General features: G+C 42.6%; 1 protein-coding gene and 1 long non-coding RNA gene across 3 annotated transcripts; both read right to left on the bottom strand.

The window, feature by feature from the left end:
- Positions 1–51,804: 51,804 nt before the first annotated feature.
- Positions 51,805–53,460, bottom strand: LOC131618602 (uncharacterized). Of its 2 annotated transcripts, none has more exons than XR_009288904.1 (2): positions 52,827–53,460; positions 51,805–52,328 (listed from the first exon to the last, which is right to left on the bottom strand). It is a non-coding gene; the product is annotated as an uncharacterized LOC131618602 (long non-coding RNA). The 2 variants fall into 2 exon arrangements; XR_009288905.1 differs by having other exon boundaries at positions 51,805–52,230.
- A 10,135-nt stretch (positions 53,461–63,595) lies between these two features.
- LOC131616844 (COP9 signalosome complex subunit 4) lies at positions 63,596–69,212 on the bottom strand. The gene is made up of 15 exons (XM_058888299.1): positions 69,030–69,212; positions 68,685–68,816; positions 68,423–68,574; positions 67,548–67,651; positions 67,377–67,437; positions 66,965–67,057; positions 66,791–66,891; positions 65,217–65,325; positions 65,090–65,134; positions 64,930–64,998; positions 64,759–64,850; positions 64,600–64,642; positions 64,194–64,253; positions 64,027–64,086; positions 63,596–63,911 (listed from the first exon to the last, which is right to left on the bottom strand). Exons 2-15 carry the CDS (start codon positions 68,812–68,814, stop codon positions 63,837–63,839), a joined length of 1,194 nt encoding a protein of 397 aa, XP_058744282.1. The 5' UTR covers positions 68,815–68,816; positions 69,030–69,212; the 3' UTR covers positions 63,596–63,836.
- Between the last annotated feature and the right edge of the window lie 2,877 nt (positions 69,213–72,089).

The following is a 72,089-nucleotide window of genomic DNA, read 5'->3' as shown; positions in this document are numbered from 1 at the left end:
ATTTGACACTGGTGCCTGTGTCAGGTTCTGCCACGTTTCTCTAAAGCGTGCTGATGCTGCCAATTTGACACGGTCATGTCATTTGACACGGGCGCCCGTGTCGCAGGTTGTCCCCTTGCCTCCATTCTTCAAAATTGCACAGCAAAATTGACACGGCCACCAGTGTTCCAGGCTGTCCAGTGTGTGTTTTCTTCACTTTTTCCATAATTCTTCCACCGTTGTGCAACTTCTTTTGAAGCTCTTCTCTTGCATCTGAAATCACAAACAACTACCAAACCAAGGTATCAAAAGCATCTAATTCCAATAAAAATCATACAAAGACAAATTTGCAAAATATGAAATAACTTAATCAAAATGTTAAAAAGACAAACCACTGTGTTACCGAAATAACTGATTTTTTCAAAATAATTGATGAAAAATATGTAGAATTGGTGACCAATCACAACCCCAAACTTAGCTCATTTCTTGTCCTCAAGCAATGCATGAGAGAACAAAACAAAGGTCACCCCTGAATTCACGCTTACCACAATACAACCGATGCTTTTCACAACTCAACTTATACCTTTTCGGTCAATTTTTTCGATTTCACGAACCGAGTATCCCGCTTCACTTCCATGTTAAAGTACTCCTTCACCTGCAAGCATTTTCACACTTCTCACCAATACTCTCGGGGTTAAGAATGAACTTCACTCACAAGTCATGATATGCAATACCAACTCTTAAATTTGAGTAAACTCTACTTTCATACACAAACATTTTGCATAAACTTTTTGAGGTCTTTGGGTTGTAGCGGGGCTTAGGTGCGGTGAGATAAACAAGGAACATGATACACAAGGATTATAGTCTCAGCATTCGTGTTGTTATTCTTGTTTTTGTGCTTATTTTAGCATCATAGGATTTAACCACACCCTTATTTGTACTCTTTTTGCTTCACTCAATTTTGGCTTTGAGTGTGTGATAAATCAATGATTCTCTTTGTTTAGGCGAGTGATAATTCTAATTCTTCCTTTTCTTAAGGAATTTTGATGTCTCAAAAAATTTTCTTTTCTCTTTTTTTCATTCGTTTTTTTCGCACTCGCCTTTATTTAGGTGTACTACCCCAAACTTACAATTTTTGCACCGATTTAACAACAACATTACAACACTTATGCTGAGCAGGGTAGGAAAATAATTTTTTTCTTTTTGTCCAGGGGTTAATAGATGTGGTTAACACAAACAAGGGATATAGGCTCAAAGGCGTTTACAATGTATAAAAATAAACATGGGAAGGCTAGAAAGGCTCGGGGGGAAACAGAAACAATGTGCCTCAGTGTGTGTCATCATGTAGTTTCATATGAGCAGAACGTACACAAATTCAAAGTGATAAATTCATACCTGACTAATCTCTTATGATGATATATTTCTGGCTTTTGTGTTCTCACCATGTTGGGCATAGCTCACAGGATCCATAGTACTTATCGTGTGATGTTGCTTCTTTTCCGGATCGTGTGTACCAACTTTCAATCTCGGTCCGGTGTCATCAAGTTTCGTCCTACAATTATTTTTGGTTGTATCAACTTCCATGGATGCTTGGGGTGCAAGCTTGGGTTGGATCTTTCATCCTTTTACTACCTCTCCATCAACCATCCGGTAAATCACGTCAAATCTGTAACATGTGGTAGACAAAATAACATATAATAACAAGAAACAAACACAAATAATTGGAAATAAAAATAGAAAGCAAATAAAAACCCCCCACACACTTGAATCAAACATTGACCTCGATGTTTAAGAACAAGCCCGAGAGGAGTGGCTCATAGAGGGTACTGTAACTCCAGTTGCTGCTTCCTAGCTTTCACTAGAGAAGCCCCTTTTTATTTCCTGAAAACAAAACAAAACAAAAAGAAAACCACGTAATTAAAAGTGTGGGTTGCCTCCCACAAAGCGCTTCGTTTAACGTCGCATGGCTCGACGGTCCACTACCCTTTTGATCGTACCTGATCAGAAGAATCGTCGTAGGCTGCTCGGACTGGATCTTCTAGGAAGGAGAAAGGGGGGGTGTACCTGCAAGGTACTCCAATGCCAAAGTAAGTTGACGAGCCAAGGAGCGCAAGTACAAGCTAAGAGAGTAAGAATTGAATACCTGACCCTCTAGTTAAAGAGGGTATTTATAGCCCCCAGCGCTGGGCCATGATCTCGCTATTGGGTTGGATTCCCAAGCCCAACTAGGAGACTGCCAGGTTTCCTGAGCGGAAATATCGGAGGTGCGTGCATGCCCTCTGTCCTGGTTAACCGCTCCGAAGTTCAAGGGAGACGCGGTCTTTTAGGGGCCACGTGGAATACGTGTTGCTCGGAGGGTTGAATATGAAGGAGCCCTGCGCGGAGCAGGGTCCTCGGCAACGAAGGTGTTCGCGGGGTCGTCAGTGCCGAGCATGTCGGTGTCATATGCTCGGGGATATAGGGCAGCCGAGCATGTCTAAGGTGGGCATCTTATCTGCGTAGGAGGGTCGTAGAGGAACGTGGGCCTCTGAGGTTTATTGGGCCGAAAATCATAGTGGGCCTAACCTTGGCCCAGTCCAGAACAGGAGCCCCCCAAGTCGGAGTTTTCTGGTCAAGAAGCTGTGACTTTACCTGATGCTCGGGCTGGGGAGATGCTCGATTAGATGGCTCCTCGTCAACCAGATGTGCTCGGAGAAACAGCCTGTGGAGGGACGAAACGTCGCGCGTGGGCGACACGCGCTGACGTGGCATAGGTAATAATGGCCTAGGGTCTAGGAGGCGGCGCTTGTCAGGAGAAGCGACGCTTCGCCTTCCGAGCCCTTTCCCTATAAAAGGGGGCGAATCCTCTCATTTGGAAGTTTCACTCTCTCTGTTTACCTGCTCGGCATCAGACAGGCGTTCCCCGGAAGATACTCTTCCAGATTGTCCACCATACCATTCGTCTACCGAGAAGCTCATCCGGTCATCGTCATCATGTCTTCACGTAAGTTCGCTTCCCTCTTCGTTGTTTTATTCTTTTCCGTAGGGTTTGTGTGCTTTATTTTCGCGGTCGTCGTCGTCGTAGACGTAGGCTGGAATCAACGAGCGATCGTTGTTTCCTCCTCGGGTTATCCAGGCGATGCCCGGGGGTTAGTATGGGTCGGTGGACCAGATGATGTGGCGTTGGGCCACCGTGCTTGTTCGGATGATTTTTCGTTGTCATGTCGCGTCATTTCGCGAGTCCTCGGCTGACGGGCGTCTTTCCTCGATGGGGGTTTAGCCGGGGGCTCCGCCGCTCCTGCTCTACCCTTTCGCTTGCATTGCGGTGGAAGGGTGGATTTGATGAACTGTCGAATTCACTTTCTCCCTTCTGCGTGCAGGTGAATCTGATTCGAGCGCTAGCTCGGAGTCCGGCTCGGGATCTGATTCGTCGTGGAGTAGCGAGTCGGATGCCTCAACGGCCACAAGTTCAGACGTCGAGATCATCGAGGATCAAAATGCGCCCTCTCTGGCCGACGACGACCATGTTGATTCTCCCGGCCCGGACGCCGAGGGAGGGGTCTCCCCAATGCCCTTGTTCAGTTACGAATGCACGGTTGCGGCCGACTGGATAGCCGAGGAAGCCTTAACGGTCACTTCCCGATACACTGAGTCTCTAGATGGGGTCTTTACAGAAATCGAGGTTTTGAGAGAGGGCGAAGCGCCGAATTACCAAGTGACGTGCCCGTCTCAGGACGAGCGCATATGCTCTCGGTTCAACGGGGATGGCTTTGCGATGTACGAGTACGTGTTCAAGGAGCTCGGCTTCCGATTGCCCTTCTCCGACTTTCAGAAATCGATGATGGCGTTTCTAAATTTGGCGCCGTCCCAATTGCACCCCAATGCTTTTGCTTTTATGCGAGCATTCGAGATTGTCTGTGATTACTTGGGTATTGGCGCCACGACCGCATTGTTCGGCCGGTGCTTTCGTGTTCAAAGACAGGCGGCAGACGGGCGATATGGTTGGGTCTCGTTCAAGAATGCCGAGCGGAAGCTCTTCGGAATGTACACTGACTCTGTGAAAGGTTTCAAGGATCGATACTTTGTCGTTCGTCCGCTCAGCCCGGCGGCTTACCACGATGTGTCGGATTCCGTGGTCCTTCGTGACGCCGACGGGGAGTTAGTGAGGGGTGAGGACGGGCAGGTAGCAAGGGAATTCTGTACGAGGTTCCCGTTTTTCTGGTGGAAAGGTCACTTCTCGTCTCCCCCTAAACATTACGTTTGGGAAGATGGGGACCTGGACGAGCAAGACGCAGAGTCCTATTCGGTCCTATGCAAATATGTGGACAGCTTTACTATGTCCCGGTGGGTGACGAGGAATGGGAGTCCCGTATTGGACGAGAATGGTGTGCCGGTCGTGGAGCAGCAGCCTATTAATACTAAGGCTTTGCTATCTTGTCGGACTCCCGAGGAGACTCGGGCGTTGTTAGGTCGTGCTTATTCACCCCGCTTTCCCTTTTTCGTCCTGTGTTTGCGCTAACTCCTTTTATTTTTTCTTTGCAGATGCCATGCCGGAGAAGGAGGACCCAGTCCTGAAGATGGCCCTGGATGCAAGGAGGAATCAGAAGAAGAAGAATCGGGGAACTGGTGCTGCAGAGAACTCGGCCTCGGCAGGCTCTCCTCGGGTGACCTTAGACGATAGGTCTCCTAAGAGGCCTCGTCCTTCCGAGGGGGTTCGCCATGAGCCGTCGCACTTGGGTTCCGAGCGTGCCTTTGTGCTGCCTCCCTGTTACAAGGATGGGGGTTATTTTGAGAAGTTCCCGCTGGTCACCTCTCCGGATGAAGCTCGTCGGATCGGCGAAATGGACCCCCCGTCCCTTCAGAAACAGCTGGCGTGTGATAGCGCCGCCGTGATGAGGGTCTTGGTGATGGCCCAAATGTTAGCGAATGGTGGCTCGGGTTCGGCCGAGGCTTTGAAGAAGGCGGAGGCTGCTAAGAAGGCTGCCGAGGATAAGATGAAGAACATGGAGGCCGATCGTAAGGAGTTGAAGAAGAAGATTGATGCGGCTTTGAAGCAGAAGGACGGGGAGATTGCGGCGGAGAAGAAAAAGCTTGCCGACCTTCACCTTGAGTGGGCTCCCTCGGCTGACGAGTCGTCAGATGTGGCCGCTCTGCGGACCAGGGCTGAATTCGTGGAGAAGATAGATGGTCTGAAGATAAGCCTGGCCGACATGGCTGAAGTCGGTTTTGAGCGTGCTGTTCGTCAACTGAGGCTTCTAAACCCTGGGTTGAAGGAGGATAATATCGGGCTTGCTTCGAAGATTGTGGACGGCGCGTTGGTGCCCGAGTCTCCAGAGAGTGAAGAGTAGATAGTGGTCCTGGGCCTGCGTGCCCTTCTTCTTCGGCCTGCGTGCCATTTTATCTTTTGTTGGGTAATAACCGGAGTTCTTTGGGGGCCTGCGTGCCCGGCCTTTTGATTATAACCTTTGGATATCGTCGACCAAGTTGGTCGGCAATTTTAATGTTACATAATTTTGCTTGCTTATATCTGTTTATCTGCACTTTCGGCGTTATCGTTGTATGCTTGTTTTTTTTTTTTTTTTGATAACTTTCCTGCTGTGCTCGTATGACGAGGTATTTCCTCTATACTTAGAGTATTTTACGATTGTTCTAGGTAACTGATGACTTATGCTCGGATATGCCGGAGAGTCACCTATATACTTGTGACATTATTGGTTTTGTGGACTATGCTCGGCCTAGATTGATTGCCCGGGCGTGTTGAGTACGGGCCGGGTGCGTAGAGCAGGTATGCGCTTTTAGCGAGCGCGAGACCGCGGTGGTGGCCAAGCGTTCGCGGCGTGAACGATCCCATCGCGAGCTGGGGTTCTGCCATGCAGGTACTTCCACGGAGGGTCTAGGTGTAGAATCCGCCGAGGGGTCGGTCCGTCCATCCGACGAGGGGGATCGACCGTTGATGTCGTGGAATACTCACGTCCGCACCGACGACGTGGATCCGTGCCCGTCTGTTACCTGAGTTTGGGCCAGAGGCCGGGCATTTTAGCTTATGTTTAACTATAATAACGTCTGAGTTTTTCGGCATTCCAGGGTCGAGCAAGTTTTTCACCGAGAAGATTCTCGAGGTAGTAGGCGCTGTTCTCGGTTTTGTCATAAACTCGGTATGGGCCTTCCCAGTTTGGGGCTAGTTTGCCCTCGCGCGAGTCTTTCATGTTTCTGCGAAGCACTAGGGCGCCGATTTCAAATTCGCGCTTTATAACTTTGGCGTTATGGCGAAGAGCTATTTGTTGTTTTAGTTTAGCTTCTCGGAGGGCTGATCCTGCTCGGATCTCTTCTACCATATCGAGTTCTTCCCTCATGGCCTCATCGTTAAGTTCTTCCTCGAGGGGGGATTCGGTGCGCCGAGAAGGCTCTCGGATTTCAACGGGAATTACGGCTTCGGTGCCGTAGGTTAATCGGAAAGGAGTCTCGCCTGTGCTCGAATGGGGTGTTGTCCTATACGCCCAAAGTACACTATGTAGTTCTTCGACCCAAGCTTTTTTGGCTTCGCCGAGTCTTCTCTTTAGTCCTCGGAGGATGACTCGGTTGGCTGCCTCGGCCTGCCCGTTCGTCTGAGGGTGCTCGACTGAGGTGAAGTGTTGCTTCGTGCCGAGCTTGGCCACAAACTCTTGGAATTTTTTGTCAGTGAACTGGGTGCCGTTGTCGGTGATTATGGCCTGAGGGACCCCGAACCGGGCGAGTATGTTTCGTTTGTAGAAACGGAGCACGTTTTGAGATGTGATTTTGGCAAGCGCCTCGGCTTCTATCCATTTCGTGAAGTAATCGACGGCGACCACGAGATATTTATTTTGGTACGAGCCGACCGGGAACGGTCCGAGGAGGTCCATTCCCCAGGTGGAAAAAGGCCAAGGAGAGGAGAGGGATTTAAGCTCGTTGGGGGGAGCTAGGTGCATGTCGGCATGCCGCTGACATTTGTCGCATTTCTGAACATGCTCTTTGGCGTCCTGCTGCATAGTCGGCCAATAATAGCTGGCTCTGAGGGCCTTCCTCGCCAGCGACCGGCCGCCGAGATGCTGGCCGTTAATCCCTTCGTGAAGCTCTTGCAGTACTTCCATTGCCTGCGAGCCGTCGATGCATTTAAGAAGGGGAATGGAGAAGCCGCGCCGATAGAGTTTATTTTCGATGACTGTGTACGAGCAGGCTCTCCTCTTAATGGCTGAAGCTTCCTTCGGATCATCGGGGAGCTCGTCGTTCATGAGGTATTTGTATACCGGAGTCATCCAGCAATGGGCGTCTCCGATGGCAAACACTTGTAGGGTCTGCGCGTTTTTGCCTACGCTTGGATCGGACAAGATTTCTTGTATCACCGACTTGTTCCCTCCCTTCTTTCTCGTGCTTGCGAGCTTGGATAAGAGGTCGGCCCTCGAGTTGTGTTCCCGAGGGATGTGTGCGACGTCTGCCTTTGTGAATCCTTTCATCTTTTCTTTGACGAGCGATAGATACTCGGCTAGTGTGTCGTTTTTGGCCTGGTAATCGCCGCTAACTTGGGACGCGACCAGTTGAGAGTCGGTATAAACCATGACTTCCCGAGCGCCCACGTCCTCGGCGAGGCGTAGGCCCGCTAGGAGGGCTTCGTACTCGGCCTGGTTGTTCGATGTGGTGAAGGATAGGACTAAGGATACTTCGATGACGAGTCCATCGTCGTTCTCCAAGATGATGTCGGCCCCGCTGCCCGCGTGGCTTGAGGCGCCATCAACATAGATGGTCCACTTTTTCTCGGTGGGTGTTGGGGAGTTGGAGATCGTCGTCATCTCGGCCTCGAAGTCGGCGAGTGCTTGGGCTTTTAACGCTTTCCTGCCCTCGTATTGTATGTCGAATTCGGACAGTTCGAGGGACCATTTCAGCATTCTCCCGGCCATGTCTGGTCGGCTGAGAAGTTGCTTGATTGGTTGGTCTGTCCGGACGATGATAGTGTGGGCGAGGAAGTAGTACCTCAGTCTTCTGGCGGCCGTTATTAGGGCCAGTGCGATTTTTTCTATCTGTTGATAGCGGACCTCGGGTCCTTGTAGGGCTTTGCTAGTGAAGTACACTGACTTCTGCCCGTCTTCCGTTTCTCGGATCAGGGCCGCGCTGGCCGCCTCGCCTGAAACGGCCAAGTAGAGATAGAGAACTTCGTTGCAGTCTGGTCGGGATAGCACCGGGGGTTTGGAGAGCACTTGTTTGAGGTGGGACAACGCGTGTTCGCATTCCTCGGACCACTCGAAAGCTGCTTCTTTCCGAAGAAGCTTAAAGAATGGGAGCGCATGCTGGGCGGATTTCGCGACGAAGCGGGATAATGCTGTGAGCATTCCGTTTAGTACTTGGATGGATTTTTTATTGGTGGGAGTCGGGAGGTCTGAGAATGCTCGGCACTTATCAGGGTTGGCCTCTATTCCTCGTTCTGTTAAGTAGAAGCCGAGGAATTTGCCTGCTCGTACTCCGAAGGTACACTTCTCTGGATTGAAGCGCATCCTGCAGGACCTGGCCTGCTTGAAGACCCGCTCGAGATGTAGTGTGTGGTCGGAGTCTTCTCGAGATTTGACGATCATATCGTCCATATATACCTCGAGCGTGTCGCCGATTTCTCCTCGGAAGACTCTGTTCATCATCCGCTGGTAAGTTGCCCCGGCATTTTTGAGTCCGAAGGGCATTACGTTGTAGTAATAATTGCCCGATTCGGTCATGAAAGTCGTGCATTGCTTGTCGCATTTCGCCATGGGAATCTGGTTGTAACCAGAATAAGCGTCCATGAAGGACAACAGTTTATAGCCGGCCGAGTTGTCGACCAGTCTATCAATATTAGGTAAAGGGTAGGCGTCTTTTGGACATGCCCGGTTAACATCAGTATAATCAACACACATTCTCCATTTTCCATTAGATTTTTTAACAAGTACAACATTTGAGAGCCAAGTTGAATACTTGGCCTCGGAAATAAAATTTGCCTCTAGGAGGTCTTTTACAGCTTTCTCGGCAGCCTCCGCTTTCTCGGGAGACTGCCGACGCCTACGTTGTACTACGGCCTTGGCGGTTGGATTGATGGAGAGGTGGTGGCAGGCGACCTCAGGGTCGAGTCCGGGCATCTCTGCGGCGCTCCAGGCGAACAGGTCGGCATTGGCTCGAAGGCAAGCTACAAGTTGTTTCCTCGGTAGGTCAGGGATGCCTTTGCCGATCTTCACTGCTCTGTCGGGGTTGTCTCCCAGGGGGATCAGCTCGAAATCTCCGTCGGGGACAGGCCGGACGGGATGAGGGGCCTTTGATTGTGTTTCTTCCCCGGTCTTTAGTTCTTCTTGTGTGAACCTCGCATCGAGGTCGACTGAGCTGACGTTGGCCGTTGGAACCTGATCTTCCCGAGGATGCTTGTCTTCGGCTCTTGGTTTTTTGTTGGAGCTGGTCGGAGGGGCGATCAGCTCTAGTCCTTTGACGGATGCATCGAAGATCCTCCTCGCAGCTTCAATGTCGGCGTTGATGGTGGCCACTTTCCCTGTCCTCGTGTAGAACTTCATCTTCAGATGGACCGTGGAGGGCACGGCGGTTAGCTCGGCCAGTGTTGGGCGTCCGATGATGCAGTTGTACAATGTTTTGCAGTCGATTACCAAAAACCTGGTTTTGACTTGCCTGGACGCTTCTCCTTCTCCGAAGGTGACAATCAGCTCGACGTAGCCCCATGGTTTGGTGGTGGCTCCGTTAAAACCTTGGAGGTCGGAACCCACATAGGGAGTGAGGTGCGAGTCATCCAGCTGAAGTGTTTGGAAGAGGTGGGAGTACATGATGTCGACCGAACTACCTTCATCTACCAGGACCCGTCGAACATCGAAGTTTGCCATTCTGGCTCGGACGAGGAGGGGAATGGTGGCGTTTGGAGCTCCGCCGGGCAGTTCTTCGAGGTAGAAAGTGATTGGCTCTGACTTTCCTCGGAATTTCCGCAGAGTAGGGCCAAGATCGGCATTGGCGCTGAGTAGCTCGTCGAACTTTCTCTTGACTGAACTGACGGTGAGAGAGCCGGGGTCCCCGCCGTTGGAGATGACCATTGCGGTGGGGAAATGCTCCCAGGTGCTGAGGGCGGTCGTCACGCCGACTGAAGGGATGAAGTCTTCCGGTCGGGTTACGGACAGTGCGACTTGAAGCGGTCTGCTGTCTGGTGAGTTCCCCTCGTCAGAGTTTCGAGGGATGTCTCTCCTGGGGGGTTCTCCCTTCTTGGTGTATCTTGCCAGGTGGCCCTCTTTGATCAGGGTCTCTAGGGCATCTTTGAGATTTATGCATTCGTCGGTCATATGCCCGTGACTTTTGTGATACTTGCAGTATTTGGACTTGTCCGTCCCCGGTCTTGTAGGATTTGACTTCGGGGGCCTGATGTTGGATTTCTTGAACTCGGCGTTCTGGCAGTCGGCCAGGATTTTCTCCCGGGAGGTGTTCAAAGGAGTGTAGTCGTTGAAACGCCCGGCTGGTCCTCGCCGTTCTTTGACATCTCGGGACCTGTCGTCCCTTCTTTTGTCTTGTCCTCGGCGTGACCCCGGATCCTCGAGGTTGGAGCTGCGAGCGGCATCACTGCCCCTCGAGGCTTTGATCGCGGCTGCCTCGCCTTCCTCAAAATCGATGAATGCCTTTGCTTTGCGGAGGAGGGCATTCATCGAGTGCACCTTCTCAATCTTAATGGCCTTCTTGAAGTCACTGCCGGGAAGAAGTCCTCGCTCCAAGATATACCTCTTCATGTAGTCTTCTGTCTGCACTTGGACGGCCTCCTTGTTGAATCTTTCAAGGTAATCTCGAAGAGGTTCGTTGGGTCCTTGTACCACGGCCTCGAGATTGGCTTCCGATTTCGGTTGTCGTCGGGAGGCTGTGAAGTGGCTCAAGAAGAGTTCTTTGAGCTCGGTCCAGGAATGGATGGAGTTCGAAGGGAGGTTCCTGTACCAATTCATCGCTCCCTTCCTGAGGGTGGTCGGGAAAATGCGGCACTTGATCGAGCCTCTGACGACGTGATAGTCCATGACCGCTTCGATGCTCCGAATATGGTCGTCGGGGTCAGTGGTTCCGTCGTATTGGTCCAATACTGGCGGTTTTTCCATCCCCCGAGGGAGGTGGGCTCTCCGGATATTGGCGGACAAGGGGCTGCGGAAGTCCTCCTCGTCGCTCGGTCCTGGTGAGCGGTAGTGCCTGTTTCAACGGGAATCCTCTTGGTTGTCACCCAACGCAGCTTTGGAGGGGCCCCGACGGCCCTGTTCGGGAGAGGGGCTTCTTTGTCCGGCGGTTTCAGGTTTCTGGTTCTTCCTGTTCTTTCTGGGTGGAGAACGGGAACGAGTCCTCCGGCGGCGATGTCTTCTCGGGGGAGACCTTGAAGAGGACGGGGAACGCCGACGGTACCTTCTCGGCGGTGAGCGCGAGGAGGAATAGGAGCGTGACCTGTAGCGCCTCCGCGGAGAGGGGCGACGTCGTCGCTGTCTTTCCAGTTCGTGAATTCGGTCGTCCTGAATTCTGAGGAGGCTGTTTGTTAATTGTATTTCTTTGAGCAAGCGGACGGTGATGGGGTCAGCATCCTCGGGAATGTTGAGCGGCTCCTCTTCTTCTCCGTGACGGGCTCTCCGCCTCTCGGAGGTGTGGGTGAATGAGGAAGCGTGTTGCCCGTCTCGGAGGTCGGTCTCATTCACGTTCTGGGCATGTTCCGGCACGTTGGTCGTTCTGATCTGCTCGCCGTTCTGAACGTGCCCTTCTGGAGGAACATGGTCAACGTTCTGGACCTGTTGTAGGACCTGCAACAGCTGAGTGTCCCGGGTTTCATGCCCGGACCTTTGTCGCAGACGATCCCCCCGACGATGATTAGCTAGCTCGCGGGAGGATTCCTCGATCAGCTCGTGAAGGAGGAAAGGGTCAGCGTTTGGGATGTTGTTGTTGTTGTCAGCCATGACGATTGGAGATGATTAGCTTTGATCTTTGTTCTTTAAAGATGGGGAAGCAAGTTTCCCACAGACGGCGCCACTGATCGTACCTGATCAGAAGAATCGTCGTAGGCTGCTCGGACTGGATCTTCTAGGAAGGAGAAAGGGGGGGTGTACCTGCAAGGTACTCCAATGCCAAAGTAAGTTGACGAGCCAAGGAGCGCAAGTACAAGCTAAGAGAGTAAGAATTGAATACCTGACCCTCTAGTTAAAGAGGGTATTTATAGCCCCCAGCGCTGGGCCATGATCTCGCTATTGGGTTGGATTCCCAAGCCCAACTAGGAGACTGCCAGGTTTCCTGAGCGGAAATATCGGAGGTGCGTGCATGCCCTCTGTCCTGGTTAACCGCTCCGAAGTTCAAGGGAGACGCGGTCTTTTAGGGGCCACGTGGAATACGTGTTGCTCGGAGGGTTGAATATGAAGGAGCCCTGCGCGGAGCAGGGTCCTCGGCAACGAAGGTGTTCGCGGGGTCGTCAGTGCCGAGCATGTCGGTGTCATATGCTCGGGGATATAGGGCAGCCGAGCATGTCTAAGGTGGGCATCTTATCTGCGTAGGAGGGCCGTAGAGGAACGTGGGCCTCTGAGGTTTATTGGGCCGAAAATCATAGTGGGCCTAACCTTGGCCCAGTCCAGAACACCTTTATTATGGAGGTATTTCCTTTTCCAAACCTTGCTGCTTGTCACCTCCGTAATCAAGAACTCATGAAGATGAGCGGCATGGACTACTTTTCTCTTCAACTCACTTCCCACTCTCCTTGTTTTACCTTGAGTTTCCTCTTTATTTTTCATTTTGGCTTCTTCAGCAAACTTAGGAACTTTGGTAGATGCATGAGCTACGGCCACCTGAGAGACTATGCTTGAGACTTTTTCTGGGGGCGGTCTTGGATTTTTGCTCCCTCCTTCAATTTTAATTATGCCAACCGAAGAGTGATTATTGCCGCCTACACTTTGCTTGTTGACTTCCAACACCTTCAAATTTACCTCTTCATCAAATGATTTTATGGTTATTATCCCTTTCTCGGCATCCAAGTTGCAGCGACTAGTAAGCAAAATTGGTCGCCCAAGAAGGATAGGAGTCTCTTCATCTTCAGGAATGTCCATGATGTGGAAATCAACTGGAAAGACAAACTTATCAATCTCTACCGATACATCTTCAGCTATCCCATACGACTGCTTAATGGTGTGATCAGCAAATTTCAACTTTGTCTCACTTTCGCTTATCTTTCCAAGGTCAAGTTTTTTGAAGTTAGGAATGGCATTAAACTCACATTGGAACCAGAATCAATTAGCACCTTCTTGAATGTTCTTGGTTGGGATCTTCCTTTCTGGCGAGACTCTACCACACTTTTCAGTTGCTACTTCAAGCTCACCTCCCACAAGTCTCTTTTTTGAAATCACTTCCTTCATAAATTTCTTACACAGAGGCATATTCTCCAGTGCTTCGAAGAAAGGTAAGTTGATCTCCAACTTTTTGAACATTGCAGAAAACTTCTCGAAGTCTTTCTATTTTGACTCCTTCTTTGTGAATCAAGAGGGGAAAGGTAGCTTGATCATTGGTTTAGTTTCTTTCTTATTTTTCTCTTCAAGTAGCTTCACCGGTGGTACCACCACTTCGGGCTCTTTCGGATTTTCTCTCACTTATAGATCTACCTCTATGACTAGGTTGTCATTTATTTCCTCTTCTTCTTCAGGCTCTGACCCTTTCTGACTTCTTGTAGTGACAACATTAATCTTCTCTTGGTCTTTCAGATTTTTCACAGTTGAGCTCGGAAGAGTACCTTGTGCCTGTAGAGTGAGATGTTGTGCTATTTGCCCCACTAAAACTTCCAGATTTTTTATTAAAGATGTGGTGTTTCTATGGTTGTTTCTTGTCTCTTCTAGAAATTGAGAACATTGTCTAGCTAGTCTCTCAATAGCTACTTCCCACTCTTCCTTTTGAGGGCCTTGTTGTTGTTGATCTTTCCAAGAGAAGTTGGGATGATTCTTCCACCCTGGATTATAGGTGTTAGAATAAGGTTTGTTTTGCCTCAAGAATTTGATTTCTTCAATTTGTTGGGGAGTTGCAACATAATACACCATTTGATGAGGGCCATTACAAATTTCACAGCTGACAGGTTGAGCATGTTGAACTTGAGCCACCTGTTGCGTACCTATATTCATAGCCTTCAATTTCTTTTCGACTTCTGCAGATATTGCATCTTCAACCCAAATTTTAGAAGTCTCCAACTTCAGATCGATTATTCCCTCAAGTTTGCTAGTACACCTATCATACAACTCTAGATGCTCATTTGCAGCTATCGCTTCAATGATCTTCTTAATACCAGTGGCTATTGAGAAATTAGTTGAGCCAGCGGCTGCTGTACCGATCAACTGATTTGTCTTTATTTTGAGCCCATTAACAAACACTTGCATCTATTCACTATGATCCATGTTATGAGTTGGACATGCTACGAGGATCCTTTTGAATCTTTTGTAGGCATCTCCTAAAGGTCCACCCTCCTTCTGCTTGAAGTTTAGAATTTCATACTTTTTCATATAAAGACTGACGCTGGAAAATACTCATTCAGGAAGGCCTTTTCCATCTCTTCCCACAATGTGATACTGCCCGCTGGGAGAGAATGGAACCACTCTTCTGCCTCTTCGGCTAAGGTAAAAGGAAACATCCTTAGCTTCTTTGCTTCTTCAGTATGACCCTCAAATTTTAGAGTGGTGCTCATGGTCAAAAATCTCTGCAGGTGCTTGTTTGCATCTTCATTAACCTTTCTGGTGAAAGGCTTTCTTTCAATCTAAGTGACGGTGCTTAGATGCAAATGAAAATTAGGAACATTCACCGGTTGGTTGACAATTGTTAGTCTCCCACCCGGTGTACTCGCAACACCATAGTCTCTGAGGAACCTTTATTAAGGTTCCCCTATAGCTGTATCTGTCTCTGTATCTGATTTTAACCCTGTATTTGAATGACCAAAATCATCAGATGCTTCTTCCTCTTTTTCTGGTTCTGGAATTAAGGTTTCTACGGTTTACTCTGTTAGTCTTGCTTGTTTAGATTTTCGGAGCCTAGCGTGCAAAGATATTTCTGGTTCTGCGTCAAAAGACAAATCAGTTGAGGATTTTCCTCGCATACAAAGATTCGAGCAGATTAGTTTAAATTAAACAAAATAACAATAATAAAGATGAAAATAAAATTTTAGTTGAAGAGCAACAAAATTTTAATTTAACTAAAAAGAACTCTATACTATGGCAGTCCCCGGCAACGACGTCAAAAACATGATCGGTAAAATAGCAAGTGTACTATTTTGCCTCTGTAGTAATAAGGAGGAAATACCCGAATGTCGGTCTCAAGGACTGCGTGAGGCTATAGAGTTGTGTTTCAATTCAATTAAACAAAAGCCTTTGGGGTTTTGGGTTTGGAAATTATGAATTAAATTGCAAATAAAAGTAAAAGATTTGATTTGGCCAAATGTGAGTAACATGCCAGGGTAGGTGTGTGCATTAACATGTAACAACTCTGAATCCTTATTTAAATAACAACATGTCAATCTTCAACTACCATTTCTCAAGAATGTTTACCCCTTATTCCTTAGCGAGCAAACCTTTCATCATTCATCCTAAATCCTAATTCCTTAGCGAATCATGATGAAATTAAGCAATGAAATTATTAAGAACGTTTCGGTTACTATAGGGTATCCCTATTCCTAGGCAATATCTACTATAGTATAATTGTACCAAAAACCCTAACACTGGCGGCCCAGCCTAAGTGCTAGTCATACATCAATCCTGTTGGTCCGACAAGGAAAGCTTTAACAACATTGTACAATTAAATTGAACATGAAACACAAATAGATTATTGCAATTGGGAAATCAAAGTCTTTATTGATGTTAATCAGGGGAACCCCCTAGCATTGGAGGATTTAGCTACTCATAATATTCAAAGAATTTAAAACAAAGATGATAGACATTACAAAATTCTGGAATTCTTTGATCTTCAATTATGATTGCCTTTGAAGATCTCCGTTCTCCGAAACCGTTGTTAGCTTCTCTCCTTCCGTAAAAATCTCCAATATGATCCAAGATAATCCTAATGCTTTCCAAAAACTAGGTCTAAATAGTGATAGGTCATTATTTTTCGATGTAAGAAGTCTAAAACGCCCTTAATGAATCAGAAAATTGAAATATTCAAAAAACCAAAATATTCAGCGTTTTAGCTGACACGGCCGTGTCATTTGACACGGGCGCACGTGTCGCAGGTTTTACCCTTGCCTTTATTCTTCAAAATTGAACAGCAAAATTGACACGACCGTGTCAATTGACACGGTCACTAGTGTTCCAGGCTGTCCAATATGTGTTTTCTTCACTTTTTCCATAATTCTTCCACCTTTATGCAACTTCTTTTGAAGCTCTTCTCTTGCATCAGAAATCACAAAGAACTATCAAACCAAGGTATCAAAAGCATCTAATTCCAATAAAAATCATACAAAGACAAATTTGCAAAATATGAAATAACTTACTCAAAACGATAAAAAATTGTGAGGAGACTTTCCACTGTGTAGATATATAATAAATTGTGCTGGATACCAGCAATGTGCATTTTAACTTGTTTTTATTATGATTAATCTTGCATTTATTATTAAATTGTGTTAAGCATGAAAGTGATCAAGGCGTTTTGTTCTGCACTATGAGAAAAACTTCCAATCCAAATGTAACCTACCCGGTGAGTGTGTGAGTATTTGATAACCACTTTGAGCCGTTTTTCCAAGATTCAATCGGTATCATTTCCTTGTTTATAGTTGCGGATTTTTGATCTGAATCTTGATGACTTTCTTTTAACCTTGAAGAGTATCATGAAATGTGGTTAGGAATGATTCCTTTTCGCCCTAGAATAGAGAGCATTCGTGATTATGTGGTGGTAATATTCAAGTTGGGGAGAATAAAAAATTTTGGTTGTTTTGGTGATAAGAAGAAAATAAGTGATTGCTCAAGAGAAAAAGAAAAAGAAAAAGAAAAAAAAGAGAAAAAGCTTTGTATATAGCTAGTTTTCCTTTAAATTAAAAAGGTGAGCTCTTGAGCAATAAATTTTTGTGATTGGTCGATAAGGAGGTGTGGATGTAAATGTATTTGAATGCTCTCTTAGGTATTGACCCTTTCGATTCAATGGCCGTGAGATATGACACTTCCTTGTTAACCGAGCCAAGCTACAGTCCTAAAGTCCTTAGTGATTCATGCTTATATACTTTTTATTTATTTTGTACTTAGATGAGTTCATAATTAATTCGATATGTTTGCGTCATTGACTGGTGAGTGTTAGGATCCTCCAGTTTGTTCTCTCAATAGAGAAGTGCGTAGGTGTGATTCATTCGTGAACTTCTTTTGCTTATGGAATTTTTGACATAGAATTTGTATATAGGATTAGCATTGTTATCATGGTGCTTTGATGGAAACTGGTAAGGATTGATCTTTGTGTACTGTGGGAATTTGAACCACTCAATTGTTCTTGTTTCTGCCTGGTTGTTTCATTTGTGAAATTTTGTGTTCCCAGTAATTTATCATTGTTTTGTTTGAGGACAAACAAGAGTTTAAGTTGGGGAGAGTTGTTAGGTGCCAAATTGTGTTAATATTTAGTTTAATTATTGGCACCTTTCGACCGTTTTTATCGGATATTCGTAAAATTCCCTGAAGTTTTAGATAATTATTTATAGTTTATAATTTTAAGCTTTCTTTTAATGATAATATGTGTTTTAGTTGTGATCTTGTAGGTTTTAGCCATTTTTGGGAAGATTGGAGCTTGTTTTGGCCTTCATTGGAGAGTGCTGGGCAGAAGTTAGCGCGCTCGCGCGGAGATATGGGCGCGTCGCGCCCTGGGCAAGATATTTTGGAGCTTCAAAGCAGAGAGTTGCGCGCGTCGCACGCATTGGCGGTTTATATTTCTTAAGTGTAATGGCGCGAAGCGCGCTGGAGGGCGCGACGCGCCCTGGACAGAAAACTGTTTTACTATATAAGGAGTAAATGTGATATTTGATTTTCTTCTTGACATTCTTAAGAGCTCTTAGAACCCTAACTACTGTAGCAAGTGAAGAATTGGAGATTCGAAGCTTTGATCGTCGATTAATCGCCGTAGATGCTTGTTGATCTTCATCCTTTCCTTCTTGAGCAAGCTACCATTTTCATGGATAGCTAAATCTCTTTTGTATCAAGATAAGATGTAATCTTCCTAGCCTTTGTTATGTTTTTCTTGTGAATATACTATGTATGAACAAGTGATGATCAATATAGATGGTTTAAGTTTGTTTATTAAAGCTTTTCTTTGGTATAAGTGTTTGAGACATCAATGTTTGTATCTAGACCTAACTTTATCATCTATCAAACTATAAATTGCAGACATGGATTTAGCGTTTGATGTTTACTTAGTATCGGTTTTAAAAACGTTATTCGTATTGTTTAAACGGTGGAGAAATCGTCGGTTAAACAATACGGTAAATCTAACTATATCGTTGCAGACACAGACGATATAGGCGTTGATACGTAATTATATTGATCGTTACCAAGTTCATATACATATATTTATAAGGAGACATACAAATTTAGGTTGATGAAATCAAATCTTGATACATTTTCTTTAACATTAGAGCTTTCATTAATTTACTCTTTGCTACTAAATTGATTGAATGAACTTTTGAAAACTCAAAACTAAAGTAACATTAACTCAAGACAAAATAGGCTATAGAACATCGGTGATATCGCAATAATGCCTGTGGATACGATATAAACGAAAAGTACACCACAATACTCTTTCAACAAAATGGCGCCGTTGCCGGGGATTGTTGTTTAGATATTGCAAGCATTGCAATAGTTTGTTTTGTATTGAGTCTTATAATTAATATCTTGTTTCTAAATTTATTTTCCTTGTGTTTGTTAATTTGCTTGGTTAGTTTTTCAGATTACAGTTTATGCGAGGACGTATACCTGCAGATCAACTCCTTTTTTATCCTGAGATTGAGTGGACTACTCGTAGAGAGAATAGCAAAACTCGTAGGAGGAGACAACTAGCTAGGGAAAGAAGACAACAACAAGAAGCATCTTCTTCTTCAACTCCGGTTGAAAACTTAGTTGAGGAAGAAATGGCTGCGGATCCTAATGTTCCAGCTCGAGGGCCTTGTGTTAATAGCCCTCGACTCAATGCACAATTTGCTCGTGATCAAGCCAATGGAAGAAACTCCGAGATGAAAACGAGGTTACTTCAATTACTTTATCAGAATCCTTTCACAGGAGCAGATCACGAGGATCCTTTTACTCATCTAACAAAGTTCTATGAGATCGCCGGAACCATTGGTGCTCCGGAGGCCGAAGAAGAACAGGTTTTCAAGAGACTATTTCCTCATTCCTTGATAGGAAAAGCTAAGGAATGGTACCTTGATCAACCAAACAATGTCATGACAAATTGGAACGAGTTAGAAGAGAAGTTTTTGGATCGGTTCTTTCCTCACAATAGGTTCATGGAAGCGAAAACTTCTATAGCGGTGTTCTCCCAAGGTCCGAGTGAATCTCTCAATGAAGCTTGGGAGAGGTTCAAGTCTATGGTTAGAAAATGCAAAGGGCATGGGTTTGATGAATTGTCTCAAATCCATATCTTTAGAAATGGACTCCAACCTCAACCAAAAACTCTTTTAGATGCGACCGCGGGTGGTTCGTTGATGTCAAAAACAGCTGCTGAAGCAATTGCTATCATTGATAGGATGGCTTTGAATGATCATCAAGGGCAACACAACCGTAGTGCATCGTAAAGAAAACCTGGAGTTCTTGAATTGAATACTAGTGATGCAATACTTGCTCAAAACAAGTTATTGACACAACAAGTAGAATTGCTCACTCAACAAATGTCAAAACTCCCTCAACAAATCAAAGAGATACATGGGATCCCTTCTAAAAATCAACAGGTGATGTGTTGTGAATTGTGTAGGGGTGACCATCAAACTGGTTTTTGTCCTCCACCGGGTGAAGAGGTGAATTATGTGTCTAATCCTAATCAAGGATATGGTGGGAGACAACAACAACAACCTTACAACAATAACCAAGGTTACCAACAAAGAGGTAATCAAGGTTATCAACAAGGATGGAGGCCGGATGCGGGTCCATCGAATCGTCAAAATCCTTATCAAGGTGGTTACAATCAACAACCTCAACAAACAAAGCTTTCAATCGAGGACACTCTTAGCCAATTCATGCAATTGCAAATTGCGAGCCAAAAGAGTACGGATGCCGCCATAAAGAACCTTGAAACTCAAGTCGGGCAATTGTCAAAGCAACTTGCCGCTCAAAACAAAGGTCCCTTTCCGGCTACTACACAAGAAAATCCTCGTGAGCATTGTAAGTCAATTCTAACTCGTAGCGGTAGAAATATTGATATGGGTGTAGGAGAGATAGTTGAGGAAGAAATTGTTGAAAGTGAAAAAGATAGGGAGATTGAAGTAGAAAAAAATGTTGAGGGTGATTTAGTTGAAAATGAGAAAGAGAAAGAATTAGTGGAAAAAGAAACTCTTGAGAAAGTTGTAGAAAAAGAGAGAAAAACATTGAGTGTGAGTGAGAAGGGAAAGAAGAAGGATGATTCTATACAAGTGAATAAATTACCTTACCCTCCCGGTCCGTCAAAGAAAGAAGATGCAAAGCACTATGCTCGGTTCTTGGACATCTTTAGCAAGTTGCAAATCAATGTTCCTTTTTCCGAAGCATTAGAGCAAATGCCGATGTACTCTAAATTTATCAAAGACATCATCACTAAGAAGAGAAGATTCTTGGATCCGGAGGTAGTCACGGTGAGCTCTTGTTGTAATGCGTTAATTCAACGCACTACACCGATTAAATCAAATGATCCTGGACGGGTAACCTTGCCGGTGTCAATTGGAAATGTTCAAATAGGCAAAGGATTGGTGGATACCGGCTCTAGCATTAATTTGATCCCATTGTCTATGGTGAGAAGATTAGGAATCAATGACTTGAAGCCGACTAGAATGACGCTATCATTAGCAGATAAGTCCACAGCTCATCCTCATGGAGTTGCGGAAGACTTGCTTGTCAAAGTTGACAAATTTTGGTTTCCCGTTGATTTTGTCGTCATAGACATGGAAGAAGATCCTGATATACCTTTGATCTTAGGAAGACCTTTTACGAAGACGTCCCGAATGATGATAGATATTGATGATGGCTTAATGAAATTAAGGTACCAAGATGAAGAATTATGTCTTGATCTCTTTGAAGCGATCAAGAATCCGAGTGATGATGATGATTGTTTTAGAATCGATGCTACCGAAAGGGCTATTATGAAAGTGGAGAATCAAATGCACTTGTCGAATACTCTTGAGAAGACTGTAATGGAAGCTCTTGAAGTTCTCACCAAAGATCAAGAGAAAGAAATTGAAGATTGCTTGAGAAATTTAGAGGCTTGTGATGAGATGAATCCATTTGAAACTCAAATTGAAGAGTTGAAAGATGAACCTAAAGTTGTAGAGCAAAAGGTGGAGTTGAATGTGTTACCTTCTCACTTGAAATACGTGTTTCTCGGTGACAATTCTACTAAGCCAGTTATCATTAATAGTGGTTTGTCTAGCAAGGAAGAGCATCGATTGAAGGAAGTTTTGATAAAAAATCAAGAAGCAATAGGATGGGTTTTATCCGACTTGAAGGGTATTAGTCCGGCCTATTGTATGCATAAGATTATGTTAGAAGATGATTTTCGTCCCGTGGCACAACCTCAAAGGCGATTGAATCCAACCATGAAAGAAGTTGTTAGAAAAGAGGTTGTGGAGTTATTAGAGGCGGGGATGATTTATCCCATATCCGATAGCGAGTGGGTGAGTCTGGTGCATGTAGTTCCTAAGAAGGGTGGATTGACGGTAGTGAGAAATGAAAAGAATGAGTTGATTCCTTCGAGAGAGGTTACCGGGTGGCGTATGTGTATTGATTATAGGAGGTTGAACCAAGCAACAAGAAAAGACCACTTTCCATTACCTTTTATGGATCAAATGTTAGAGAGGTTAGCCGGAAGAAATTTTTATTGTTTCTTGGATGGTTATTCGGGATACAATCAAATATCAGTGAATCCGGCGGACCACGAGAAAACTGCTTTTACATGTCCCTTTGGTGTTTTTGCTTACCGTAGAATGCCATTTGGGCTATGTAATGCTCCTGCAACATTTCAAAGGTGCATGCAAGCTATCTTCTCTGATTTGATCGAGAAAAGCATCGAGGTGTTCATGGATGATTTTTCTGTGTACGGGTTGTCATTTGACTTGTGCTTGAAAAACCTTGATGTGGTGATGGAAAGATGTATTGAAACAAATTTGGTTCTCAACTGGGAGAAGTGCACTTTCATGGTAACTGATGGGATAGTCCTTGGCCACAAGGTATCTTCAAAGGGGCTTGAGGTCGATCCGGCAAAAATCGAAGTTATTAAAAAGCTTCCCCCTCCGGTGAATGTGAAAGGCATAAGGAGCTTCTTGGGACATGCTGGGTTTTATAGAAGATTCATCAAGGATTTCTCCAAGGTCGCAAAGCCTTTGAGTAATTTGCTCAACAAAGGTATGATCGTACCTGATCAGAAGAATCGTCGTAGGCTGCTCGGACTGGATCTTCTAGGAAGGAGAAAAAAGGGGGGGTGTACCTGCAAGGTACTCCAATGCCAAAGTAAGTTGACGAGCAAAGGAGCGCAAGTACTAGCTAAGAGTAAGTAAGAATTGAATACCTGACCCTCTAGATAAAGAGGGTATATATAGCCCCCAGCGCTGGGCCATGATCTCGCTATTGGGTTGGATTCCCAAGCCCAACTAGGAGACTGCCAGGTTTCCTGAGCGGAAATATCGGAGGTGCGTGTATGCCCTCTGTCCTGGTTAACCGCTCCGAAGTTCCAGGGAGACGCGGTCTTTCAGGAGCCACGTGGAATCCGAGTTGTTCGGAGGGTTGAATATGAAGGAACCCTGCGCGGAGCAGAGTCCTCGGCAACGAAGGTGTTCGCGGGGTCGTCAGTGCCGAGCATGTTGGTGTCACATGCTGGGGATATAGGGCAGCCGAGCATGTCTAAGGTGGGCATCCTATCTGCGTAGGAGGGCCGCAGAGGGACGTGGGCCTCTGAGGTTTATTGGGCCGAAAATCATAGTGGGCCTAACCTTGGCCCAGTCCAGAACAGGAGCCCCCCAAGTCGGAGTCTTCTGGTCAAGAAGCTGTGACTTTACCTGATGCTCGGGCCGGGGAGATGCTCGATGAGATGGCTCCTCGTCGGCCAGATGTGCTCGGAGGAACAGTCAGTGGAGGGACGAAACGTCGCGCGTGGGTGACACGCGATGACGTGGCACAAGTAATAATGGCCTAGGGTCTAGGAGACGGCGCTTGTCAGGAGAAGCGACGCTTCGCCTTCTGAGCCCTTTTCCTATAAAAGGGGGCGAATCCTCTCATTTGGAAGTTTCACTCTCTCTGTTTTCTTGCTCGGCATCAGACAGGCGTTCCTCGGAAGATACTCTTCCAGATTGTTCACCGTACCGTTCGTCTACCGAGAAGCTCATCCGGTTATCATCATCATGTCTTCACGTAAGTCCGCTTCCCTCTTCGTTGCTTTATTTTCCTTAGGGTTTGTGCGCTTTAAACGTAGGCCGGGTCCGACGAGAGGTCGTTGCTTCCTCCCTGGGTTATCCAGGCGATGCCCGGGGGTTAGCGTGGGTCGGTGGACCAGATGACATAGGCGTTGGACAGTTGTGCCCGTTCGGATACGATTTTTCGTTGTCGTGTCACGTCATTTGCGAGTCCTCGGCTGACGGGCGTCTTTCCTCGATGGGGGTTTAGCCGGGGGCTCCGCCGCTCCTGCTCTACCCTTTCGCTTGCATTGCGGTGGAAGGGTGGATTTGATGAACTGTCGAATTCACTTTCTCCCTTCTGCGTGCAGGTGAATCTGATTCGAGCGCTAGCTCGGAGTCCAGCTCGGGATCTGATTCGTCGTGGAGTAGCGAGTCGGACGCCTCAACGGCCACAAGTTCGGACGTCGAGATCATCGAGGATCAAAATGCGCCCCCTCTAATTGACGACGATCATGTTGATTCTCCCGGTCCGGGCGCCGAGGGAGGGGTGTCCCCAATGCCCTTGTTTAGTTACGAATGCACGGTTGCGGCCGACTGGATAGCCGAGGAAGCCTTAACGGTCGCTTCCCGATACACTGAGTCTTTAGACGGGGTCTTTACAGAAATCGAGGCTTTGAGAGAGGGCGAAGCGCCGAATTACCAAGTGACGTGCCCTTCTCAGGACGAGCGCATATGCTCTCGGTTTGACGGGGATGGCTTTGCGATGTACGAGTATGTGTTCAAGGAGCTCGGCTTCCGACTGCCCTTCTCCGACTTTCAGAAATCGATGATGGCGTTTCTAAATTTGGCGCCGTCCCAATTGCATCCCAATGCTTTTGCTTTTATGCGAGCATTCGAGATTGTCTGTGATTATCTGGGTATTGGTGCCACGACCGCATTGTTCGGCCGGTGTTTTTGTGTTCAAAGGCAGGCGGCAGACGGGCGATATGGTTGGGTCTCGTTCAAAAATGCCGAGCGGAAGCTCTTCGGGATGTACACTGACTCTGTGAAAGGTTTCAAGGACCGATACTTTGTCGTTCGCCCGCTCAGCCCGACGGCTTACTATGATGTGTCGGATTCCGTGGTCCTTCGTGACGCCGAGGGGGAGTTAGTGAGGGGTGAGGACGGGCAGGTAGCAAGGGAATTCTGTACGAGGTTCCCGTTTTTCTGGTGGAAAGGTCACTTCTCGTCTCCCCCTAAACATTACGTTTGGGAAGATGGGGACCTGGACGAGCAAGACGCAGAGTCTTACTCGGTCCTATGCAAATATGTAGACAGCTTTACTATGTCCCGGTGGGTGACGAGGAATGGGAGTCCCGTATTGGACGAGAATGGTGTGCCGGTCGTGGAGCAGCGGCCTATTAATACCAAGGCTTTGCTATCTTGTCGGACTCCCGAGGAGACTCGGGCGTTGTTAGGTCGTGCTTATTCACCCTGCTTTCCCTTTTCTGTCTTGTGTTTTCGCTAACTTCTTTTATTTTTTCTTTGCAGATGCCATGCCGGAGAAGGAGGACCCAGTCCTGAAGATGGCTCTGGATGCAAGGAGGAATCAGAAGAAGAAAAATCGGGGAACTGGTGCTGCAGAGAACTCGGCCTCTGCAGGTTCTCCTCGGATGAAGGAGGACGAGAGGGGTCCCAAGAGACCTCGTGTTACCGAGGGGGGACGCCATGAGCCGTCGAGCTTAGGTCCCGAGCGTGGTTTTGCATTGCCTCCTTGCTACAAGGATGGAAGTTATTTTGAGAAGTTTCCCCTGGTTACTTCCCCTGATGAAGCTCGTCGGATCTGTGAGATGGACCCTCCGTCCCTTCAGAAACAGCTGGCGCGCGACGGTGCCGCCGTGATGAGGGTTTTGGGGATGGCCCAAGTGTTAGCCAATGGTGGCTCGGGCTCGTCCGAGGCCCTGAAGGAGGCGGAGGCGGCAAAGAAGACTGCCGAGGATAGGGTGAAGACCCTGGAGACTGACCGCAAGGAGTTGAAGAGAAAGATAGACGCGGTTCTCAAGCAGAAGGACGGGGAGATTGCGGCGGAAAAGAAAAAGCTCGCCGACCTTCAGCTTGAGTGGGCTCCCTCGGCTGACGAGTCGTCGGATGTGGCCGCTCTGCAGACTAGGGCTGAATTTGTGGAGAAGATAGATAGCCTGAAGATAAGCTTGGCTGACATGGCTGAAGTCGGTTTCGAGCGTGCTGTCCGTCAACTGAGGCTTCTAAACCCTGGTTTGAAGGAGGATAATATCGGGCTTTCTTCGAAGATTGTGGATGGCGCGTTGGTGCCCGAGTCTCCAGAGAGTGAAGAGTAGATAGTGGTCCTGGGCCTGCGTGCCCTTTTTCTTCGGCCTGCGTGCCATTTTATCTTTTGTTGGGCAATGCCCGGAGTGCTTGGGGGGCCTGCGTGCCCGGCCTTTTGATTGTAACTTTTGGATATCGTCGACCAAGTTGGTCGGCAATTTTAATGTTTTATAATTTTGCTTGCTTATATTTGTTTATCTGCACTTTCGGCGTTATCGTTGTATGCTCGTGTTTTGATAACTTTCCTGTTGTGCTCGTATGACGGGGTATCTCCTCCATACTTAGAATATTTTTCGATTGCTTTAGGTAACTGGTGACTTTTGCTCGGATACGCCGGAGAGTTACCTATATACTTGTGATATTATCGGTTTTGTGGACTATGCTCGGCCTAGATTGATTGCCCGGGCGTGTTGAGTACGGCCCGGGTGCGCAGAGCAGGTGTGCGCTTTTAGCGAGCGCGAGACCGCGGTTGTGGCCAAGCGTTCGCGGCGTGAACGATCCCATCGCGAGCTGGGGTTCTGCCATGCAGGTACTTCCCCGGAGGGTCTAGGTGTAGAATCCGCCGAGGGGTCGGTCCGCCTATCTGACGAGGGGAATCGACAGTTGCTGTCGTGGAATACTCACGCCCGTACCGACGACGTGGATCCGTGCCCGTCTGTTACCCGAGTTTGTGCCAGGGGCCGGGCGTTTTAGTTTATGTTTAGCTGTAATAACGTCTGAGTTTTTCAGCGTTCCAGGGTCGAGCAAGTTTTTCGCCGAGAAGATTCTCGAGGTAGTAGGCGCCGTTCTCGGTTTTGTCATAAACTCGGTATGGGCCTTCCCAGTTTGGGGCTAGTTTGCCCTCGCGCGAGTCTTTCATGTTTCTGCGGAGCACTAGGGCGCCGATTTCAAATTCGCGCTTTATAACTTTGGCGTTATGGCGAAGGGCTATTTGCTGTTTTAGTTTAGCTTCTCGGAGGGAGGATCCTGCTCGGATCTCCTCTACCATATCGAGTTCCTCCCTCATGGCCTCGTCGTTAAGTTCTTCCTCGAGAGGGGACTCGGTTCGCCGAGAAGGTTCTCGGATTTCTACGGGGATTACGGCTTCGGTGCCGTAGGTTAATCTGAAAGGAGTCTCGCCTGTGCTCGAATGGGGCGTCGTTCTATACGCCCAAAGCACACTATGTAGTTCTTCGACCCAGGCTTTTTTAGCCTCGCCGAGCCTCCTTTTCAGTCCTCGGAGGATGATTCGGTTGGCCGCCTCCGCCTGCCCGTTCGTTTGAGGGTGTTCGACTGAGGTGAAGTGCTGTTTTGTGCCAAGCTTGGCCACGAATTCTTGGAACTTCCTGTCAGTAAATTGGGTGCCGTTGTCGGTGATTATGGCCTGTGGTACCCCGAACCGAGCGAGTATGTTCCGTTTGTAGAAGCGTAGCACGTTTTGAGATGTGATCTTGGCGAGAGGTTCGGCCTCTATCCATTTCGTGAAGTAATCCACGGCGACCACCAGGTATTTATTTTGGTACGATCCGATCGGGAAAGGGCCGAGGAGGTCCATTCCCCAGGTGGAGAAAGGCCAAGGAGAGGAGAGGGATTTAAGCTCGTTGGGGGGAGCTAGGTGCATGTCGGCATGCCGCTGACATCTGTCGCATTTCTGAACATGCTCTTTGGCGTCCTGCTGCATAGTCGGCCAGTAATAGCCGGCTCTGAGGGCTTTCCTCGCTAGCGAGCGGCCGCCGAGATGCTGGCCGTTGATCCCTTCGTGAAGCTCTTGCAGTACTTCCCGTGCTTGCGAGCCGTCGATGCATTTAAGGAGGGGAACGGAGAAGCCCCGTCGATAGAGTTTATTTTCGATGACTGTGTACGAGCAGGCTCTCCTCTTAATGGTTGAGGCTTCCTTCGGGTCGTCGGGAAGCTCGCCGTTTGTGAGGTATTTGTACACCGGGGTCATCCAGCAATGGTCGTCTCCAATGGCAAACACTTGTATGGCTTGCGTGTTTTTGCCTATGCTTGGATCAGATAAAATTTCTTGTATCACCGACTTATTCCCTCCCTTCTTTCGCGTGCTCGCAAGCTTGGACAAGAGGTCGGCCCGCGAGTTGTGCTCCCGAGGGATGTGTGCGACATCTGCCTTTGTGAATCCTTTCATTTTTTCTTTGACGAGTGATAGATACTCGGCTAGTGTGTCGTTTTTGGCCTGGTAATCGCCGCTAACTTGGGACGCGACCAGTTGAGAGTCGGTATAAATCATGACTTCCCGAGCGCCCACGTCCTCGGCTAGGCGTAGGCCCGCTAGGAGGGCCTCGTACTCGGCCTGGTTGTTCGATGTGGTGAAGGATAGGACTAAGGATACTTCGATGACGAGCCACTCGTCGTTCTCCAAGATGATCCCGGCTCCGCTGCCCGCGTGGCTTGAGGCGCCATCAACATAGATGGTCCACTTATTCTCGGTGGGTGTTGGGGAGTTGGAGATCGTCGTCATCTCGGCCACGAAGTCGGCGAGTGCTTGGGCTTTTAACGCTTTCCTGCTCTCGTATTGTATGTCGAATTCGGACAGTTTGAGGGACCATTTCAGCATTCTCCCGGCCATGTCTGGTCGGCTGAGGAGTTGCTTGATCGGTTGGTCTGTCCGGACGATGATAGTGTGGGCGAGGAAGTAGTACCTCAGTCTTCTGGCGGCCGTTATTAGGGCCAGTGCGATTTTTTCTATCTGTTGATAGCGGACCTCGGGCCCTTGTAGGGCTTTGCTAGTGAAGTACACTGGCTTCTGCCCGTCTTCCGTTTCTCGGATCAGGGCCGCGCTGGCCGCCTCGGCTGAAACGGCCAAGTAGAGATAGAGGACCTCGTTGCTGTCTGGTCGGGATAGCACCGGGGGTTTGGAGAGCACTTGTTTTAGGTGGGATAATGCTTGTTCGCATTCCTCGGACCACTCGAAAGCTGCTTCTTTCCGAAGAAGCCTAAAGAATGGAAGTGCATGCTGGGCGGATTTCGCGACGAAGCGGGATAGTGCCGTGAGCATTCCGTTTAGTACTTGGATGGATTTTTTATTGGTGGGGGTAGGGAGGTCTGAGAATGCTCGGCACTTATCAGGGTTGGCTTCTATTCCTCGTTCTGTTAAGTAGAAGCCGAGGAATTTGCCTGCCCGTACTCCGAAGGTACACTTCTCCGGATTGAAGCGCATCCTGCAAGACCTGGCCTGCTTGAAGACCCGCTCGAGATGTAGTGTGTGGTCGGAGTCTTCTCGAGATTTGATGATCATGTCGTCCATATACACCTCGAGCGTGTCGCCGATTTCTCCTCGGAAGACCTTGTTCATCATCCGCTGGTAGGTTGCCCCGGCGTTTTTGAGTCCGAAGGGCATTACGTTGTAGTAATAATTGCCCGATTCGGTCATGAAAGCGGTGCATTGCTTGTCGCATTTCGCCATGGGAATCTGGTTGTAACCAGAATAAGCGTCCATGAAGGACAACAGTTTATAGCCGGCCGAGTTGTCGACCAGTCTATCAATATTAGGTAAAGGGTAGGCGTCTTTTGGACATGCCCGGTTAACATCAGTATAATCAACACACATTCTCCATTTTCCATTAGATTTTTTAACAAGTACAACGTTTGAGAGCCAAGTTGAATACTTGGCCTCGGAAATAAAATTTGCCTCTAGGAGGTCTTTTACAGCTTTCTCGGCAGCCTCCGCTTTCTCGGGAGACTGCCGACGCCTATGTTGTACTACGGCCTTGGCGGTTGGATTGATGGAGAGGTGGTGACAGGCGACCTCAGGGTCGAGTCCGGGCATCTCTGCGGCGCTCCAGGCGAACAGGTCGGCATTGGCTCGAAGGTAGGCTACGAGTTGCTTCCTCGGCAGGTCAGGGATGCCTTTGCCGATCTTCACTGCTCTGTTGGGGTTGTCCCCCAGGGGGATCAGCTCGAAGTCTCCGTCGGGGACAGGCCGGACGGGATGAGGGGCCTTTGATTGTGTCTCTTCCCCGGTCTTCAGTTCTTCTTGTGTAAACCTTGCATCGAGGTCGACTGAGCTGACGTTGGCCGTTGGAGCCTGATCTTCCCGAGGATGCTTGTCTTCGGCTCTTGGTTTTTTGTTGGAGCTGGTCGGAGGAGCGATCAGCTCTAGTCCTTTGACGGATGCATCGAAGATCCTTCTCGCAGCTTCAATGTCGGCGTTGATGGTGGCCACTTTCCCTGTCCTCGTGTAGAACTTCATCTCCAGATGGACCGTGGAGGGCACGGCGGTTAGCTCGGCCAGTGTTGGGCGCCCGATGATGCAGTTGTACAATGTTTTGCAGTCGATTACCAAAAACCTGGTTTTGACTTGCCTGGACGCTTCCCCTTCCCCGAAGGTGACAATCAGCTCGACGTAGCCCCATGGTTTGGTGGTGGCTCCGTTAAAACCTTGGAGGTCGGAACCCACATATGGAGTGAGGTGCGAGTCGTCCAGCTGAAGTGTTTGGAAGAGGTGGGAGTACATGATGTCGACTGAACTACCTTCATCTACCAGGACCCGTCGAACATCGAAGTTTGCCATTCTGGCTCGGACGAGGAGGGGAATGGTGGCGTTTGGAGCTCCGCCGGGCAGTTCTTCGAGGTAGAAAGTGATTGGCTCTGACTTTCCTCGGAATTTCCGCAGAGTAGGGCCGAGATCGGCATTGGCGCTGAGTAGCTCGTCGAACTTTCTCTTGACTGAACTGACGGTGAGAGAGCCGGGGTCCCCGCCGTTGGAGATGACCAATGCGGTGGGGAAATGTTCCCAGGTGCTGAGGGCGGTCGTCACGCCGACGGAAGGGATGAAGTCTTCCGGTCGGGTTACGGACAGTGCGACTTGATGCGGTCTGCTGTCTGGTGAGTTCCCCTCGTCAGAGTTTCGAGGGATGTCTCTTCTGGGGGGTTCTCCCTTCTTGGTGTATCTTGCCAGGTGGCCCTCTTTGATCAGGGTCTCTATGGCATCTTTGAGATTTATGCATTCGTCGGTCATATGCCCGTGACTTTTGTGGTACTTGCAGTACTTGGACTTGTCCGTCCCCGGTCTTGTAGGATTTGATTTCGGGGGCCTGATGTTGGATTTCTTGAACTCGGCGTTCTGGCAGTCGGCCAGGATTTTCTCCCGGGAGGTGTTCAAAGGAGTGTAGTCGTTGAAACGCCCTGCTGGTCCTCGCCGTTCTTTGACATCTCGGGACCTGTCGTCCCTTCTTTTGTCTTGTCCTCGGCGTGACCCCGGATCCTCGAGGTTTGAGCTGCGAGTGGCATCACTGCCCCTCGAGGCTTTGATCGCGGCTGCCTCGCCTTCCTCAAAATCGATGAACGCCTTTGCTTTGCGGAGGAGGGCATTCATCGAGTGCACCTTCTCAATCTTAATGGCCTTCTTGAAGTCACTGCCGGGGAGAAGTCCTCGCTCCAAGATGTACCTCTTCATGTAGTCTTCTGTCTGCACTTGGACGGCCTCCTTGTTGAATCTTTCAAGGTAATCTCGAAGAGGTTCGTTGGGTCCTTGTACCACGGCCTCGAGATTGGCTTCCGATTTCGGTTGTCGTCGGGAGGCTGTGAAGTGGCTCAAGAAGAGTTCTTTGAGCTCGGTCCAGGAATGGATGGAGTTCGAAGGGAGGTTCCTGTACCAATTCATCGCTCCCTTCCTGAGGGTGGTCGGGAAAATGCGGCACTTGATCGAGCCTCTGACGACGTGATAGTCCATGACCGCTTCGATGCTCTGAATATGGTCGTCGGGGTCAGTGGTCCCGTCGTATTGGTCCAATACTGGTGGTTTTTCCATCCCCCGAGGGAGGTGGGCTCTCCGAATATGGGCGGACAAGGGGCTGCGGAAGTCCTCCTCGTCGCTTGGCCCTGGTGACTGGTAGTGCCTGTTTCGTCGGGAATCCTCTTGGTCTCCACCCAGCGCAGCTTTGGAGGGGCCCCGGCGGCCCTGTTCGGGGGAGAGGTTTCTCTGTTCAGCGGCTTCAGGTTTCTGGTTCTTCCTGTTCTTTCTGGGTGGAGAACGGGAACGGGTCCTCCGGCGGCGATGTCTTCTCGGGGGAGACCTTGAAGAAGATGGAGAACGCCGACGGTATCTTCTCGGCGGTGAGCGCGAGGAGGAATAGGAGCGTGACCTGTAGTGCCTCCGCGGAGAGGGGCGACGTCTTCGCTGTCTCTCCAGTTCGTGAATTCGGTCGTCCTGAATTCTGAGGAGGCTGTTCGTCAATTGTATTTCTTTGAGCAAGCGGACGGTGATGGGATCAGCATCCTCGGGAATGTTGAGCGGTTCTTCTTCCTCTCCGTGATGGGCTCTCCGCCTCTCAGAGGTGTGGGTGAATGAGGAAGCATGTTGCCCGTCTCGGAGGTCGGTCTCATTCACATTCTGGGCATGTTCCGGCACGTTGGTCGTTCTGATCTGCTCGCCGTTCTGAACGTGCCCTTCTGGAGGAACATGGTCAACATTCTGGACCTGTTGTAGGACCTGCAACAGCTGGGTGTCCTGGGTTTCATGCCCGGACCTTTGTCGCCGACGATCCCCCCGACGATGATTAGCTAGCTCGCGGGAGGATTCCTCGATCAGCTCGTGAAGGAGGAAAGGGTCAGCGTTTGGGATGTTGTTGTTGTCAGCCATGACGATTGGAGATGATTAGCTTTGATCTTTGTTCTTTAAAGATGGGGAAGCAAGTTTCCCACAGACGTACCTGATCAGAAGAATCGTCGTAGGCTGCTCGGACTGGATCTTCTAGGAAGGAGAAAAAAGGGGGGGTGTACCTGCAAGGTACTCCAATGCCAAAGTAAGTTGACGAGCAAAGGAGCGCAAGTACTAGCTAAGAGTAAGTAAGAATTGAATACCTGACCCTCTAGTTAAAGAGGGTATATATAGCCCCCAGCGCTGGGCCATGATCTCGCTATTGGGTTGGATTCCCAAGCCCAACTAGGAGACTGCCAGGTTTCCTGAGCGGAAATATCGGAGGTGCGTGTATGCCCTCTGTCCTGGTTAACCGCTCCGAAGTTCCAGGGAGACGCGGTCTTTCAGGAGCCACGTGGAATCCGAGTTGTTCGGAGGGTTGAATATGAAGGAACCCTGCGCGGAGCAGAGTCCTCGGCAACGAAGGTGTTCGCGGGGTCGTCAGTGCCGAGCATGTTGGTGTCACATGCTGGGGATATAGGGCAGCCGAGCATGTCTAAGGTGGGCATCCTATCTGCGTAGGAGGGCCGCAGAGGGACGTGGGCCTCTGAGGTTTATTGGGCCGAAAATCATAGTGGGCCTAACCTTGGCCCAGTCCAGAACAGGTATGGAATTTAATTTTGATGAATCATGTCTAAAAGCTTTCCTAGAACTCAAAGAAAATTTGACCACCACACCCATAATTGTCGCTCCTAATTGGTCGCTTGAGTTTGAACTCATGTGCGATGCTAGTGACTATGCGGTTAGTGCGGTCTTAGGCCAAAGGAAGAACAAACATTTCCATGCTATACATTATGCGAGCAAAGTTTTAAATGAGGCACAGGTAAACTATGCCACTACCGAAAAAGAATTGCTCGCAATTGTATTTGCATTGGAGAAGTTTCGTTCTTACCTTATTGGTTCTAAAGTGGTGTGTTATACTGATCATGTCGCAATCAAATATCTTCTCACCAAGCCTGATTCAAAACAGAGGCTTATTAGGTGGATTCTTTTGCTTCAAGAATTTGATCTTGAAGTGAGAGATAAGAAAGGTACTGAAAATTTGATTGCGGATCATTTATCTCGGTTAGTGAATACCGAGGTGACAAACAATGAAAAAGAAGTGAGGGAAGAATTCCCTGATGAAAAACTGTACATGGTACAAGAAGTTAGACCCTGGTTCGCAGATATGGCTAATCACAAAGCATCTGGCTGGATACCAGAGGATCTAACTTGGAATCAAAGAAAAAAGTTTTTCAAACGATGCCAATTTTTATGTTTGGGATGAGCCTCACTTGTTTAAGTTGAGTAGTGACAATCTTTTGAGAAGATGTGTCGCGGATGAGGAAACAAAAAGCATTTTGTGGCATTGCCACAATTCGCCTTATGGTGGTCATTTCAATGGTTTGCGTACGGCCACAAAAGTCCTTCAATCGGGATTTTGGTGGCCTACTTTGTTCAAAGATGCTTACCACCATGTTGCCTCATGCGACAGTTGTCAAAGAACTGGTGGAATAGGGAAAAGAGAGGAACTGCCCCTTCAAAGTATTGTAGAAGTAGAAGTATTTGATTGTTGGGGCATTGACTTTGTTGGACCATTCCCTTCCTCAATGTCAAATGAATACATCTTGGTAGCTGTGGATTATGTGTCTAAGTGGGTGGAAGCGATTGCTTCACCCAAAGCGGATGGTAAGACCGTGATCAAATTTCTGAAGAAAAATATATTTTCGCGGTTTGGCTCGCCAAGAGTGTTAATTAGTGATGGAGGATCTCATTTCTGTAATGCCCCGCTTGAGAAAGTGTTGGAGCAATATGGAGTAAAGCACAAGGTAGCTACTCCATATCATCCACAAACTAATGGGCAAGTTGAGAGGACCAATAGAGAGATTAAGAGAATTCTTGAAAAAACTGTTTCTAGCTCTAGGAAGGATTGGTCGATGAAGCTTGATGAAACCTTGTGGGCATATCGGACCGCTTTCAAAGCACCGATCGGTCTTACACCATTCCAAATGGTGTATGGTAAAAGTTGTCACCTTCCCGTGGAATTAGAACATAAGGCATATTGGGCCTTGAAACTTTTAAATTTTGACCAAAAGTTGTGTGGAGATAGAAGAAAAATCCAACTAAATGAGTTGGAAGAGATGAGATTGCATGCCTACAAGTCTAATTCTATATACAAAGAAAAGACCAAATTCTATCATGATAGTAAGATTATAATGAAAGACATAAAAGTAGGGCAATTAGTGTTACTCTTCAATTCCCGGTTAAGACTTTTTCCGGGAAAGTTGAAGTCGAAATGGTTCGGACCGTTTTTGGTCAAAGATGTGAGAAGCCAAGGGGCTATTGTGATAGAGGACCAAAAATCAAAGCAAGAATGGATAGTTAAGGGTCAGAGGTTGAAGGTTTATCGAGGAACCAATTTTAATCGTGAAACTTGTGTTTTATCGTTTGGTGATCCTTGATTGCCTTTGACCGTCGAGCTGACCGACGTTAAACAAAGCGCTCTTGGGAGGCACCCCAAGTTGTATATATTCGCTTGTATTTGTGTTATTTTTGCAGGTGGGATTTTTGAGTTGTCGTCGAGCCAGAAACGATCTACCGGTATTTTTGGATATGCTGAACTAATGCAGTTTTTCTGCTGTTTCTGGTGTAGCGCGTGCCGCACCCATAAGCGCGCGTCGCGCGCTAGATGAATCCAAATACCCCTTCCAGGCAGAGATGAGGGCGCGTCGCGCCGGTTCTGCGCGCGTCGCGCGCTGTACATATTTTTGAAAAAAATAATAATTTGGTTTGGGCCCACCCATGCTGGGCCTGACCCGGTTTCGTTGGCAGAAGAGTAAGTTAGGGTTTTTGGAGGTTTTTGCCTCCATTCCACCCTTTTTCCTCATATTGTCAAGAGAAGAAAAACAAAACACAAGCTTGTTCTTGCATTGTTGTGCTTTCCATCACTATTTTCGTTGCTTAATTGTCATCATCATCAAAGGTATGTTCTCTTTTCTCTTCTATTTCAATTAATTTAAGTTTTAGAAGTTTAGGTTTTTAGATTTAGGAATTTTTGATAGATTTTGAAAAACTAGGGTAGAAAACAACCATATGCTGTATTTTTTGCCTGCTGCAACCCTTAGAAGGGAGGAGAAGCATGTTCTTCTCTTCTGTTTTGCAGGAAAATGAAGTATTTTTTTGGGTTTCGTAGAGCGCGCGTCGCGCCTTGTTCAGCGCGCGCCGCGCCCTGGGTTCAATTTTGAAAATTTTTTTTATGTTGTTTATGCTGTTGTATAGGATCTGTTTTGTGCTTGATGATGAATGTGGCTTGATATGTGCTGTTAATTTTGAGGTTATGCTAACTTTGTTTCAATTGTTGTGTGTTTTGTTTAAATTACAATTGTGCAGGAATGGCACCTTTTTTGAAGAGAAAGAAGGCTGGGTCTGGTGAGGGATCTTCCTCACAATCTGGCAGGTTTGATCGGACAAAATTTCAAGGTCCAGAGCAAGAGGCGAGGTACCATGAGCTCGAAAGCCGAGTTGTGTGGAGCGAACGCACGGTAGTTCCTATTGACCACGGCCACTTCCAAAGGGCGTGGACTGCTTTGTCTGAAACATGTTGGGACAAGTTGTTCACTCCAAGACAATTCTATCAGGTGGAGATTGTCAGAGAGTTTTATGCAAACGCCTTGCCTCCGAGCAGTTGGTCAGGTACTGAAGCTTACCCGTTTAAAACATGGGTGAGAGGTAAGGCCATTGATTTTAGCAAAGAGGCTATTTTTGATTTTCTTGATAACCCTCTTGCTTTGGTGGAAGAGTGTGAGTACCATCCTAGGTTGAATAGAGGAAACTGGGATGTGGAGAGTATTAGGGAGAAGATTTGCAGGGCTGGTTTCACCTATACTCTGACTAAGGCTGGGCTTCCAAAGACTTTCACTCGTAGTCAGTTGTCGGAGGATGCTCAATTGGTGACTTCGGTGGTCCTTTACAACATAAGGCCACGAAGCCACACTTCCTCCATCACCATTGATATTGCAGGTCTAGTTCAGGGTATCTTGAATGGTGATAACATTGATGTGTCTCGGATTGTGGCTAATGAGCTGAAAAGAGTCGCCCTGAATGGGACTCTTCATGGAGATGGGGTTAAATGTAGATTGATTTTTCCTGGTTTAATAATGGGTTTGTGCAGGAAAGCTGGTGTCCGGTTTCCACCTGGGGGTATGATTCCTATGGATGGTGTTATCGATGATGTTTTTGCTAACAGGTACTGTTTGCCTGGAGGCCGCCCTTTTGGTGCTGCTACTAATGCACCTGACCTTCCCGACGCAGCTCGAGCTGTTCCTGTTGCTGCTGCACCGCCTGCTGGTTCTCAGTATGGTGAGGCAAGTGACTGGAACTATCAGATGCATATGGCGCATTAGAGAGCATTTATGTTTTTGCAGGATTCTATCCGGCAGCTTTCTCTGCAGCAGCCTGTTGGTTCCAGGGAGGATTTGTCTGCATATGCTTCATGGCCTGAGGGCAGGCCAGATCCTGAGGAGGGGATGGCTGATGAGGAGGACACTTCTGATGAGGAGTAGATTTGTATGCTTTCGTGTTTCATGTTTTATTGTTTTTAGTTTTATGTTAGAACAATTGTTAGTTATTTTGCTTTTACTTTTGTTCCATCCTTTGGATGAGGTACTTTGAAAGGCTAAGTTTACGCCTTTTGGATAGTTAACACCGGTTTGGTGTGGTTTTTTATTTTTATATATATAAGTTCAGTTTACTTTATTTATCGCACTTATTTATTTTTAAGTAGTTTTATATTTATTTTAGTGTTTATATTTAAGATATGATTAATTTTAATAAGTTGTCCTGATGATTAATTAGTTGGAACATGAATTTTTGTTGTCACGATGAATTTGGGTGATGCAACGCAATTTGAGTGGTGATGATATAAGTTGAAAATTGTACGTGCAAGGTACATCCTTTATCGTTTTGTTTATCAAGTACCGTTGATTCTGATGCTTTTAATTATACAAATTAGTTGTCATTAATTTCTGTTGATAAAATTAGTTCAATTGTGAATCACTTTAGCCTAGCTGTAGTTGTGAGGAGACTTTCCACTGTGTAGATATATAATAAATTATGTTGGATACCAGCAATGTACGTTTTAACTCGTTTTTATTATGATTAATCTTGCATTTATTATTAAATTGTGTTAAGCATGAAAGTGATCAAGGCGTTTTGTTCTGCACTATGAGAAAAACTTCCAACCCAAATGTAACCTACCCGGTGAGTGTGTGAGTATTTGATAACCACTTTGAGCCGTTTTGCCAAGATTCAATCGGTATCATTTCCTTGTTTATAGTTGCCGATTTTTGATCTGAATCTTGATGACTTTCTTTTAACCTTGAAGAGTATCATGAAATGTGGTTAGGAATGATTCCTTTTCGCCCTAGAATAGAGAGCATTCGTGATTATGTGGTGGTAATATTCAAGTTGGGGAGAATAAAAAATTTTGGTTGTTTTGGTGATAAGAAGAAAATAAGTGATTGCTCAAGAGAAAAAGAAAAATAAAAAGAAAAAGAAAAAGAAAAAGAAAAAGAAAAAAAAAAGAGAAAAAGCTTTGTATATAGCTAGTTTTCCTTTAAATTAAAAAGGTGAGCTCTTGAGCAATAAATTTTTGTGATTGGTTGATAAGGAGGTGTGGATGTAAATGTATTTGAATGCTCTCTTAGGTATTGACCCTTTCGATTCAATGGCCGTGAGATATGACACTTCCTTGTTAACCGAGCCAAGCTACAGCCCTAAAGTCCTTAGTGATTCATGCTTATATACTTTTTATTTATTTTGTGCTTAGATGAGTTCATAATTAATTCGATATGTTTGCGTCATTGACTGGTGACTGTTAGGATCCTCCAGTTTGTTCTCTCAATAGAGAAGTGCGTAGGTGTGATTCATTCGTGAACTTCTTTTGCTTATGGAATTTTTGACATAGAATTTGTATATAGGATTAGCATTGTTATCATGGTGCTTTGATGGAAACTGGTAAGGATTGATCTTTGTGTACTGTGGGAATTTGAACCACTCAATTGTTCTTGTTTCTGCCTGGTTGTTTCATTTGTGAAATTTTGTGTTCCCGGTAATTTATCATTGTTTTGTTTGAGGACAAACAAGAGTTTAAGTTGGGGAGAGTTGTTAGGTGCCAAATTGTGTTAATATTTAGTTTAATTATTGGCACCTTTCGACCGTTTTTATCGGATATTCGTAAAATTCCCTGAAGTTTTAGATAATTATTTATAGTTTATAATTTTAAGCTTTCTTTTAATGATAATATGTGCTTTAGTTGTGATCTTGTAGGTTTTATCCATTTTTGGGAAGATTGGAGCTTGTTTTGGCCTTCATTGGAGAGTGCTGGGCAGAAATTAGCGCGCGTCGCGCGGAGATATCGGCGCGTCGCGCCCTGGGCAAGATATTTTGGAGCTTCAAAGCAGAGAGTTGCGCGCGTCGCGCGCATTGGCGGTTTATATTTCTTAAGTGTAATGGCGCGAAGCGCGCTGGAGGGCGCGACGCGCCCTGGACAGAAAACTGTTTTACTATATAAGGAGTAAATGTGATATTTGATTTTCTTCTTGACATTCTTAAGAGCTCTTAGAACCCTAACTACTGTAGCAAGTGAAGAATTGGAGATTCGAAGCTTTGATCGTCGATTAATCGCCGTAGATGCTTGTTGATCTTCATCCTTTCCTTCTTGAGCAAGCTACCATTTTCATGGATAGCTAAATCTCTTTTGTATCAAGATAAGATGTAATCTTCCTAGCCTTTGTTATGTTTTTCTTGTGAATATACTATGTATGAACAAGTGATGATCAATATAGATGGTTTAAGTTTGTTTATTAAAGCTTTTCTTTGGTATAAGTGTTTGAGACATCAATGTTTGTATCTAGACCTAACTTTATCATCTATCAAACTATAAATTGCAGACATGGATTTAGCGTTTGATGTTTACTTAGTATCGGTTTTAAAAACGTTATTCGTATTGTTTAAACGGTGGAGAAATCGTCGGTTAAACAATACGGTAAATCTAACTATATCGTTGCAGACACAGACGATATAGGCGTCGATACGTAATTATATTGATCGTTACCAAGTTCATATACATATATTTATAAGGAGACATACAAATTTAGGTTGATGAAATCAAATCTTGATACATTTTCTTTAACATTAGAGCTTTCATTAATTTACTCTTTGCTACTAAATTGATTGAATGAACTTTTGCAAACTCAAAACTAAAGTAACATTAACTCAAGACAAAATAGGCTATAGAACATCGGTGATATCGCAATAATGCCTGTGGATACGATATAAACGAAAAGTACACCACAATACTCTTTCAACAGCAATACCAACTCTTAAATTTGAGTAAACTCTACTTTCATACACAAACACTTTGCACACACTTTTTGATGTCTTTGGGTTGTAGCGGGGCTTAGGTGCGGTGAGATAAACAAGGGACAGGATACACGAGGGTTATAGTCTCAGCATTCGTGTTGTTGTTCTTATTTTTGTGCTTCTTTTAGCATCATAAGATTTAACCACACTCTTACTTCTACTCTTTTTGCTTCACTCAATTTTTGCTTTGAGTGTATGATAAATCAATGAGTCTCTTTTTTTAGGCGAGTGCTAATTCTAATTCTTCCTTTTCTTAAGGCATTTTGATGCCTCAAAAAATTTTCTTTTCTATTTTTTTCATTCATTTTTTTCGCACTCACCTTTCTTTAGGTGTACTACCCCAAACTTACCATTTTTGCACCGATTTAACAACAACATTACAACACTTATGTTTAGCAGGGTAGGAAAATATTTTTTTTCTTTTTGGCCAGGGGTTAATAGATGTGGTTAACACAAACAAGGGATACAGGCTCAAAGGGGTTTACAATGGATAAAAATAAACATCGGAAGGCTAGAAAGGCTCGGGGGAAACAGAAACAACATGCCTCAGTGCGTGTCATCATGTAGTGTCATATGAGCAGAACGTACGCAAATTCAAAGTTATAAAGTCATACCTGACTACTCTCTTATGATGATATATTTCTGGCTTTTGTGTTCTCACCATGTTGAGCATAGCTTACAGGATCCATAGTACTTATCGTGTGATGTTGCTTCCAGGGATGCTTGGGGTGCAAGCTCGGGTTGGATCTTTCATCCTTTTACTACCACTCTGTTGCACCCCAAAATTTGCCCATCTATTTATTCTTAATTGGCTTGCATATCTCATTCATTTACATCTTAAGTCATTAACCAAATCATGCATAAAATCAATAAATCTGGCATCGGTATTAAGGATATTGAAGAGCTAAGGTTTGCTATACTTCAAAAGAGATTCAAGACTGTTTCTTGCACTAGTCATGATTGATGAAGTTAAGGTTTTGATACTTCTTCACCAAATTAACAAATTTCTATATGAGAGCGTCATTGAGACGACTTTGGTTTATTCTCTGATTAATTGAAGTGCAGACTGCAAGAGATGATGTCACAATATTCTTTATTTATACCCCCCTCCACACGATCAATTCGAGATTATCTCAGTTAATTATGAAGCTTTTATCGTTATATATTTGAAAATGAAAAGTTGGAGTATACATAAAGGTGAAGTTAAAGTGCATAAAGACAATGGTTGATCTCAAAAGTTCATTACAATTTCTATCCCATTCAAGCATCCATTATCCAATTTCTATACAAAACAACACTTATATGTTCATTCATAATCCATACATAACCGAAGTCGAGATCATTCCAAACTCTATCCATTCTTTAACTACAAAAAATCTCATTACAATTCAAGATCCACATACCTTACAAGGACCAAAAGTCACACTGCATATTCCATTGAAAACTACAAAAATACTAGAGTTCGTCTCATTAAGTTTTACAATTCCATTACAAGCCATATTACAAAAAAAAAAGAGGCTTCATTCTAGTGTTCACCGAATCCATTACAATACATGTCCATACAATTTGTCACAAAAAGTGAATTACACAAAAATCCTAAACCTATTACATCATGTCTTCCAAACCGTCTCACTTTCGTCAAGCTCCAAGGGTGACCGTCGCAGCCTGTTACTCCAACCGTCTTCACGTCACAAACACCATCCTCCAACCATAACTCCACCTGCTCCAAAGAAGCCATGAGAAGCCCGGTTCGGCAACTTGAAACCTATCGCATTCATATAGCCTAATCATCCAGAAGCAGTAAAGTTTATATTCACAACAGTAGCAATACACACTGCAGAATGAAAAAAGAGTCATTCAAGATCAGTCCCTATACAATCGAAGCATCATAAATCCATCACCATTCATACATACTCTTTACCAAAACAGTCCCTGCATAATGGTGAAAAACATTCAGTTCAAAAGCAAAATCAATATTGCGCAGCAAGTCACCAAACAAAATTCAGAAGAGGGAAACTTTCTAGTTCTGCTAACAATTACTAACAAGCCCTATTGGCATATTTCCTAACCTTAACCAACTTATAACCACCATATAACAGTTTGTAACAAATTTTTCTAACTGTCAATAAACCTTCAACTGTCATAACAGTTCCCATTAACCTATAACTATTGTTCCCTAACTTCTTCCCATCATAACTATAACTAACCACCTTACCAAATCAGTTATAAAGAACCTGACTATCATAACAAACCAAAAACTTTCCCTAACTGTTTTAACATTTCAGTTACATCTAACCTATTCTCTAACCATATCTCAACTGTCAAACTAATAACAGAAGGTTCCACACAACTAACAACCTCTAACCAACTTCAACTGGACTCATAACAGAAAATCAGAAAAGAGTAACAGAAAATCAGAAGAGAGCTTACCTATATATTCAACATCTCCACAATTATTCAGGGCTTCCTCTTCCATTCTTCAATCCTCCACCATCTTCATCATCCAATTCTCTCCACTCTCTCCGAATCATCATCTTCATCCTTTAACCGCAACATCACCATCATCGTTTCATCTCCACGATCAACCTCCTCATCTTCGCACTTCAACAACCTTCAATCCACCACCACAACTTCTCAAAATCTACATCTCAAATCGTCATCACTCCACGGTTCAACTCTGAGCGCCACACAATCTTCATCATCTATCATCAGGAATTCTGCAGCATCTCTCGCAAACCTTCGAAATTGACTTCAATTCTCTACCACGATTCAACATCATCGCTTCCTATAGCCATAATTCCTCATTGCCTTCACTGCGAACAACAACAACGCGTTCTCAACAGAAGAGCACAACAACGGTCACGCATCTTGAACGGAAAAGAGAACAGAGGAAGTCGTAGTTTCACGAGACGGAGACGGAGAGTTCGAAAGAAGATAGGTGAGGACGGTGATGGCGCCGTTGGAATCTTGGTCGGAGTATCGAGGGGGGGACCTCGCCGCCGTCGCTTGAAAGAGGGAGAGCGAAGTTCTGAAAGAGGCCAAAGGTCACACCGAACCCTAATCCCTTTTGATTTTCCTTGATTGAATTAATACATTAATTTGCATAAAGTTTTTAATCAAGTATAACTAAGTCTGAGTATTATGTGCATGATTAATAATGGAAATAAAATAAAATTCTGGTAATTAATTGTTAATTAGGGATAATTGGATTAACGTGAATCATTAGTATAGATTATCAATGTGATTGAATAAAAATGTGGATCAAACAAAATCTGAGAAGGATTGCTCGTGGATCACTCTGGGCCTTACCACACGAAATACTATCCGCACCTCCCTCTTGGCCCACGCGCCCTCTCTTTCAAAAATCTGAACAAAAAAAAACAAGCTTATTGGGCCTCAGCGCATAAATTGCTGCGCCACACCCCCTTGGTCCATAATACTTTTTTTTGACATAAGAAAATCTGATAACAAAACAATTTGTGTGGGCCAGTTCCTTGGGCCCTGCGCCCATTTACTCTTTACACCATTAATTTCAATCTGCACCTCCCTGTTTCTTTTATCTTTATTATGCTTACTTAGATTTTTTCACATTTCTTTTAGTAAATAAAAACTAATTTTTCCTATCATTCTTAGACTTTAATACACATTTCTTGACATATAAGAATAATCACTAAAAATATTAGTTTTAGGCTATTTGTTTTAGTCTTTTACTTGATTTATAATTCAATTTCCTTCATAAAAATCAATAAAAAAATAGTAGTATTTTACTTCATTTTTGTACTATATTTTGACTTGTTATTTCATGTTTATGTGTGATTTTGTACCATTGTACCATTCTCAATTTTGCTTCTAATGTGACTTTATTTTCATGTCTCTTTAATTCCTAATTTTAGGTAGAACTTTAACTTGACAATTTAGGACTTAGAATCATCTTTTAGCTCATATTAGATTAGGTTCTTTTTCCTTTTTCTTTTCAACTTCAAAACATTAATAAAGGACGACGCGAATCATGCTTATACCTTTTTTTTTAGTGGGAAAGAAATGATTGGGGCGTAGGCCCCGATGTATGTTCTTTCCTACTTAGTGAAAGAAATGATTGGGGCGTAGGCCCTGATGTATGTTCTTTCCCATTTAGCGGAAGAGAAATGATTGAGGCGTAGGCCTCGGTGTATTTCTTAACCGCTATTTAGAGAAACGATTGTGGCGTAGGCCTCGATGTGCATTCTCTAAATATCCAAAACTTTGTATTTCTTAACCACTATTTAGAGAAACGATTGTGGTGTAGGCCTCGATGTGCATTCTCTAAATATTCAAAAAAACTCTTTTTAAGGCATGATTCGAGTCACAAATTAATTTCCCTTAAAAGACACTTAACCAAAAACACTTCAAAATATCTAATAAAGGCTCGGACCTAAACAAAGTAAGGAAGTGATGCGAAGCCTTGTAGTGGGTTTTTGTCCATCATGGAATTACACCTAAAAATCATAAACCAATCATCTTTCTCTTGCCTCCGAGGCATTCTTTCTCTTGCCTTCAGGGCATTCTTTCTCATTAATCGGACACGTTATTTCCGCTCCATCCCCAGCTTAAGACTCCAGAGGTCGAGCAGTGGAGTGCGAATGTAACTGTTCAACTAAAAAACACAAAAACAAACAAAAACTAAAGAGCCGAACTACGGCGCTCTGATTCCTGAAAAGGATACGTAGGCATTAGGTCGCGGGGCCTAAGCGAGCACAATTATTTATAAACCTTATTTTCCCCGTGTTTCTTTTCTTTCATTTGCATGCATTCCCTTAGTAATTAAGCTTTAGATTTATACACCCTTTAGATAGCAACAAACATAGGTGGATACCATCGAGTACGATGGGCGTGAGGGGTGCTAGCACCTTCCCCTTGCGTAACCGACTCCCGTACCCGATCTCTGGTCGCAAGACCTTTTCTTATCCTTTCCTTATTCTAGGTTTTCTGATATTCCTTTCCCTCTTTGGGATAAATATATTGGTGGCGACTCTGTTCATTTTCGCGAGCGTGCGACAGCTGGCGACTCTGCTGGGGACGTTAGACCTATTGCGGGTCCGTATTTAGCGAGTCGATCCTAGCCTTTGTTTGTTTGTCTGTTTTTTGGGTGTGCTTATATATTGCTTATACTTCGCTTCATTTATTTTATGCTTGCATATCATGACTATTTATTGCTCGCATATCATGTTTATTTTCTCGCATTCTGGACTATATTATGGGTCCCCGTGGGGGCCACATATTTTATCTGTTTGCAGGTTGGGTGGGTTGTTTCTATGAGGTAAAAGGCCCAATACCCAGGCCAGAGTTGACACATAGGATACCTAGGATAGAGTGGATAGTCATGACGCCAATGAGATGTCAGGTCTTGTCTAGTGCGATCATGAGACCCACGCCCAGTCGAGGTTCAAATGGGGTATCATCGTTGGCATGTAGATGCAACAATGGTGGTATCTCAGGAGAACTGATAACGCTGGTTGCCATATTGACCTACCCTGACCTAGACTACACCCGTGAGTGGGGAGGGAATCATATTCTATACAGGTGCAGGTACATGTTATGTTGGTGACTATTGGTTCTCCTGGTACTCAAAAGGCGTCGAACCTTTGATCCTGGGACATTTGACTTATACAGAAGTTTTATAGAATCAACGTCGAACCTCTGAATCTGGAGGATTCGACCTTATTTGACTTATGCAAAGGTTATCTATCAGAATCAACGTCGAACCTCTGAATCTGGAGGGTTCGACCATCTTTGACTTATGCACAAGCTATTTATCAAAGCAACGTCGAACCTCTGAATCTGGAGGATTCGACCATATCTTATTGACCATGAGAAGTTGTTATCCAAGAGGCCTTGATCCTTGATCCTGATTTATGTTGCATTTGCATCATCATTAACATTTTGCATTCATGCCTGTGCATTCATGGTTACCAATACTCTTACCTATTTCTCTCCATCAGATCAGTCAAGACGATTCCTCCACACCGATATCTGACAAGAGCTCACAGAAGAAGAATCATGGAGAATTACGAACAAGATCAAGCTGCCATTAGAGAAGAGATGGATCAAATGAAAACTAAGGTCGATGCTATCCTGGAAGCTATCCAAGCCTTGCGAACTGAAAGGGTTCCTGCTACACAAGAGATTCCCGCTGTTGGTAACCAAGCTGCTGCTAGCCAACTTGAGGTCGTTCCACCTTCTTCTACTCCACCTGAGTTCCAACCAAGGACTAATGCTACTCTTGGAATGCCATTTAGCTTCATGACTGCTGATACTCTTGGAGCTTTAAACCAAGGAGGATCCATGCCCATAACTTCTGGAGTGCCAACTATGACTGGGCCTGTTTTCCCATTTCCTGTGCCACCTTCTCAAACAGAGATTCCTATTCCTGCTTTCTGTGGTACTCGTTCTGCTAACCCAGAAATGCAAACAATACCAACTGCTGAAAGAGCTCGACCTGTTGAGAAATCCGCTGAGAAGTACAAAATCCTTGAGGAAAGAATTCGAGCCATTGAAGGATTTAGTGCCTATGGGATGGATGCTGAGGATATGTGTCTAGTTCCTAATCTGGTTGTCCCTTCTAAGTTCAAGACTCCCGACTTCCAGAAGTACAAGGGTTTGAGCTGTCCGAAGAGCCATATCATCATGTATTGTCGTAAGATGGCTTCTCACATCCACAACGACTCATTGCTCATTCACTGCTTCCAAGATAGCTTATCTGGGGCATCTCTGAACTGGTATATGAATCTGGAGCGTAATAGAATCCGATCTTGGAAGGATTTGTCTGATGCTTTCCTCAAGCAATATCAGTATAACATTGACATGGCACCGACTAGGTTGCAACTTCAAAATCAAGTGCAAAGGACCAATGAGACATTCAAAGAGTATGCTCAGAGGTGGAGAGAAATGGCTGCTCAAGTGAATCCACCACTTTCTGAATCCGAACTGGTTGACATGTTCATGAACACTCTTCAAGGACATTACTATGAGAGAATGGTTGGTAGTGTTTCTTCTGGTTTCTCCGATCTAGTCAGGATTGGTGAAAGAATTGAGAATGGTTTGAAAATTGGTAAGATCCAGAATCCCGCCAATGCTGCTGCTGCAAACCAATATGGGTACAAGAAACCTCAGGGTAACTTTGTCAAGAAGAAAGAAGGCGAGACCAGTGCCACCTATGCTCAAGATCAAGCTCCTTGCTATCGAGTGGCCGCCACCGCCCCTCAAGCTTATGTGGCACCTGTTGGTCAACAACCTTGGGTCCCTTATCAACAATATGTCCAACAACAACAACAAGGTTTCCAACAACAAGGTTATCAGCAGAGACAAGGTCAACAGAGGCAGAATAGGCCTAAAAGGGTGTATGATCGTGTACCAATGACCTATAGCCAACTTCTCGCCGCCTTGCTTGATCAAAAACTGATTCAATTAGCTGAAGCGAGGCCTCCTCCTGATCCTCTCCCTCCAAATTACAAGATTAATGCCAAGTGTGAATTCCACTCTGGGGGATCTGGTCACACCACTGAGGAGTGCAGAGTTCTTAAAGACAAGGTTCAGGATTTGCTTGACGCAAAAGAGATTGTGTTCACACCTGTGGCACCTAATGTGATCAACAATCCCATGCCACCTCACAATGGAGCTTCCACCAGTGGACCATGAAGACGTTATGTTTGTCAGAGAACATTTCATTTGCATCAGAATAAGGCCAAGCTTGCCATTGTATAGATTTCTTTAGTATTTTCAATTGTATTACTTTTGTTGTTATCAAGTACTATCCATTGTAAGAAACTCATTCTGTTTGAATAAATAAAAATGTAATATACATGTTTTTCTCAAATCATTTCATCTTTGTCATTATGTTCATTGATACTTCACTCATTTGTCTTAAGCAACTAAAAAAGGAGAATGATGAAAATCAAAAACACATGAATCACTAATTGTATGCTTTTGGAACAAAGGTCCTGCTGACGATGTACAGGCATTGTTTCAATTCCTAAACACCGGAGTTATAAGGGAGTGAAACCTTCGTCAACCCCTTTGAGCCTAAGGAGTAGTAGTTTCTTTTCAAAAAAATACAAAACCCTCAATTTTAACCAGGGGCAGGGTAGTCTTCAGTTAGTGCGACCGAGCGCTCAACTTTCAGGTATTCCATCAGAGGATCAATTACATCTCATCTCTCGCAACAAAAAGGAAGAATACAATCCACAATGGATGTCTCCCATTCACAAAGAAGAAGGCAGTCACAACCTTTTCATCAAGTCAATCATAAATGTCATACAACTTGTTCCCGAACGAGACGAAAAGAATGAAAAGAAAGTTATGAATCATGATCAAAAAAGAAACAATATCCCGCTAAGTCAAAAGAAAAAGAAGCTTTTAAGCAAAAGACTTAGGCAAAAATTAGGGCATATCCCGCTGGACAACGGAAACCAAAATCAAAAGAAAATATTTGTCCAGGCAAAAGTTAGGGAAAGTAAAAAACAAAGCAAAAGAAAAATCCTCCAAGGGACAAGTTGTTGTGACCATCAACAAAAGCACCAAAGGGTGACTGCCACCTCCATCAAAGCTAGATCCTCATTCATCACAACCTTCCTGAAAGACGAATACTCGTGTCAAACTAACTGAACGTAGGACTGGAGGACATCACGAAGAAGGGGTGGGTTAAGTAGAACTTGAGCCTTTATCCTTTGTTTCTCAAACCGTGAACCCGGCCACGTTACAACCCTCAAAAGTCCTAACTGAAGTAGGGTTCGTTTCGAAAGCATACAAACTGTAAGATCATGTCAAACTGACTCCTTATGTTGCTGTGTCATTTGTGTTAGTATCAATACAACATTTTGACAAATAAAACTTCTCCTTTGAGATTAACATGTGCATTGCATTCTCATTATCTTTTCAAAACAGAATTGTCTCTAACCTGAAAATAAGTACTTGATACCAAGGAAAATTCAACATCGAAATCCCATCGAGTAATCTTACAAAGGCAAAGGTTGGTCATCCACTGAGCAAATATCTCTAACATCCATTTGGTGGAAGAGTTCCTTTCAATTTGAGGCATTCATTCCATGATCTACACTGGGGCTGACCATTTCAAATCTCCATGATTCAAGCATTATCAAAGTTCCATCTTAAAAGATCATACAAGCTGGGGCAAGCTAGTAACAATTCTTTTCTTCATCTTCAAATCAAGTGTCAGATATTAAGACAAGTGTCGAGGAGTCAAGTCAAACACCTCACCTTCGCAAGTTCTATCCTTCAAGCAATGACCTTCCTGCAAGGAACACTCCATTCACTCCTAGTATCATGGAAACAAATCATTCCATTCATAACCATGCATGCATCATACATATCATTGCATTCTCATCCAATCATCAACAAATCAGGGGCATCCACCCCATCTTGATTCTCAAGCAGAGTTTCAGAACTCCACCTAATATACTCCACACAAAGCAGAAACTCTGACTAATCAATCAATACAGTGCATATAGAACTCATTGCATTGCATCTCCAGAAGTGCATCAAATAAATCAAACATTTGCATATGAAGCATAAGCCAAGTTACTCGTCAGATGAGGTCCCTACAAGCAATCAATTGATATTCCACTGGATCACTCAAAGTTACCATTGTGGTGTCATCTTCCAAAGTCAATCATGTTCATCTTCCTTCAACCCAGAGTTGATGATTTTTGTGTTCAACCCAGAGTTGATTTTCCCTTCATCTTTTAACTCCGAGTTAATTATCTTTTCCTTCTCACCCAGAGTTGACGGATATTGCATAATGTCTCCTGTTCCCACTCAACCCAGAGGTGACGGTTATCCTTTATCCTTTTTCCCACTCAACCCAGAGTTGACGGTTATCTTTTGTCTTTTCCCACTCAACCCAGAGTTGACGGTTATCTTATTTCTTCCCCACTCAACCCAGAGTTGACGGTTATCTTTTATTCTTCCTTCCCACTCAACCCAGAGTTGACGGTTATCTTTTATTCTTCCTTCCCACTCAACCCAGAGTTGACGGTTATCCTTTATTCTTTTTCCCACTCAACCCAGAGTTGACGGTTATCTTTTGTCTTTTCCCACTCAACCCAGAGTTGACGGTTATCTTATTTCTTTCCCACTCAACCCAGAGTTGACGGTCATCCTCTATTCAATCCAGAATTGATTATCCTTTTCCCACTCAACCCAGAGTTGACGGTTACCTTTTATTCAACCCAGAGTTGACGTTTGTCTTCTTTCTTTCTCACTCGACCCAGAGTTGACGGTTGTCTTTTGTTCAATCCAGAATTGATTCTTTTTTTCTCAACCCAGAGTTGATGGTTACCTTTTATTCAATCCAGAATTGATTAGTTCCTTTTTCCCACTCAACCCAGAGTTGACGGTCATCTTTTGTTTTTCTCTCAACCCAGAGTTGACGGTTATCTTTTACTCAACCCAGAGTTGACAGTTATCTTTTATTCAACCCAGAGTTGATTATTGTCTTTCTTTCCCACTCAACCCAGAGTTGACGGTTATCCTTTGTTCAATCCAGAATTGATTATCATCCCTACTCAACCCAGAGTTGACGGTTATCTTTTACTCAACCCAGAGTTAACAGTTATCTTTTATTCAACCCAGAGTTGATCATTGTCTTTCTTTCCCACTCAATCCAGAGTTGATGGTTATCCTTTGTTCAATCCAGAATTGATCATTCCTTTTCCCACTCAACCCAGAGTTGACGGTCATCTCTATTTGTTCATTTTTCCCACTCAACCCAGAGTTGACGGTTACTTTTTATTTAACCCAGAGTTGACGGTCATCCTTTATTCAATCCAGAATTGATCCTTTTTCCCATTCAACCCAGAGTTGACGGTTATCTTTTGTCTTTCCCACTCAACCCAGAGTTGACGGTTATGTCTTATTGATATCCTTTTCCCACTCAACCCAGAGTTGACGGTTATTTCTAATTGTTCATCTTTCCACTTTCAACCCATAGTCTTTATCCAATTACTTTCTCTCAACCCAGAGTTGATTTCCTTTCTTTCTTTCTCGACCCCGAGTTGACTTCCCTTTATTCTTCGACCCAGAGTTGACCCACTTTTTCTTTTTCAACCCAGAGTTGATGTTTATTTCATTTCTAACTCAGAGTTAAGTTGTTCGACCCAGTGTTGGTACGATCTTCCTCAGTGGATTTAACACCATTCTTTTCTCTAATGGATCCTATCTTATCAGGCAAATTTTCAGGTTCACTTGGTATTTAATCTTCTTCTACCTCGAATGCTCGAAAGGCTAGCGCCAATCTCGCTTTCAGGTTTAAGACGATTAAATAGGGGCAGCTGTTGCACCCCAAAATTTGCCCATCTATTTATTCTTAATTGGCTTGCATATCTCATTCATTTACATCTTAAGTCATTAACCAAATCATGCATAAAATCAATAAATCTGGCATCGGTATTAAGGATATTGAAGAGCTAAGGTTTGCTATACTTCAAAAGAGATTCAAGACTGTTTCTTGCACTAGTCATGATTGATGAAGTTAAGGTTTTGATACTTCTTCACCAAATTAACAAATTTCTATATGAGAGCGTCATTGAGACGACTTTGGTTTATTCTCTGATTAATTGAAGTGCAGACTGCAAGAGATGATGTCACAATATTCTTTATTTATACCCCCCTCCACACGATCAATTCGAGATTATCTCAGTTAATTATGAAGCTTTTATCGTTATATATTTGAAAATGAAAAGTTGGAGTATACATAAAGGTGAAGTTAAAGTGCATAAAGACAATGGTTGATCTCAAAAGTTCATTACAATTTCTATCCCATTCAAGCATCCATTATCCAATTTCTATACAAAACAACACTTATATGTTCATTCATAATCCATACATAACCGAAGTCGAGATCATTCCAAACTCTATCCATTCTTTAACTACAAAAAATCTCATTACAATTCAAGATCCACATACCTTACAAGGACCAAAAGTCACACTGCATATTCCATTGAAAACTACAAAAATACTAGAGTTCGTCTCATTAAGTTTTACAATTCCATTACAAGCCATATTACAAAAAAAAAAAAGAGGCTTCATTCTAGTGTTCACCGAATCCATTACAATACATGTCCATACAATTTGTCACAAAAAGTGAATTACACAAAAATCCTAAACCTATTACATCATGTCTTCCAAACCGTCTCACTTTCGTCAAGCTCCAAGGGTGACCGTCGCAGCCTGTTACTCCAACCGTCTTCACGTCACAAACACCATCCTCCAACCATAACTCCACCTGCTGCAAAGAAGCCATGAGAAGCCCGGTTCGGCAACTTGAAACCTACCGCATTCATATAGCCTAATCATCCAGAAGCAGTAAAGTTTATATTCACAACAGTAGCAATACACACTGCAGAATGAAAAAAGAGTCATTCAAGATCAGTCCCTATACAATCGAAGCATCATAAATCCATCACCATTCATACATACTCTTTACCAAAACAGTCCCTGCATAATGGTGAAAAACATTCAGTTCAAAAGCAAAATCAATATTGCGCAGCAAGTCACCAAACAAAATTCAGAAGAGGGAAACTTTCTAGTTCTGCTAACAATTACTAACAAGCCCTATTGGCATATTTCCTAACCTTAACCAACTTATAACCACCATATAACAGTTTGTAACAAATTTTTCTAACTGTCAATAAACCTTCAACTGTCATAACAGTTCCCATTAACCTATAACTATTGTTCCCTAACTTCTTCCCATCATAACTATAACTAACCACCTTACCAAATCAGTTATAAAGAACCTGACTATCATAACAAACCAAAAACTTTCCCTAACTGTTTTAACATTTCAGTTACATCTAACCTATTCTCTAACCATATCTCAACTGTCAAACTAATAACAGAAGGTTCCACACAACTAACAACCTCTAACCAACTTCAACTGGACTCATAACAGAAAATCAGAAAAGAGTAACAGAAAATCAGAAGAGAGCTTACCTATATATTCAACATCTCCACAATTATTCAGGGATTCCTCTTCCATTCTTCAATCCTCCACCATCTTCATCATCCAATTCTCTCCACTCTCTCCGAATCATCATCTTCATCCTTTAACCGCAACATCACCATCATCGTTTCATCTCCACGATCAACCTCCTCATCTTCGCACTTCAACAACCTTCAATCCACCACCACAACTTCTCAAAATCTACATCTCAAATCGTCATCACTCCACGGTTCAACTCTGAGCGCCACACAATCTTCATCATCTATCATCAGGAATTCTGCAGCATCTCTCGCAAACCTTCGAAATTGACTTCAATTCTCTACCACGATTCAACATCATCGCTTCCTATAGCCATAATTCCTCATTGCCTTCACTGCGAACAACAACAACGCGTTCTCAACAGAAGAGCACAACAACGGTCACGCATCTTGAACGGAAAAGAGAACAGAGGAAGTCGTAGTTTCACGAGACGGAGACGGAGAGTTCGAAAGAAGATAGGTGAGGACGGTGATGGCGCCGTTGGAATCTTGGTCGGAGTATCGAGGGGGGGACCTCGCCGCCGTCGCTTGAAAGAGGGAGAGCGAAGTTCTGAAAGAGGCCAAAGGTCACACCGAACCCTAATCCCTTTTGATTTTCCTTGATTGAATTAATACATTAATTTGCATAAAGTTTTTAATCAAGTATAACTAAGTCTGAGTATTATGTGCATGATTAATAATGGAAATAAAATAAAATTCTGGTAATTAATTGTTAATTAGGGATAATTGGATTAACGTGAATCATTAGTATAGATTATCAATGTGATTGAATAAAAATGTGGATCAAACAAAATCTGAGAAGGATTGTTCGTGGATCACTCTGGGCCTTACCACACGAAATACTATCCGCACCTCCCTCTTGGCCCACGCGCCCTCTCTTTCAAAAATCTGAACAAAAAAAAACAAGCTTATTGGGCCTCAGCGCATAAATTGCTGCGCCACACCCCCTTGGTCCATAATACTTTTTTTTGACATAAGAAAATCTGATAACAAAACAATTTGTGTGGGCCAGTTCCTTGGGCCCTGCGCCCATTTACTCTTTACACCATTAATTTCAATCTGCACCTCCCTGTTTCTTTTATCTTTATTATGCTTACTTAGATTTTTTCACATTTCTTTTAGTAAATAAAAACTAATTCTTCCTATCATTCTTAGACTTTAATACACATTTCTTGACATATAAGAATAATCACTAAAAATATTAGTTTTAGGCTATTTGTTTTAGTCTTTTACTTGATTTATAATTCAATTTCCTTCATAAAAATCAATAAAAAAATAGTAGTATTTTACTTCATTTTTGTACTATATTTTGACTTGTTATTTCATGTTTATGTGTGATTTTGTACCATTGTACCATTCTCAATTTTGCTTCTAATGTGACTTTATTTTCATGTCTCTTTAATTCCTAATTTTAGGTAGAACTTTAACTTGACAATTTAGGACTTAGAATCATCTTTTAGCTCATATTAGATTAGGTTCTTTTTCCTTTTTCTTTTCAACTTCAAAACATTAATAAAGGACGACGCGAATCATGCTCATACCTTTTTTTTTAGTGGGAAAGAAATGATTGGGGCGTAGGCCCCGATGTATGTTCTTTCCTACTTAGTGAAAGAAATGATTGGGGCGTAGGCCCTGATGTATGTTCTTTCCCATTTAGCGGAAGAGAAATGATTGAGGCGTAGGCCTCGGTGTATTTCTTAACCGCTATTTAGAGAAACGATTGTGGCGTAGGCCTCGATGTGCATTCTCTAAATATCCAAAACTTTGTATTTCTTAACCACTATTTAGAGAAACGATTGTGGTGTAGGCCTCGATGTGCATTCTCTAAATATTCAAAAAAACTCTTTTTAAGGCATGATTCGAGTCACAAATTAATTTCCCTTAAAAGACACTTAACCAAAAACACTTCAAAATATCTAATAAAGGCTCGGACCTAAACAAAGTAAGGAAGTGATGCGAAGCCTTGTAGTGGGTTTTTGTCCATCATGGAATTACACCTAAAAATCATAAACCAATCATCTTTCTCTTGCCTCCGAGGCATTCTTTCTCTTGCCTTCAGGGCATTCTTTCTCATTAATCGGACACGTTATTTCCGCTCCATCCCCAGCTTAAGACTCCAGAGGTCGAGCAGTGGAGTGCGAATGTAACTGTTCAACTAAAAAACACAAAAACAAACAAAAACTAAAGAGCCGAACTACGGCGCTCTGATTCCTGAAAAGGATACGTAGGCATTAGGTCGCGGGGCCTAAGCGAGCACAATTATTTATAAACCTTATTTTCCCCGTGTTTCTTTTCTTTCATTTGCATGCATTCCCTTAGTAATTAAGCTTTAGATTTATACACCCTTTAGATAGCAACAAACATAGGTGGATACCATCGAGTACGATGGGCGTGAGGGGTGCTAGCACCTTCCCCTTGCGTAACCGACTCCCGTACCCGATCTCTGGTCGCAAGACCTTTTCTTATCCTTTCCTTATTCTAGGTTTTCTGATATTCCTTTCCCTCTTTGGGATAAATATATTGGTGGCGACTCTGTTCATTTTCGCGAGCGTGCGACACACTCCATCAACCATCCGGTAAATCACGTCAAATCTGTAACATGTGGTAGACAAAATAACATAGAAATAACAAGAAACAAACACAAATAATTGGAAATAAAAACAAAAAGCAAATAAAAACCCCCCCACACTTGAATCAAACATTGACCTCGATGTTTAAGAACAAGCCCGAGAGGAGTGGCTCACAGAGGTTACTGCAACTCCAGCTGCTACTTCCTAGCTTTCACTAGAGAAGCCCCTTTTTATTTCCTGAAAACAAAACAAAACAAAAAGAAAACCACGTAATTAAAAGCGTGGGTTTCCTCCCACGAAGCGCTTCGTTTAACGTCGCATGGCTCGACGGTCCACTATCCTTTATTATGGAGGGTATTTCCTTTTCCAAACCTTGTTGTTTGTCACCTCCGTAATCAAGAACTCATGAAGATGAGCGGCATGGACTACTTTTCTCTTCAACTCACTTCCCACTCTCCTCGTTTTACCTTGAGTTTCCTCTTTCTTTTTCCTTTTGGCTTCTTCAGCAAACTTAGGAGCTTTGGTAGATGCATGAGCTACGGCCACCTGAGAGACTATGCTTGAGACTTTTTCTGGGGGCGGTCTTGGATTTTTGCTCCCTCCTTCAGTTTTAAGTATGCCAACCGAAGAGTGATTATTGCCACCTACACTTTGCTTGTTGACTTCCAACACCTTCAAAGTTACCTCTTCATCAAATGATTTTATGATTATTGTCCCTTTCCTCTTTATTTTTATTGTCCCTTTCGTTTAGAGACAGTGGTTATTTTCGTACATTAGGCGTTTGATAGATTGAACCATATTAGAACTTAGAACCACAAGGATGATGAATAATTGAGTATGGAGAATGAGAGAGTGAGAGAATGAAAGAGAGTAATTAAGGGTGAAAATATGAAATTTCTTTATTAATGAAATACCATAAGGTTTTTATAGAATGAGAATATGAGATGCAATTATCAAAATAAAAAAACTAAAAACTCCCAAATATAACAGGTGTTGCACTATTATGTCAACTAGTTGCATTCATCTATTATCTTAGAATACATGAAAAATACTACAGGTGTAATGGGTTTGACATCTTATATCAACCACTTGCATTTAGTTATTGTAAGTTCTGTTTGACAGATATAAATACGTGTAATCGATTACACTATTATGTCCACTTATTACCTGCACGTGAATTACTCTTTTCTCTTAACATGTTTTTTAGTCATTGAATTTTCTGAATATTTTCTTAAATTCTCTTTAGAGAATTATTTGAAGAATATACCAACTTATAGTCATTTCAAAAATTACCAACTTTTTTTTGTTTCTCTTTGGAGAATATATTATTTGAGTTTCTCTTTGTTAGAGAAATTATTTTGAGTGATCAAATGACCATTATTAAATTATCTTTAGAGAATTATTTGAATTCTTTCACGTTTGAGAAAATTATTATAACTAATCTTTATATCCGATACTACAAGTCATATTAATATCATATTTGTCTGATTTTGTATAACCAGAGAGTGTATTTTTAGACTAATTATCTATTGTAAAATAGACTTGATTTGTTTTATTCTTGAGGTGTACCTAGACGGAGTGGTAATAACTATGAAACTTCACTATGAGATTTATGATTTAAAATAGTTGGAAGACTATTTGTTGATACATAATATAATAGTGTGGTACCAAGCAGTTTTTTTCCACAACAGAATAACCACTCCCACACGTAAGAGCAGTAGACAAAGATTGTTCAAAGAAAAAAACGGTTGAGTTAATGAAATTGTTACAGTTGCAACTTATAAAAAGACAACTTTGGAACCGTTTCATCGAAACACACAAAGTAACCGCAACCTCAAACGGAAACCTTTGTGTCACTCAAAAAAATGAATGAAAACTCAATTTTGCAGACAAAATTCAAAGACCTAGAATCAATGTTCGACGATGTGATACTACGTGGCCACGAAAAACATTCACTTGAAGACATTCAACAGAAACTTACATTCATAGGAAACCTTGTATCTGCCGAAGCTAAATCTTGTCCAACAGAACATCTGCATCACTTAACGGAAAAGATCGAATCATTGAAGAAATCTTTCAATGAAAGGGACAGCACTTTCACAACATTTACGAATCCAGAGTTCGACAAAGATTCCATTTCGAATTCGAATTCTTCTTGTTCTTGCACTGAGTCTTGTTTGAAAGATGAAGAACTTGATGAGAGCAACTTGAATGTTATCGATGACCCGGATAAGCTTTTTCCTGATTTTGTTGGTGAGAAGGGGGTTGTGGGAGTTAGAGGAAATGGGGTGGAGGAAAATGGTGAAAAGATTGATGTTGGAAGTGGAAAAATTGGAACTTTTTTTTATCATGATGCTGAGGAATTTTGTGAAGATTTTGATAAAGAAAATGAGGTTTTGGAGGAAAAGAAGGAATTGGAGAAAGTGAAAAGTGGGTTTGGGAAGAATTGTTGTGTGTTGGTTAGTGGAGTTTTTATTGGTATGAGTTTGATGGGTTTTATTATGGTGAATTTTTCTGGTTGCTTTGATGAATATATGGAACAAACAAGTTATGCAATTCCAACTTAGATAGATAAGTGATGGTAAACTTTGCATTCCAATTCTTCTTGTTTAGTTTGATTTTCTTCAAGAATATTTTAACTTATTATAGTTAGATGTTATGATATGATTTGTATTTTAGATTTAGATCAATTTATTATTATGAATTATGTATAATCAAACTAATCACCATGGCTTGATTGATTGATGATTTTTTAAAAAATTTATTTTTTTTGCATCGATATTTTTAGGTTCAAATTCAGTCATGTACACGACTCAGTGTTAAAATCTCTGCAGTTGCCTAATAGAAAACTAAATAGCCTTTAACTATTTTCTGAATTTTGGGAGGAAACAAATCTTGCACGTAATGCACCAATGTCAATACTTTCATAAAAGAGAGAACAGATACTATTAATGGAGTTTGATTTTTCTTAGAAAAATAAACAAATTTTTTATGTGCTTGTAGACTAATGGAGAAATAGGTTTTAAATTTGCATGGTCCTTTAAGGTAGTTTGGACCATAAATGGGACAGTTTTCAATATAACCTTTGATAAAGTAATCTACATGATCTTGATAACCATTATCACACTAGATCCAAATTATTTCTTTCCGATGCCATATCAATACTATAAATTTCATTGGTATATATCAAGTTCACTGAATTTTTAAGCCTTCGCCTCTATATTGGTAGTGGAGTTTAATTACTAGCTCACACGCGTAGACGCCATGGGAAGACGGTAATCATACTCAACAATATTCACCAGAGTAAAAAAGGAAATGTTTCGCGAATACGTTGGGCGGACTCATCAAAGAAGCTGTAGAAGTTAGAGGAGCTAATGACAAACTAAGAAGGGATTAAGATCATACTTCATATTTAGAGAAAAGTTGGGATTGAAAGAGTTGGAGAATATGAGTGACCTTCTTACTCGAACCCAATCTTACATCAATTATAAAGAAAAGATTCTAACCGAAGATGTTGAGAGAAACAAGGCATCTGGAAATGAGTAACAAGGAGACAACAAACGCCGTGAAGACGAAGGTAAGGAGAGGAACAAATGAGCATTTTGTTGAATGAGTCTAGAAAGAGAATCTTGCATTAATGTACCAACACTGATTCAAGGAAGCTACGGACTACGGTAAAATATCCTCACGTCGTGAAAGAGTCGATACGAACCGATAAAACATAATATTGGAGTTTTCATAAAAGTATGGGCATGAAAATAACGAGTGCACCCATCTGAAAGACATAATAGAAGATTTAATTAAGACGAAAAAGACTTGATAGATACACTAAAGATGACACACTAATGGGAGATCATAAGAGACACGTGCATTCTCCACGAAAAGTTATTTCACTAAGTGAATCTCTGCATAAAAAGTGTTATCCCCGTCAGGGTAGTACTCCTTCCAAGAAGACACTAGAAGCATGTGAAGGCACTAGCAAAGAGCAAGGTCGGCCCAACCAATCATGGGAGGGTTGTTCTAATTTTAAAAATAGGTTTAAAAGAATATAACTTTTTATCAAATTTTTGAAAAAAAAAAAAATCAATACAAAATTATAGATTTTAAAAATAATTATGAATTTACACTTATTTTTAAAAAAATAAGTGTGAAACTAATTTCGAAAACAAACTATGATTTTGTATCTGTTTTTAAAAAATAGGTATAAAATTTATTGTTTTAGTAATTACAAAAAATTAATGGGTCCCTTAGAATTTTAGGCCCATAATTGTAGCACATGTTACACTCCCTAATGGTCGGTCCTAGCAAAGAGAGAGATGGAGGTGAAGAGGAAAACAACAAGAAAGGAAAGTGACCCTTTACAGCCTCAATCTTTTAAGATTATCACTTTATTTTATTCATCATAAGAGGGTTTCCACCACTGAAGATGGCATCCAAAGGAACCATAAAGTGGAAATTTTCAAAATGTTGTCTGTTGGCAGGAATCAGGAACCGTCTTTAGGCGAGAACCATGAACAGTCCATCCCTAGTTTTAGAGAAAGCGAGAAAGTATGAGGTATACCCAACGAGATATTTTTGTTGGTAATAATGGGCTACATTTCCAATTTTCAAGAATTTTCATTGATGAAGGGAGTTCATTTATGAAGCATACATTCTTTAATTTCTCAACTTCCTCGTCGATGTTCGACCGCTTCTCGTCGCCAACATTACACATTCTCTGAACCACAGGTTTCTTGGTGGAATCAACTGTGAAATGGTGACATATCACTCTAGAGTAGATACCTGGCATGTATGTGGGGGCCCAAGAAAACAAATAAATATTCCTCCTTAACATTGCGATCAGCTCTTCCTCTTCATATTTGATCAAGGAGGTGCCCATCTTGGTGGTTTGAAAATATTGGTGCCAAATTTGGACCTTCTTTAGATCTTTAGTGGGCGTCAGTCTTTCTTTTTCGAGCTCCATCCTAGGATATAAATTTACAAAATTCATTCCTTGCGCTCTTAGTTGAAGAATGGTGGTTACGACCTTCTACGCCCTCCTTATCCTAAGGATGTCCTGATAATATTCTTGGCCGGTCTCTTGATTGCCTCAAACTATTCCAGCCCATCTTTTAGGTAGCAAATACTTCATGCTTAGGTCCAATGCTGACAGGGCAACTCTTAAGATATTGAGGATGGTACGTCTTATGGTGATGGTGTATGAAGAACGGGTGTCTACCACAAGATACCTGGTCTTGATCATTTTCGTGTTCTCATTCATCCCAATCATTGTTTTGAGAGTTTGTGACTTTTTACATGTACTTGCTCACCAGAGAGTTCAAGTAGTGAATCTTGAAACATTGAGAGGTCATATGAATTGAAGCGGAGCCCCTGGAATGCGACCTAGTATAAGACGTCTATGAATGTGACAAAGTATTTGGTACCTCCAGTTGAATCCACCTGGATAAGACCACACACATCAGGGTATATGATTTCAAGAATTGCCTTCGACTTGCTTCTTGCATCCTTGTTGAAGTTGTACTTATGTTGCTCTGCATGCTCACATTTCTCGCACATTTCATTTGGAATGTCAATTTCTGGTAACCCTGAAACCATTTTTTTTCTTTTTAGAAATGTGATGTCTTTGAGGTTGAGATGTCCAAGTCTATAGTACCATATCCATTCATCCATGCTAGATGCAGTTGCCAGTCATTTGTGCTACATCACATTAAGTTTAATCTTGAAGGTTCTATTCTGAGACATAGGATCCTTCAAGATCAACCTTCCACCTGAGTCGATAACTCTCATCATCTTATCTTCAATTGATACTTTGTAATTCTTTTCTACCAAAGGCCTTATGCTAAGCAAATTGATTTTCATGCCTGGTATATACAATACATTGGAAATTACTGACCTTTTTCCATATTTTCTCATAATTAGAACATCACCAATACTTTCAACTTCTAGAGTATTATCATTTGCAAATTTCACCATGTTCTTCAACAACGGTTTTATGTTATCAAACCAATATTTTCTATCAGTCATGTGTGATGAGCATCCTGAGTCAAAGTATCACTAGTCCTTGAATCTTTATTCATCTCTTATGGTGATAATCAACAACATCTCTTCTTCTTTATGCTTTGCAATCTTTGCATCACTTTTTTAATTTTTTTGTTTTTTAGGACAATCACTAGAGTATAGATCATACCTCTGACAATTAAAACACTGAATGTGACTTTTGTCAGGTTTTTCGACCACCACATCTTTCTTTACTTGCAACACCACCTCTGGGGTTTCTTTTATATGTGGATCTTCTTTGATTTGAAGAATTTCCTTCTTGTTGGCTTCCTCTACCAGTCGAATTGTTGTAACCTCTTCTACATTTGTTGTCGAATCACTTTCCTTTGTCTTTCTTTTCTTTTGCTTGATTGCGCCTGTAGAGCCACATCACTCTTCAACTTGTCTACAACTCTTTCAGTCATTATTTGTTCATGATATTTAAGCGTTCCTTGAAGCTCTTACTTTGTCAATGTTGACAAAAAAAATTATTCTTCAATGGCTACTACCACGTGAGCGAATTTGGGAGCCAATGACCTCAAAATCTTTGCGACAACTGATCTTGATGTTAACGTTTCTCTGTATACCATGATTTGATTCACCAATTTCATAACCCTAGTGAAGAAATCAATTATGCTTTCACTTTCTTCGATCTGAAACAATTCATACGTTCTTTGTGAATTTCTAACCTCACCTTTTCAGCGCCTCCAAACGATTTTTCTTGAATATCTCACGCTTCTATCGTTGATTCCACATCACTTGGCTTTTCAAAATTATTTGGATCAACACATTGATGGATTATAAAGAGGATTTTATAATCTTTCTTCTTTAATTCTTTATGTGCAGGCTTTTGTTCATCTGTCGCGTTTTCTACAAGTAGTGTTACTCCTTCATTCACAAGATCCCAAAGATTTTGATAAAAAAACAATATTCATGTGCTTACACCAATTCTCATAATTCTTACTCTTCAAAATTGGAAAACTCGCTGAAAAATGCTCATTTGGATGATTCATCGCGCTATGCTTTTCAAGAATCACACAGGTAGTCATCTAGATACTACTAGATAGTAAAATTACACCAAAAATTTGGAGAATTCTGAATCAATCTTGATGAACAAGAATCAATTTTTCCGATTGATTTCCCTTCTTGTTCTTCAATCTTCATTCGAGTTAATCAACCACACCTTGGTTGCAAGATGATTCCGCTGAACAACGATTATAATAGAAGAAAAGAAAAGATGAATTGGGAAATAAAAGAGAAATTAGAGTTTCAGAAAAAGGGGAAAGAAGAAGAAAATTTTGCAGAGTTTCTCTCTGCCTTCAAAATTGAAATTTTATTCAACTTTTCTTAACACAAATGTATTATTACAATGACATGGTACCTCCCTATTTATAGGCTGAGTTTGCTTACACACTAAGTAATCTCTAACAAACTAACATAACTCAAACAAAATAACGCTAAGTCAAAATTTAGTCGAGGTTAGCTCCTTCGACATTTAAACATCTATACACATTTGACATACAACACATAGCAACACAAAGAATTACGTTCTCATTAGTACAGAGGATGATTTGGAGATGCATCTTCAGATACATTCAAATAACATACATATATGCATCTCCACATATTTTGTTCAAAATGAGATGAATCCCATAATGACAAAGTTTGGTGTGATTTTGAATGCACCCAAAAATACATCTCCAGACGTTTCATGTTTTCAACAATGTGAGGCTATGGGTGGAAAGAACATTCCCCTTAATAAATTAAGGGCAAAATATCCTAACACCTAAGTGGAGTGAAATTATTTATAAAAAATTCCAAATCTTGCAACCACAAATTGGCATCCATATTTTATTGGATAAAAGTCCATTTCTCCATGCAAAGAATGAAGAAATAGGGGAGAAATGGTCTTTGATGCAGGTCTAGATGAGTGGAAATCCTCAAAATTTTCATTATTCCAATTTAAATGCTAGAGTAGAAGAGGTAGCGCCGCTCATGATTAACTCTATAATCCAGGTAACCCAAATTCTGACCAAATGTATTAAAATGAATCCTACAACATAAATCATGAGGCGGCAAATGGTTATGTTCAAATGAAGAGGGCAGGCCTTCCGGTAACGAATCACACAAAATAGATATTTTAACTTGAGTCGAAATGGCCATATAAACTTTGTGGATAAACCGAATCAGTGACTCCAATACATGACAAAACTATTGTATCTATCTATTTGTAGCATATTTATATCAAGCACAACTGAGATGAATTTCAGAATTAAACAGAACAAGTGACCATATAAACATTTTCGATAAACCGCATCTGTAATTCCAAATCATGAGAATTTGGCAATAATCCCAGTCAAACAGGAACTGGAATGCCCTTCTTAGCCATACTATCCAAAACATCGTTGAGAGCTTGACATAGACCAACAATCTGCAACACCAAACCATCATTAAGGTTTAGAAGAATTAAGAATGACCGAACCATTTTCATATTCTAGCTTTCTTACAGTCCATGTGAATTGACAGACTATTTGAGAAAAACATACCTGCTGGTCCCATCTCTGCAACTCTTCAGTGTCATCGTCAAAATGTATGATAGCTTCAACCTGATAAAAATCATTCAAAATTCAACCTTAATATTAACATTCCCATTTTTATTTGAGTACTTTTATGAACCAAGAGGTAGTAAAGGTTATTTAACAATTAGTTATACCTGATCGATAGATCCCTTCATCCTGTCCTCATAAATCATCCGTGATGCTATCTTCTCAGCCTGAAAGTATAATAATTGTGAGAGAGAAAAATCAAAGCAAAAATCTTACAAGCTGTAGGACCCATTGAGTGAACATAAGAAAAACCACTGCCAGTAGGATTTTCCTCCTCCTGAACCTTTTAGTTCAGTAATTTGCAAAAAAAGCTATTATCAATATGCTACACCTTTCAATTAATTTTTTCTTATTTAAATCTGATGGTTAATTTAAATAAATCTTCATATCAAATAAGGAATATATATCAGAAACAAGAAATGCTGAATTCGATTGACAGATATGTGTTCTATCTGTAATGTGCACTGCTCTTTACTGAAAAATAAGAATAACTTTGGATGAGAAATTCTATACCTTGGGAGGTGGGATTCCCAATAGTGTGCCTAACTCATCAAAGCTACAAAAGAAGCGAACAGAAAGATTAAAAGAAGCAATAAAATAACCAAACCGTGAAAATATTAAAATAATTGACCCATAAGGAAACAATAAACTGATAAATCCCATTTCTCATACCTGATATTAGTATAAAGTTTGCTTGCACTCAGAAGATTATGCTCAATCATTGCTCGGTCCAGCACAGTGAAATTGTCTGGAAGAAGGGCTTTCTGTGGAAAAGTAAAAGCTGAAACATGCCCATATCATGACCATCAAAAAATATGAAGATACAACACAAACTTAAATAACCTGATGTGGTTTCAATTCTTCGGCAAAAGCATCAATTTCAGGCCTTCGAAGAATTCTTTCCAAATACACCTGATGCATAAAGAAATCACATTATATGACCAGTGTGGAAAGTAAAAAGAGGCAGACAAAGAACGGGGAAAAGGAAAGGTGGGAGAGAAACCTTTTGCAGTATGGGATAGATCTTCAACTTTGAACACCGCTCATCCTAATCCAAGTCCATAAAAACTAAGGTATTAAGATTTGACAAGTTCACATTTGTATCCTGTTTTATATGATTGAAGTTTTACCTTGTACAATGTGGCAAGAACACGGGAACGTTGAGGTCCTGCGCCTGCCAATATTGTGCATGTAACGGCAGCAGATAAAGCTTGCCCAAGTGCTTCCTCGTTAATTTCCCTGTAATTTAAGGTGCAAATGTGATAACTGACTATCATATGTAGCATTTAAGATATAATCCAAGGTTGTCAAAATAAAGAGTGCATGTAACTTAATGTATAACAGCTTAATGTATCTAAAAACAACTTAATGTCCGTATTCAAATGTTAGATATACGCATATACCAAATCATAACTTATGGACAAATAAATCACATGATTCGCAGTCCAGACACAAAGAGCATAACAAGTTAAATAATAAAAATTGATAGCATGAGAGATTATCGGAATAGGTTCCCTTCAGTGAGCTAGACTTGACACAATATAGCTTGGATTAAGCTTATCAAATCTGGGTTCATTCACCTCATAGGCCTACTGGGTCATTTGCATGGCAAACTAGCAATGATAAGTTTGTTCATGTTTATAGGTTCATGAATTTGTTTGTGTTGAGAACAATGGGGTTGGTACTTAATACAACACAGTTCACCTCCTTAACAGATGGGTACGTGTTGGGATGCTAGATGCATCTACGCATGGAGTCTAACTAATGAAACAGTTGTGAGGCTATATTTGTGCACTACATAGCCTTGTAATTCAGCTATAGACATTTGGGATTTTTTTAAACCCTGAACCAGTGCAATTTCAGGCATGGCTGGGTATATAACCACCATACTGTAATTTCTTATGCCCTCAAACTTGTGATTCTATGCGAGCCTATACAGATATATGTGGTTACACAAACAATTCTGTCAGTGAGTTAAATCAGTTTAAATACCTAGAGTTATAAACTTGTATAATGCTATGAGTTCAGCCCACCGTGAATATAATTACTAATGATATTGGCTTAACATATCTATTTGTCCTGAACAGATGCCAAAATGTTTTGGAAAGTGATAACTCATCAATTATGATGAGTTCATTTCGGGCCGAGGCACAACCCAGTTGAAGGCAATGCATAAATATTACTATTGTTACGTCCTCACTAACATTTTATGTTACTCTAAAAGTTGAGATACCACATTCAAAACACAGAATGTGAATCACAAAATCTAGGTATTGCCTCCCAATGGACATAGGGAGGAAAATACTGGCTTGGACTCGGACCAAACAAGTTGTTCGTTTGGAATTAGATTCACTAAATTTCCAAAAAAGCATGTGACTATTATCATTAGAAACCCTCCAGATTACAAATTATGGCTAAAAAACAATAGAATTCTTATATCTATTGTAAAAAATAAACATGACTTGAAGTTGATTAGAACTACATGCAAACACAAGCAGTTATGTTTATAATATCAAAATGTTCTTGTAGGCTAACACAAATATCAGGTACACGGGTATTTATCATTCTATCAAGCACCGTTGTGTTTGCAATTACAGCCAGGATTTGGATTATAGTATCAAGCTATATGCTGGATTGTAGCATTCTCTAAAATGATTATGTTATGAAAGCATAGGAGGGAAAACGTAATATGGAGGATACATACTCGTCCCCTATTTGCCTTTTCTCAATTTGAGAAATATCATAATATCGTAAGGCAGCCTCCAAGAACTTCCTCTTCAGATCTAAGATCCTCGCATAGCAAACCTGAAGAATAGAGGAGAACCAAATTAGACAAGGTTCATGTATGCATCTTTAAGCTTAGTTATCATTTTCAAACCTTGTACTTCAAATTCAGCACTTCATGTTGGCTATTGCTAACCAAGAATGATGCTTTATTAATGAAAGCTTCAGCATTGACAGCATCGTCATCCTGGCAAATACGGAAAAAAATATTTAAAATAACCTTTATGATTCTGGCATTAAAACCAATATATCGATACTATTTATAGGGGAACAAACATCCCCGTACAGCACTGAAGTGATTCATTTAATACATTTAATAGACTATGTGAAAAGTAGTTCAGATATAAAATTGTATTCTTATTAAATATGTTGAAACCAGGACACGTGATTCAATTTTTACATAAGAATACATACACTCTGGCAAGTTAGATCAATCTCCCAATATGGTCTTGGAACCTTATATCTATCAAATATGGATTTCCTTGCACAAAATATAAAATAAATACCTCAAGATATAAACAGGCAATTTGGACACACTTTGATAACCTGAATGTATCATCAATTACCCTGATAAAATAAATCAAAAAATAAATATTAACAAAGGGACATTTTCAAATTTTGACTGAATTATAATAATATAGGCAAGCAAGTAAATATTGTTGGAAGTTCTCAGAGACCTCATTCCTGAATCTAGGTCGATACCACTGAGCATCTGAGCGGCTTTTGACCATTGCTCCTCAGATTCATAAAGCTCAGCCAATTTCTCTCTAATAACCAAAACCTATAATAAAACAAGAGACAGTTAGCATGGCAAAATGTACATACTTGAACAGGTATTATGTGACTGATTTAAACAAAGATATGTAATGTAATGAGAGGTTTTTTCTTAAAGCAAGATATATTCAGAATACTTTTTCAATCAACATCTCTCAACATAGAAAACTCTTCCTAGAGAAAGAGTTTCTGAATTTTCTTTTTATGAAGTTTCTGAATACATAACAAAATTTACTATTCTGAATTCTGTTGGAGAAAGAGTGATTATGTCTTTTCCTTATCACAACCCCCACCTTTCTACAGTTTATACAGTCCCTACAGTTAACACAAAAATAGTGTTGGAAATACTAGTAGTCAATGATGGATTGCAGCCAACACCCATAACGTAGTGGTATAGTGGGTAGAGGACTCTTCGACGAAGTGGTTATACCTCTACTAGGTATAGCCACTTCGTCGAAGTTTCGACAAACAATACAAGAAATTTGCAACATATTATATGCTTATTTATCTGCCCTGTTTTAGTTATAGCCGTGTTATATTTTGTGGCCCGTAATTCTCAAATTCTGCTATATCCATATGTCTGTATCACATCATATTCATCTCTGTTGTATACGTGCTTCATCTTAGGGTTTAATTTTGCTCTCATTCTGAATGGTGTTATAATACTATTCATATCACGCTTAAAAAAAGCAGCATTCGAATTAACTACGATTATTTAGCAAAAGATAACATTACAAAACAAGCATGTAGTTAGAGACAGAATGCACAAAATTCAAACCTGTTCTTCAAACGACACAACTCGGGGCTGAATCTGAGCAAGTATAAAATGAGCAATCTCTTTCTGCGTCTCCGGCGTCAATCTCCCCAACTCCTCAGCAAAACTCTGCAGAAGCTGCCGCGACACGACTAAAGGAACATCATCTGATAATACTGAAACACCAAACAAAATTCAAACTCACAACAATCTCATATATCAATTAAAGCAAAAACAAAAACAAAATTAAAATAAATAAACCCTAGGGGCGAGAGAAATCGTTTACTGTGATCTATGAACTTTCTAGCTTGACCGATATCGTTCGACGAAATCACAGCGGCAAGAATGTGCTTATACTGCTCTATCTTTTGCCTTTGGTCTGTAATCGCAGAAGCGTTCGCAAAAGCATTCTCCATCACTGTTTCACATTAACATTCAACAAAACACATTCAACAAAAAAATAAGTAACCAAAACTGTTAAACCCTAAATTTTGAAATAGGAACGAAAATTTCAATTTGGTGTTTCTAGAAAATTCTTAGACGTTGTTGTAGGTTCATTCAACGATCAAAAGAAGTGGAAGTGAAGGGGAATAATAAGCGGAAGAGAGTGAAGTTGAACGGTGGAGTTTACCTAAGGGTGTTGGTTTGTGAATTTTTTTTCTCTGTCCTTTGTTGTGTAAAATAGAATCAGAATGCAGAACCAAGGGAATTCCTTGAAAGCTATATACTGAAGCTGAACTTGGAATTTCACCGCAATTTTATTGAAATTCACCAAAGGATCCAACCAAACCAAAGGTGTAGTGAGTGAGTACGTAGGGTATGCATTGAGCACTACATGGGGTGTTTTTAGCATAAAATAATAATATTTCTGGACACTTAATTGGACTTGGGTTTTAGTGCATGTTTGGTTTGGCTTTTGAAAAGGCCAAAAGCAATTCTAGATGTGTAGAATCAATTCTGGACAATTTTAAGATGTTTGGTTTGACAAAAATAGAATTGATTCTGTCTCCAGAATTGATTCTACTTGAAGCTAGAATTTGTAGCTTCTGCCTCCAGAATTGATTCTGGATTATTTTTACACTGTAATTTATTATTCAACTCACTTTTACAAAAATGTATCCAAACATAAATCAATTCTGCTAAACTCAATTCTGCTGGAATCAATTCTACCAAACTCAATTCTACTAGAATCAATTCTGTCCACCGCCAATCCAAACACACCCTTAATGGGTTAGATTCATGGGCAAATGAGAATTGGGAACTTTTTTATGACAATTTCTTTATCGACCCCCTTTTCTTCTTAGGAACCTGCAGCGAAATTTCAAAAACGCCTTTTATTTCGGAAGTGCATCTCTGAGGTCATCAAAAAGGGTGATTTCGGAGATGCATCTCCAAAATCATTTTTATTTAAAAAAAAGGTGTTTTCGGAGATTTATCTCCGAAAACACTTGCGTTTTGCTGTTTAAACAAAACAGTCTCCCTCCTTTTTTATTTTATCCTAAAACACAAATACTTCAATACAACAATCATTTCCTCCTACTACTACACAAAGTTTGACCTCTAAATTTGCTCTACAACATTTAAAGGCTGCATTCAAAGCTTCAAATTTGTAAGTTTCAAAACCTTGAACTTTAGAATTGATAATCATATTAGGGTTGTTAGAAATTAGCATAATGTAGTAGGTTTAAGTTATTATGGGTCAATGGTAGTGTATAGTTGATAAAAGTAGGATTTTGAATGGGTTAGGGCAAGAAATGGGTTTCTACAAAAAATGGAGTTCGCAGGTTTTTTCGGAAGTGCACTTTCGAAAACACCTCTCTGACCAATTTCGGAAATGCACTTCCGAAATGTAGTCAGAATTATTTTTTCTTCTTAATTGTTTCGCCGTCTTACCGGTTTCAATTTTTTCAAGAAAATGTCAGGAAACCAGGTACGACTTAGATAGGGTAGGGAGACCCAGACCTCATCGGCTCGACGCGAGCGGGAGACACAGCTAACATCGCATGGGGACGAGGTTGAGTACGAGTACCCGTCCAAATGGATGATGCGCCTGCAGGTTCCTCATCTGGATCGAGGAGTTGGCTGGTTCGGGCGTCTTCCTCTCGTGAGGTGGTACGTGAGGAGGAGGAGGTGAGACATGATGAGGAGGAGATATCTGATGTTGACCCTCAACATAGAGAGGATGATGCAGAGGACGACTACCCGGGAGGGCCTACAGACACTTCTATGTTGATTTACTACCATGACCATGTCGCTCGACGTGTTTGGGAGGGAGAGGTAGTTTTTTTAATTACACTTTATAATTAAACTATTTTTTATTTAGGTTTTTATTCCACTTTCTCCTAACGGTCTAACTAACAATGTTTTTTGTTTTTGTTTTTTTTGTGACGGGAACGGCCGATCATAAAATCTGTGAACCATACGCGGAAAATATTTTCTCTATTTAAACCACAGACTCAATGGTTTAATGACGTTGTAGTTGCGAGCGGGCTTGGTGGGTTATGCATGACCGGCTATAGTACCATCAACCACGACATGTAGGGGGCTTTTGTCGAGCGGTGGCACAAGGAGACGTCTTCTTTCCACCTTCCTGTTGGGGAGTTGACGATAACCTTACACGACGTGGCCTGTCTGCTCCACCTGCCGATTAGAGGGAGGTTACTGGACCATTCTCAGCTACAGAGGGTTGAGGCCATAGAGTGGATGGTGGATTATCTGGGTATGGACCCAAACATGGCGGATTATGAGTGCAGAGCGACTAGTGGGGCGCATATCAGGTTCTCTAGCTTGAAAGAGCTGTATGAGAACCACTTGGTGGCGGCAGCGAAGTCCGAGCAGGAAGGTGACGGGCTTTCTACTGAGTATCATCGTGCTTGCACTCTGCGATGTTGGTTAATGTTCTTGGTAAGCACTTCACTCTTTATGGACAAAAGTGCAACCTACGTCGACATGACGTATCTCCGATACTTTATCGATCTGACTACAGTTGACCAGTGGAATTGGAGGACAGCCATTTTAGTATACCTATACCAGAAGCTGAATGAAGCCTCCAACTAGAAGACCAGCAGTTGACAAGATCTTGCACACTCCTCACGGTACGTTTCTTTTTAATTATTTCACATTTAATTATGGTTCAAATTTTTTTCAACATATTATTGTATCGTATTTGTGTTTCAGGGTTGGATCATCTCATACTTCCACCGCATCCACGGCTTCGACATTGATCCTGTGTATGATGAAATCATGTCCAGGGCCGCCCGATACGTCCTCCAAAGGGGGAATAACACAGTGGGTCCATATCGCGTGTACCTCGACCGCACGGTGCACGATGACATCTGTTGGATGCCCTTCACTGATTACCGTGAAGTTGTCTCATTCGACCGCATCACATTATATTCTGGATGGTTGGCATGTGGGACCAACACTATGGTCAAGTATCTGTCGGAGCGGTGCATGAGGCAGTTTGGACGTGTGCAGATGATACCGAGGTCTCTGATTGAGGCTGCTCCTGACACCGTTGAAGGATAGAAAAACACTTAGAAAGGGGGAGTTTGAATAAGTGTGACTTTAAAAACTTATAAGATAAAAACAATGAACACAATTATTTTTATCTTGGTTCGTTGTTAACGAAACTACTCCAGTCCACCCCCTTAGAGTGATTTACCTCAACTGAGGATTTAATCCACTAATC

Source organism: Vicia villosa, linkage group LG7 (genome assembly GCF_029867415.1).
Source record: "Vicia villosa cultivar HV-30 ecotype Madison, WI linkage group LG7, Vvil1.0, whole genome shotgun sequence".
NCBI lineage: Eukaryota > Viridiplantae > Streptophyta > Magnoliopsida > Fabales > Fabaceae > Vicia > Vicia villosa.
This window is presented reverse-complemented; position numbering and strand designations above follow the sequence as displayed.

Coding starts and splice junctions, on each gene's coding strand:
- LOC131616844 (XM_058888299.1), bottom strand. CDS start 68,814: ATGGAGAATGCTTTTGCGAACGCTTCTGCGATTACAGACCAAAGGCAA. Junction 68,575..68,684: donor TAGAAAGTTCATAGATCACA/GTAAACGATTTC, acceptor TTGGTGTTTCAG/TATTATCAGATGATGTTCCT. Junction 64,999..65,089: donor TCTATCCCATACTGCAAAAG/GTTTCTCTCCCA, acceptor TTTATGCATCAG/GTGTATTTGGAAAGAATTCT.